At 38.6% G+C, this 53,311-nt stretch overlaps 1 protein-coding gene across 5 annotated transcripts; it reads right to left on the reverse strand.

The window, feature by feature from the left end:
• Positions 1–1,194: 1,194 nt before the first annotated feature.
• Positions 1,195–51,850, reverse strand: LOC134650178 (rho GTPase-activating protein 100F). Of its 5 annotated transcripts, none has more exons than XM_063505072.1 (21): positions 51,398–51,850; positions 16,417–16,536; positions 14,915–14,998; positions 14,536–14,634; positions 12,685–12,961; positions 12,079–12,214; positions 11,451–11,624; positions 10,868–11,008; positions 10,658–10,785; positions 10,104–10,566; positions 9,776–9,861; positions 9,226–9,353; positions 8,773–9,016; positions 8,077–8,336; positions 6,879–7,064; positions 6,228–6,450; positions 5,604–5,804; positions 4,954–5,235; positions 4,333–4,413; positions 3,184–3,296; positions 1,195–2,601 (listed from the first exon to the last, which is right to left on the reverse strand). In XM_063505072.1, exons 1-21 carry the CDS (start codon positions 51,482–51,484, stop codon positions 2,065–2,067), a joined length of 4,050 nt encoding a protein of 1,349 aa, XP_063361142.1. In that variant the 5' UTR covers positions 51,485–51,850; the 3' UTR covers positions 1,195–2,064. The 5 variants fall into 5 exon arrangements, with proteins under 5 accessions (XP_063361142.1, XP_063361141.1, XP_063361143.1 ...); XM_063505071.1 differs by having other exon boundaries at positions 9,226–9,377; XM_063505073.1 differs by having other exon boundaries at positions 2,351–2,601; positions 4,333–4,417; positions 9,226–9,377.
• Positions 51,851–53,311: the final 1,461 nt, after the last annotated feature.

The raw sequence follows: 53,311 nt of genomic DNA on the forward strand, positions 1-53,311 counted from the left end.
CAACAACACGTCCAATATCCAACAAAATATACCGACGTACAAAGAGTAAATATGACGGTTTTAAGGTTATTTACAATCATATCTACAGTATACAGAGATAGATAAACATTGGTATATTACTCGTACCATATTCAATATTATTGTAGTAGTTTATTCCGTGCACGAATCTCAAATTAACGTTGTTTCATAAAGAAGCCCCAGGAACTTTAAACATTGCTGCTTGACTTCATTATGTCATTTGTTTGAGGGTATATACATAGAGGTGAAGGCTACGGCAGGCAATGACAGACAGTTTGACATTATTTTCATTCAAAACTATAAAGCCATCATCTACAAACGAGCACCTCTATATATAATATAACCTCAGCCATCCCCTTATAAATATTATTGGCCGATTATATAGTCTGTCATTAAGCGACTAATCACTGCTAGTAGGTAGGCAGTACTTAATATGCAACTCAATTGAATCGTGTCCCTTACATTGGATTCTATTACTACAATCTTCCTCGAATACTATCACCAAGAAACCCTGATAATTCATGTCAGAATATTAAGGATGAGGCCCGAATTACGAATATCTTGTTGTACGATAAGGTAAAAAAGATTATATAAATTTTGCACAACATTGCAACTATGCCCTGAGAATAATGAATACCTATATCCGTATAAATAGGTATTCCGTATAAAAAAACTATCCACCGTGTTTTTGTGTATTTTATAATGAAACCCCATCCTTAGCGATTGAAATTCGTGGACGAATCTGAAAGAGCTACATTATTATTATAAGCGAGGTTCCAAAGTAACGTATCATTATAAACGAGGGGCAGGTAGAAAAACAAGTATCAAAACGTTTTTGTGTCCCATATCAGTCGTGTTATTTGTGCAAATGGTTTATAAAACAGTTATCAACAACAAAATTTTGTCTTGAAGTGTTGCTCAAAAGTGTCTGGTAACCATGTAGCTTCCGACAGACATATAAACAAGTGTATACAATATTATGATTTCTATCAAAAATGGACCAATCATGGCAGTGATGATTAACTGAATCAGTGCAGTCATTGGTCGATTTCACCCACTCTTATATGTCTAGCAGACGCTCCTGTAATATAATTGAACTGAGATTCTATTTTCAAATACCGAAACATCGATTTCGATAGCTGGCTTGTAAAAATTGACGGTGGCCATTAAGTTCTAGATTGGACGCAAACCTCTGAAGGTCGTGAATCGGTGATCGAGACTTCGGAATTTAAACATAGCTCCTCTGATCTTGAGATTGCGACCGAACTCAAATCTAATTTATACCCATTCCCTCGCAGAAAAAGCGATGTTTTCTTAACACTATTTATATTTAAAACTTTATTGTTACTTGTCAATATTTAAGTAATATTGTCAATATTAATTTTAATGTTTGGCTTTATGATTAAACTCTGCATCGGGTAACTGAAGATCTTAGCAAAAATTCAAACTTTATACTATAAGTCGATCGCTCATTCTCCGAGGGGACCCCGCGTGTGGCTCGCAGCCCCTAACTACTCTGATATGGTCTCAGTCTCAAGACAGTCCGTACGTCTGATCTCTATGATACTCTCTCCCTACTCGAGCTACTGGCTTGTGCGTTCTATCGACGCCGTGGGATAGTAACCTTTTATTAATGACGTTTGAATGAGTTCGTTAGGAATGTTCGTAAAGCCCGCGCCGAAAGCGCGCACAAGCGCCTGATATGTGGGATGATGTGTGTAGCGCCTCGGGCCGCCCGCCGCAGATCCGACCGAAGGGTACAAAACTGGAGCGTACCTACATATACGTATATAATTATATACAATGTACATTACAATACGATAAACACTATAGAGGCTACGGGGCGGAGCGTCGGCGGCCGGCGAGGCGGGTGCCTCGCGCGTCAGTGTACATTCTCACAATAATATACATCGTAACTCGCTCTATATATAACAAACATTACGAACGCGCACCACGCTCGTTAAACAACATAATATACAGCAGAATCGTAGCACTCTTTCGATTCGTTAAAAAAATTGACTAGAAAATCTCAATTCGCTATGAGCACTATGTGTGCGTGGATGAGGGAGGGGAGAAGATGTCGGTGGCGCGCCACGCCTCCGCCTCCTCCTCTGCGTCGTACTGCTGCAGGAACGGGTTGGTGGCGCTGCAGTACCGCGGGCTCAGCGCGCCGCCGCCACCGCCCGAGTTCAGGGTCACAGCTAGCCCCGCCGACGTGCCCGGGATGGCGAACCGCGGCGAGTCCCGGGAGCCCGGCGTTAGATCCCGCGGGGTCAAATCCCGCGGAGTACTTTCTCTAGGCGTGCCATCCCTGGGCGTACTCGTCCGAGGTGAATCCCGAGGAGACGCCCGGGGCGAGTGCCTCGGGGAGGCTCTCGGAGAGGCGGCTCTGTCAGGTTGCCGTAAGATTGAGGACACGGAGCCACCGTGTTTAATTGTGTCCGCCGGGCTGTGGCTGCCGGAGCTACTGCTGGGCGAACCGGGAGAGGAGACTGTCACCTGACGGGAGCGAGGCGGAGCGGGCAGAGGCCCGCGGAGAGGCGACTGCGGACGATATTGGCCGGCCCTGACTGATGAGAGAACCTAAGACGAAACACAATTAATTAACTCATACGTGGGTCATACTGAAAGTTTCTGGATTCTGATATATGAGAATACTTATTTTTTCTAAGTGGCCAGTCCAGGAATTTTTAGTATGACCTAAGTACATTAAGAGAGAACAAAGATAATTAAATCTAGCTTTATTTTGTGCTCATGAAATTTGCATGAGTGACGTTAATGAGTGCTTGCAGGAAGCATAATAAAGCAGAAGCGTTGAAATAAGATTTTGCACCCTTTTTAAAAATAAACTCCATCGTATCTAATTTCGTTACTGGTTTTGTAAAGGTTTATTTTTACAGAAAACCTAGCAAGAATGTTTCAAAACATATTTTAAATAGAGTTTGTGCGGAAAGAGAAGAGTCGTGAAATGTAAGGGAGCCCATATCTACGACTCTTCTCTTTCCGCACAGACCCTAATAACTATTAGGTAAGTAGGTCACTATTATGGATTTAACAAACTTTGTAAGACAATGTGAATAACCAGCGCAGCGGGGTGGCCTTGTAACTTGAAATATTTTAATATTCAAGCATAAAATCAGTATAGCAGTGTTAGTGAATACGAACATGTGCGGGCGGCGAGCGGTCGGGCCCGGGCCGAGCCGAGAGAGCTGGCGGCGGAGATGCTGCTGATGCTGCCGCTTGAGGCCGATATGGACTGACTGAGGGCGGAACTCGGCCTGCCGGACAAGCATGATTCCTCAGTTCACAACCAATACTTAAAACCTCGTATCTCACATACGAACGGGTGGAAACCTTTCCGGAAAACGAGCGTCTCTTGGACATAATGTTATAAAAGTTCACGATTTCGGTGTACCTGTATGGTTTACGGTGTAAATGTATTTTACTAGAGCTTTTAAGAGATAAAAGGTTTGAATGATTACGTAGGTCACCTAACGTTTTTGACCCGAACAGGTGATTGAGATACGAGCTGTACTATATGCAGTATTTAGTATTAGTTGTCAACCAATGATATGTATTTACAAAATCTACTGATATATGTACGTATAACCAACAATTTTCAGGCACTATTGTGATTTTACTATACCTAAGTAACTATTCTTGCAGTAAATACTCTTAAGGATAGATGGAATTGAAGGACCAGATTCTATTTTGACAAGTTCAATACTTGAAGTAATAAATCTGTATTTAAGATTTTAATTGTTGACTTGTTGGTAAAATCTAGTTACAAACGAAGTGTACAGAGAAATAGAATATTCACTTAATAGCTCTAAGCTTATCGAATTACATAACTAAACTAGGAGTTATTATGGGTTATTATTTACTTAGGTAAGTACATGTTTATTTATAAAATGTATTGATAATGAGCGTGCCATATTGGTTAATGAACTGACGAATTAATTGCCACGTGCTCTACTACTTTATGACAGTGCAGTACTTAAATACTACTTACACTATTATAGATTTCTTGTAACCCAATTTTTGAACTTATATCTATTTATTTCCGACATGGTTTTAATTATAATTGCCGCTGCCTTGTAAATTAAATAACTATATTTATTTCTACTCAATGGATCCCTCAGACTGTAGTTGTTCCATAACGGATAACTAAATCACATTTGTCGAAAATTTGACAAAAAAACTCTCAACTTGAAGTCAACTGCCGCAAATCTCAATAATTAAGCATCGTGATTCAAATTTTCTATAGAAGTGTATTTTTAGAAGCTACTGTATTTTGTCGTTATCGTGAGTTACCTTGTGGGAGGATGAGTGAGGCCGCTTGCGACGCACTGACTCTGTTTCCACGCAGCCCGGTTGCTGGCTCGCCGCGCCGAACTGTCTACAAACATACATGCGTTAAGGTACCGCTTAGTCCGGCACACAATGTGTTCACTTGATTGTGTTATTAAGTGTTAGCTACGTTTCAGTTCAGAAATTGAGGAAATCGGGTAGAAAAGGAATGATAGAAATGTTTAGAATGTGATAAAAAGGTAATGATCATTCCTGCATGAAATTGGAACAAAACTGCGATCAACCAGCCATAAATGTAAAATAATCTACGTAGGTATAAATAGGGTTAAATTATCCAAATCACTTGGTTTTCTTCGATTTCTGAACGGAAATTGAGTAAAGCAGAAGTAATTGTTGAAAGTAGCGCCAGATTTCCCTTTGGGATTTGGTTAGTAATGATTTGTGCATGCACGTTGCTTGTAAATGTAAATGTTCAATTTAGTACTTAACAAAATGATTTGTATCATGTTCACTGATATGCTTTTGCTAACTATATGTAAGTAGTATTTGTAATTTATCTACAGTGCGGTCAAAGCTAATGCTTCAGTGTAGAAACTAAACAAGTAATATGCGAAATGACATTACCTGAACGTTTAGGCGCAGGCCATATTTGAAGAAGACATTGTAGGACATGAATCGGTCTCTGGTAGTCCAGATCCGTAGGCGGTTGAGAGTGCAGCATTAATGGGGGCGCTAAGGCCACCGCTAAATGCTGGGGCGACATTTTATTCCGGTCTTGAGCTGCCACGACTAACGCCAAGTGGTCGAGTAGGAAGACCAGGGTGGCGCGCGCGGCGCGGGGCAGGCATTCTACTATCGAGGCCATCAGACGGGCGTTGCCTTCTCGATCATCCGGAAGACATACACCTAAATATGAATAATACGTTAAGAAATGCAGAATATATTGTATGGTTTATCCTATGTTACCCATAGGTAAACAATCAGAAGACGTCATCAAATACCAGCGTAATTTCTTAAACACGACTTAAAAGAAAAGTACACCAACGACTTTTGATAGAAAGTAACCTTTAATTGTGCAATGCCTATTGCCAAGTTTCAGATTAGTCCTAAGTCTGAACGGTTTTCTGATTGAATGTTACTACAAGAAAAGTTGTACAAAGAGCTGCAGTGATGCCAGATCTCCTCTGTCTAAACACTTCTACACGAAGGAATAAAACATCTCTGTGACCGACTGTACTAACAGTCTATAGATAATATTAATACAGAGTACTAACCTAGCGCATCAAGCGTCATCTGGTACAAACACCGGCTGAACAGCGGCTGCGGCAGCTCCCGCAGGTAGTCCTTGAGCAGGCCCGTGATGACGTTGATGTCGGGCACCGAGTCTGGTGCCAACTCTACTCCGCGCGCGTTCCTCTCGAACGATTCGCGGAGAATGCGCTTCTTGTTGGCTGAACCGCATAATCGATACAGGCCTGCAAGAATATTTTTCTTAAGAAGGATTTTGACACAACTTTGTCGATTGATTTAAGTCGTTAAGCTCCCATTACCAAAAATAAATATGCATGCCTATGGCACACATTCAATGTGTGCATTCACAACCTCCGGCATAAACATATAGCGAGGTGGTATGAATGGTTATGTATGGTATACGACATTCAAACGGACAGTAACAGTCCGTTTGAATAATCTGAAAATATTCTAAGCCTTCTGTTATGGGTTAGGATATTTTCAGAACTTTAAAGTTACATTTTTTTCTTTGAAAGTTAACAACTTAAGGAAACCAGTAAAAAGTGTTTGAACTAAAAATGTGCATATTTAAGTGCCCTGCGATGCGGCTTAGAATGGGACTTTCCCCTATCGCTCATCAGACAAATAGATAGCGTGAAAAATCTCACCTATGATATCCAACCCTCTCCGCTCAATCTCCTCAACGCAACGTCGCACGATGAGAGGCACTGGCGGCGCGTGCGCCGGCCGCACCTCCCGCGCCACCACCGAGTCAAGCTCAGCCCCGAACAGTGGGGGAGGCGAGAGGCGCGGCGCGGCGGGCCGTCGTCGGAACAGCTCGTGAGGTTCCGTGTGACGGACGCGTACGTATAGCGTGCCGCGGGGCTCCATCTGTAATAGAAGAAAAGCTATCAGGAAAAAAATTATATTAAAACTTTTACTTTCAACATTGTTCGCGAACCCAAATCCTATGCAGCACTACATACGCTACGCCGTATGAATGCAGTTTTTCTTGTTATGAAAATCGATGACATGGTTCCTAAGAACAGATCTTCGTATGTTTTATAGTTTCAGACTTTCCCATACTGACCGATCTAAAAGGGCCAACCTGTATAGCGCAAATTTTTCGTAGACCTTCGTCGCCATGGGCATGACTGTAATTGACGTGAGTGTGACTACCACAAGTCAGCACTTACTTACAAAGTTTTTTGGACTGGTGTGATCCTTAACTACATGTTCTGGAGATCAGACCAGCAGCAACTACATTTCTAAAGAACAAACATGTTTTTTTTTTAAATCAGATTGACTCGTACTCGTACCTTAATGGCCAACTGATGATTAGGCGACCTCGTCAACAGGTCGGGCAGCGTCACGGCGCCGCGATAGCACAGCTTGTGCCGATGCTGCGGGTCCCACGAGTACACCAGCACGTCCAACTGCCGGTTGTCCACTAACTCCAGCTCGAAGGATTCGTCCCAGTCGAACTGAAGCTCCCCTGTACGGACCTGATGACAATGATTTACAGATTTGTAGTTATAGTCATAACATAAACTTTTTAACGAATGAGACCAAACAATTGGGGTATATTGGACTGTTATCATATTTTGTAGGTATTTTTTTAACTGACCATAAGAAAGACTTATATCGACCGGGATATGGAAAGCTTGAAAATGCTTTAATAAAGTTGAAGGTAATGCATATTTCCTTCGACCTATTCCACCTATGGGATACGCGCAGACAATGTTAATAATGTAATTAATGTTTAACCAGAAAGCAGCTATCAGAGGAAAAGGGTTTTGGCAGATTCTGGTGGTCTGAATAACCAATAACAGAACTATATATTTCGGTGACAACTTTTTTGGCGCCTACCCATACATTGACTGAAATAATAAGCACGATCACTACCGACAATGAAAAAAAGCGGCCAAGTGCGAGTCGGACTCGCCCATGGAGGGTTCCGTATTTAGGCGATTTATGACGTATTAAAAAAAAACTACTTACTAGATCTCGTTCAAACCAATTTTCGGTGGAAGTTTACATGGTAATGTACATCATATATTTTTTTTAGTTTTATCATTCTGTTATTTTAGAAGTTACAGGGGGGGGGGGACACACATTTTACCACTTTGGAAGTGTCTCTCGCGCAAACTATTCAGTTTAGAAAAAAATGATATCAGAAACCTCAATATCATTTTTAAAGACCTATCCATAGATACCCCACACGTATGGGTCTGATGAAAAAAAAATTTTTGAGTTTCAGTTCTAAGTATGGGGAACCCCAAAAATGTATTGTTTTTTTTTCTATTTTTGTGTGAAAATCTTAATGCGGTTCACAGAATACATCTACTTACCAAGTTTCAACAGTATAGTTCTTATAGTTTCGGAGAAAAGTGACTGTGACATACGGCGGACAGACGGACAGACAGACAGACAGACATGACGAATCTATAAGGGTTCCGTTTTTTGCTATTTGGCTACGGAACCCTAAAAAGGACCAAAAACTTTAAAGAGACTCACCACTGTCCTCGCTTTATGCACCCGATCACACTCAAGCACGCAATACAGGTCCCTAGGCGCCACGGGCGGCTGCGCGGGTGCCAGCGGCCCCGACGGCGGCGAGCCGGGCGACGAGCCCGTGGGCGCCGGCCGCAGGTTCCGGCCGGCCAGCAGGTGCACCCACAGCATGCCCGACACGCCGCCCGACAGGCGAGACAGGCCGGTCATGGAAGCCGACAGGCCACCCGAGCCTGGCTTCTCCACTTTGTATTTTAGGAACTCTGGAATGGAGAAAGCTTTTGAGTGTATTTTAACTGATGTGGTACCCCTAGTTGCATGAAACTGTCTGTCAACATTATCGTAGTTCGTCAAAGTTTGATTTTACGATAAGTTAGTTTTCCACGTGACGAATGCCACGATATTTAACGGTGATCTGATCGTTAATTGTGCGCTGTGTAATCTAAGTATTCATTCAGCCATTCTTTTGATACCATTTCGTATCCAAGTTATGCTACGTTTGCCATGCTATCATCCATTCGCTACATGTTTCTGCTATTAAGCAAAAATCGTAGTTGTGTATCCATGTTAGATATGCACTTTTGCAGCACGCTGTATCTACAGGCGCAACTGACTTAGAATGGATTAAAAATAAACAACAACAGGCTGGTATTATTGCAACATCCTTAAACCCCTAACATTAAAGAACACAACACTCACCATTGGGATTTATATCTAGATGGCGATGATGTCTCGAACCGGGCGTCGGCACAGGGCTGGGGTTCGGGCAGTTGAACCTGGAGCCCAGCTCTAACAGCTGCCGCACGCGGCGCGCAGACGGAGAGCCGCCAGCCGTCGGCCCGAGCTGCTGGGACGAGAGCGAGCGCGCGGGCAGGTGCCGCGGCCGCTCAACGCGCCGGTTCGCCAAGCCAAGGGAAGACCCGAAACGACTGCCGCTTTCCATCTGAGAGTAGGTAGGTAGTTATTTCAGCATCAACGATTACGATAAGATAGATGGAGCATCAGTTACAATCTATATGGTTCAGATAGTTGGGCACTTTCTGTACAGCACTCGAAGAAAAGGAAATCTAAATTAACTTTGGCTTACGAATGCTTTTGATAAGGCTCTTCGGCAAGCTATGATACATTTACAATATGTCTTAAAACACTTACATTCTTGAGCGCGTCGTGTATGTTCTCAGCGGAGTAGTGCGTGGGCAGGCGCGGGCGCAGCGTCTCGTAGAGCGCGCTGGTTGAGGGCGCGCGCGACAGCCACGCGCGGTACTCGTCCGACGTGAACACTGACGACGAAGATGTTAAACGACCTGTGGTGAGGCTCCAGTACGATGTACTTGAGGCTACTGCTAGGCTGGTTATCAAAAGTTGAATCTGATAGGTTCAACTATTGATAGCCAGACTATACCAGGTCTTTAGGTCTACCACACATCTCAGGCGGTTGAAAGCAGTTCTGAGTTTTTGGACTAAACTTATGTGTATGGCTTCAACCAGTCCATAACTGACTATGACAAATTCTTACCAACCGCTTGGTAGACCTGCCTTTGTAGATAGGTAGATACTTACGAGTATACATATATTTTAGCAAATACTACAGATACAGATTCAATAACAGAGTTTATTGGATTATTTTCCAAATATATTTAGAGCAAAATAATTTAGTCTCTATCAATCAAAAATTACATAATTACCATAGTATTGACATTACCTCTGGAAGAACGCAGATCTAAACGTGAAGACAATGGTTCTGGTTCATCTTGAAGTATGCTTCCTGCGCGCCTCGATAGCCCTAACCTGGTACAAAAAACATGGGCTGTAAATTTAGGGTCTTGACGTTTAAAATGTTTACTACTCACAATTTTCAAATTACTTAAAAGTACCTACAGTAAAGTTTTTATACCTGCCGTTACGACCAAATATTTATTTTACAAAACGTAAATGGTTATTGTATAATAACGCATCATTTGGAAAATATAATTATTATGACTTTAGTACTAATAAATAATGATGATATAATAAACATTCTTAGTTCTTACCTCTGACCCGTGTTCCTGACGTCCCTTGGTAGTGAATTGAACTTCGAACTAATATCTCTTCCCAGCGTGCTGCTCCGATATCCACTTAATCCAGAGTAATATGGCGTTCTAGTAGGAGCGGTCGCTTCTGTGTCCGACGAATAATCCAAACTCCTATTCCTTCTGCTCGTTCCAAACTTCGTGCTATACGACGGTAGTCCTAAGCCAGTCGTTCCATAAGTCCCTCCTAGGGTGCCCAGACCGGATCCCGTCAAGCCTCCACCAAGGCCGGAACTCGTTAGGCCAGACCCTACTAGGCTTGACCCGGTTAACCCACTAAGACCAGTGGTGGACAGACCAGAGGGAAGCCCATGGCCGCCATAACCGGAGCTAGTTAAACCACTGCCGGTCACGCCACTGCCTGGTAATCCTGATGCTCCCATTCCAACTCCATATCTTTGATTATATCTTGATAAACTTGAAGCTGAAAATAATGTTAATTTAATGCAATTGTTTGCTAACAATCCACAGCGCCATTGAGTGTCCTCAAATCTTTAAAGCGAATATGAACTTACCACCAGTAGCGGCAGAAGCCTTTAAGCTAGACCTTAGCAAGGAATGCCGACCAAAATCAGAGTGAGTTTCGGCTCTAGGCAACTGTTGTTCTGATCCAGATCTTGGAACTCGTGGATTAAATCGTGAACTGGAAAAAAATCACAACATCAGTCTCATAGTTAAAGGAATAACGAGCAGGTTACAGACAATGGCAATTGTATTAATTTTACCTTCCACTATCAGATGGATAGTACGAATGCACCTTCTCAGCGAGACTTTCCAAGGTGTTTGGATATGACCGCTCGTACGGCACGAAATGCGTCGCAGCTGACTTGGGTTGTTCCGTGATTACTGGTGGTGGCGGCCGATAGCTGAGGGCAGAAAATATTATTTATAAAAAAAAACTAATCTCTGGACAAACCTTAAAACTTGACATTGGTTAAGGTATTTGTTTATAACTTATAGGTATACCTAAATTTTTACAATTCATTATATATTACCCAGAACAGTATTTACCTACGGCTAAATTACCATTAACTCACATACAGCGACCTACAATATTGCAATATTGCGGCTGGGTGTGCGCAAGGTAAGGCACCTGACCTAGGTCAGCAACTAGCTTGACATTACCTACAATTCTTTACGTCTGGTCTGAATGCCATCGTGAATTTATAGTGCAAGTGGAATTGTAGTAGAAAGCGGGCATAATTGCAGACGGTTGGCCCACCTACTATACGGCACCGTAGAGCGCGAATGTACCTACCGTGGCTGAGGAATATATAAAGTCTTACAACTGACTGTATTTAAATGTACCTCCACGTCGAGTGATCAGAAGGCGGTCGTGAATTGTAGTACAAGTCCAGTGCATTGGAGTCCGGTGATAGCGCGCCCAATTGCAGTCGACTACGCTCCTCGCGCCCGTCACCCACCGGCCTCACGCCACCGCCCGGACCCACTGCCGAGCGCAACGTGCCGTGGCTGTAGGACCTAGGAATAATTCAGTATTTTAATAATACAATGTATATAATTCTTTAGGTATGATGATGATATTAGACAGTATGAGAGAAAGGTGATAACATGTTTTAAAGTTGACTATTTAATACATAAATGTTGATTCAAAACTGGCGAACGTTTGTTTACTGCGCTTACTGCGATCCTGGTCTCAGTCCCAGTCGTCATCTTCCAAGTCCCGCTTGAGTACGACCACCGGCGGCGGCTTGTGCTCCTAACAAGGCAGAGACGGCGAGCCTGGCCAAGATTTACCAAAAAAAAAAAAAATTAAAATTTGGACGAGTAAAGTCCATCGACTCGATCCCGGTCTCGGTCCCTGTCGTCATCATCCCGGCAGTCCCGCTTGAGGACGACCACCAGCGGTGGCTTGTGCTCCTAACAAGGCAGAGACGGCGAGCCTGGCCCTGATTTACCAGTATTTATCACTTACTGCGAGTAAAGTCCATCGACTCGATCCCGGTCTCGGTCCCTGTCGTCATCATCCCGGCAGTCCCGCTTGAGGACGACCACCGGCGGCGGCTTGTGCTCTGGACGAGGCAGGGACGGTGAGCCTGGCCCTGATTTACCTGGTGACCAAATTATCTTAATCAAATCATAAAACAAAGAAAGATGTTGTACCCGTTGCCTTAGAGGGGCCGTTGGTGTAAGAAAACATGAAAAGTCTTTGGCTCATAACAAATAATGAAATTGAATAGGGTTTACTCATTTACATTGGTTCACGGACATGTTCATTTTTCGTCTAGTCAGAGCATTTTCTGAGATTCTGCCTTGTTGTACAAACACAATGTTTTAAATACCAATATGAAAATTATGGGTAACATTCCATTTCTGACTACAACTACTGGTACTGAACGCGTCGCTGTTACTGTCAATTTCCAGAGTATAATGAACAGTAGTGCAGCTGCGGTTGGAAATGGACTGTCACCTTAATTATAATTTATTGGTAATTTTAATAAATTTAAAAGTGGAAGTGAGTTCAAGTCTCACCCAAGACCGTAATTTTTTCCACTTTTAATTTTATTGGCAATGTTTTTACCTTTCCTCTGCCTCGTACAGAGCAGCAACCGCCTCGGTATCGACATGATAATGACCACATCGTCCAACGACATCCGCCTCACATCGACGAGGTTGACCGCGAGGATCTCGTCCCCGACCTTGAGACAGCCGCTGTTGTACACGGCCGACTCGAGAGCTATCCGCGATATGAACACGCCGTCCGTCCGCGTGCCTCCGTCGCCTTCTCTTATGTACAGACCCAGGGTCTGGCCTGGCCGCTTCACGATTTCCACTAGTTGGACTATGTGGCGGGCATCCTGGGTTGGAAAATAAACTATTATTCTTGTACAGCTCAACAGTATATTTATTGAATATGTTTTACTGTTGACTACTACTTATTTTTTTATTATTTCTTATACACATCAAAATAGCTTCATGGGCAGTATTACAACTGAGAACGCTAAGGGTAACATTCCATTTCTGACCGCAGCTGCACTACTGGTACTGAACGCGTCGCTGTTACTGTCAATTTCCATAGTAAAATGAACAGTAGTGCAGCTGCGGTTGGAAATGGACTGTCACCTTAAAGGGGCCATTAAGAGAATAATGAATTGTAGAATAACTAATCAATGGCAAATACAAAATTGCTCTAACTAGAGCAGGAGTCTTGTCAGACAAAGAACAGTTAAGTTGGTGCTTAAAGCTAAGTCAAGTTAAGCTACAAAATCATTCGGAAAATCTTACTCACGGAAACGTAAACTCTAAATTCAGTCTGAAGTTATTTATCGAATTGATCTGTCCAATCGAGTCCCAATCTATCTCTCGCATTCAAATAGGCGTACAATCAAGCCGCGGGCTCTACCGCAAACGCAAGTACCTCCCGACAATGCGAGGCTGCTCACACAGCATATCGACCGCGTACGTCAGATGCAGACCAATATAAATATCAGCAAGGATTCTGCATAGTACTTATGAATCGCGGGTTCTAGTTGTGCCGGCGTCGGCGGTAGATGATGTTTTGTGAACAACCTGTGCGGTCTAGATTGCGTTCGCAGTGCGAGGCATTCCCGTTATCTAGGGCACCGCCGGGAACAATACGGATCACTAGAGTACCGTTCTTTCACGGGGTTCTGTGCTAGGTTACGAGTCGAGCAATCGGGTCAATGGAGGGTGATGTTTTAAGGTTAATCTCTCGCTGAAAAACTCTGTTTAAACAAGCTCACCGAAGTAAATTATTGACAACGACGTACATTAGATCCTCAATAGGTAAATACCTACGAGTACATATTAATAATCTTAGGCTAAGTATACCTATAAACAATTCTTATTTAACATTGCACTGTTACCGAAGTCGAAGTTATCCTTATTAGGAAAGTGGGCCAAATTTATACCTACTTCAAAAGTTCCTTACCAAAAATAACATTGCGACAATATTTTTATGTGCAAAAATAAACTAACAGTTTCCGTAAAAATACGATGAAAAACAATTATGCACTATACAGTCGTATTCAAATTTTAATTATTCGATCTGTTTTCGATATGATACTGATCTGTCATCATCACATTTCTTCAACCAATTAAAATGGCACATATCGGAAACAGATCGAATAACTAAAATTCGAATACGCCTATTAGTTATTTTGTACTTTAAACTTAATTAAACAATTGTTTTCCAAAATCATAACTACGGAAGCTGTTTACTGGAAATCAAGTTGTTTGTTTTGAGTTGTTTTATTTAAATTTTCTTAGCACGTCGCTTGACATAGTGGTATTCTTTTGTTTCTGCCAAAACTTTAATAAAGATCTATCGAATAAATTGCTTCAGGGTGAATAGCGAATTTACATTAAATATTGCACTTTGGTATCAGAATAATTTTTAGTACAAGTTTACCTGTAGCGAGAAGAATTTCTTGGCGGCTTCAATATTGTTCCGGCCAACTTGTCGTATTTCCAGTATTCGAACGATCATCTCGCCGCGGCGCTCCACCGCCTGAAACAGAGTTTTGAAAATGTTTTTCAAAATAAACCAAACAATGTAAATCACGAGCAGTCTAACTGCGGAAACGTATATTAAAATAGGTAAAGATTAATAGAACAAAATGTTAAACAATCGTACTTTTCATGAATAACAAAAAAAAAATCACAAGTAAATACATTGTACAAAAAATACCTTATAAGTATTTGGTAATTAATCTAAGCTTTATGTACGTAATCGAATTCATGAATAGTTGTTTTTTCTTTAGGTAATTAATAGAATCGAAAATACCAACCTCGAGCGCCGCGGCCGTGGTCGCGTCGTGGTCATTCTCGACCATCTCAATTTGCCTGAATATCTCATTGCTAACCCCCGAGACCTGAAACGTGAAAGCAGACTTTGTAATCGCATTATTACCCGAAGTCGTAGAGGTGTAGAGGGTGCTACGCCGTAGCAAAGTAATGGCGTTGCCGTAGGATAAGTCAGCAATATTTAATAGGTTTAAGATTGTATCACTACTCCTTATTTCTATGCTCACAATTCAATAAACTTAATGACAATAGGAGCTACGTTAGAACATAACAAATTGTTTTCGTGGTGACAATACCTCACAGTGTATCTCACTCGCGATCGAGAGTAAAAACAAAAATTTAAATATTTTTAGAACGTGAGCTGCATGTAGGGCCTAATAATCACAAATAAATTTATATTTAATAGTACCCTATAACATTTAACCTTTTTAATTTATAAATTACAGATTAAAAATATACCGCGGATTTAAAAATAGAGCGCAGTTATTATTTTAATAAATACCTATCCTTCATTTCTCTTCAATGTTTCTTTGTACTTACATGTATCTATATATTCAACATAGAAGCTTGTTATGTTCATTATACCTAAGTACAACATATATGAAGTAAACACCTACTTAGTTCTACATAGTGTAGGTACATATGTATAAGCTGCAAGCGTGAAGCCTTGGAAGTCGGAAAATGTATCTAACATTTTCAGGAATTGCTATTACACGCTCAGGTGCATCGCTGCGCAATATAAATCTGCACAGTAATTTGCACCATAGAATTATGGCCTGAAAGCACATTACTAAATGGCGCATTGCACTACCTAAAGCTTCCAGACGATGTTAACTGTATTTTATGTACAGTTACTTCTTTGTACCTTATATTAGACACTGGGGCGCCACTCTCATGTACTATTTAAGCCATAAATTGAGCGAATAATATACAAGGAAGCGTAATATTTTGAAAATGATATTAATTTGATATAAATATATCCACCTCAGTTCATCACCTTTTTTAGTAGTAGTAAGTATGGAATTTGCAACTTGGAATATGAAAGGGACTGCCTAGGGCAAGATTCTAACATTCGTTTATTTTAGTACTTACCTAAAGGGCTCTGCAGAGTACTCGTACAAAATTCCCTTAAGTGTTTATGTATTACGTCTAAGTACAGCGGAAAAAAGTAACCATCTACTCGAATACTTTACATAATCACTTTTCAAAATCTTGACAAAAAATAAAAATCATAACATTAAAAAAAAAAAATTTACAGTACATATGGGGTTACTTTTCCGCACTAGTGCGTAAAATAGCACTTTTCGTGCGTATGTCGAAACTTTAAAGTGCCATATGTACTGTAGAACGTTGTTCGATACACGTGCGAATAGGTAATTCGCAACTCGTGTCGATTTAGAACACTCCCTCCGGTCGTGTTTTAATTTATCACCACTCGTTTCGAATTTCCTCTTTTTCGCACTTGTATCGAAAATAACTATTTTACCTTTCTAAAATCGGGCTGCAGCACGCAGGGGGGCGCATGGTTGGCGCGCGGCGGCTGCGGCGGGCCGGGCGGCGCGCGGCCCGGCGATGCCGTCAGGTCTGGCGCCGCGCGGCCGTTCTCCTGTAGGCAAAAGGAAACTTTATTGAAAAAAAAAAAAAGTAGAATTTTCACTAGCAAAAATAGAAAAAAATACAGTGCAATGACTCCACTATAGTTCGTTTTTTTTAGCATTAGAATGAACTTGCAAGAAGGTAAGCGATCTTGACGTGTCTTTTAATTGAAAAACGCTTTTTAAAAATCAAAAACTATTACTTATGAAAGCAGAAGAATATAAATGATCGTATTAGATTTATAATTGTTACATATTTGCCGTAACTTATTTTTTTTAATGTGTTTTTCAATTAAGACACATCAAGATTGTTTACCTTATTTCTAATGCTAAAAAAAAACGAACTATAGATTGTATCCATGGCAAACGCTTAATGTTTTACATGATAACCTATTTGGCAGTGTCATATTGTAATACATGGGTACAGTTGTGTGCAATATAATAGCAGTCAATAGGAAAATGCAAATTAGGGAAAAACTATAACTTTAGATCAATTATATTGGATTTTTTTTATATTTTTTATGAGTTGAGTTGACATTGTTTCAAAATTAACTGTAACCTTTACTTAAATAATATTGAAAGTGAAAAAAAAATATCATGAAAATCGGCTTTTATACTACCTCACGGAAATTCTTATAAAAAGGTAACAATCTACGAAATAAATACAATTTTATTGTGTAATAATTCGCTGCCATCACACATCACAAGGGCGTAAGGTGAACAAAATATTTACTGTTTTTAGAGGAACTGGGTTGGTTGAGTTAAAGACACCGTTGACTGGTACCTAGACTTAGACTAATTTATTCCATCATACCTAAGCGTTTTATACATCATTGTTATCTTGACATCACATCTCTAATCTGCGGCGATACAGACTATAGGCCCGATTCGGATTTTGAAATAGACATCTGTTAGATATCTTTTAGACATCGCCAAGATACGATAACGATATGTTTAAGATCTAGCCTGTCAAATTTGACATTTGCGCGATTCTGGCGATACTCTTGAACGATTTCCACAAAATATGACTTAGAGATCCAATTCACATCTAATAGATATCTAACTCAATCTAACGTAAAAGTGACATTGGTTGCCCGAATTGCGCTGCAAAAGAGAACTAGTTGAAATCTAAACTATAACGTATCTAGAATGGATCTAGTACGTGTCGTCTCTTGTGAATATCTTGAAGTTCGAATACGGCAGATTATCTCAACTAGCTCAGCGCGTGCTCCAACCTATACTAAGTTATCGACACGCATCACTGATTATATTTTACTGACCGCCTGTTCATTACTTTTCTATTATACAATAGTTCTTGTAGTAACGAAACGGCCAAGCTTGTAGATTTAGGGCGTGTAGAGTTATTTAGAAGCTTGGCTCTTCATGATATCATAACTTTTTGACAGTGCAAGCCATATTGTCTCATCTTGGCAACATTTTACATGAAAATGTTTTTGTGGGGACACAAACTACAATTTTGCTCTTAACTTACCTATTGTTCACCTTCAAAACGAATATTTAGGCTTAATTTAGTAGAAGCACTTACAATCTAATAATGGATGCACGTCTATAAATTTTATCTAAAGTGTCTTGTTTAACATTAATAATATAAACACATAAATTAGTTAGGTATTATTCATGAGCTGCGTTCGTAGTCACGATTTATGTTTATATGAAGAAGTGACAGGAAAAATAGGGGATAAACAGAATGCTTTTACATGATGACCTATTTGGCAATGTGATAGCTACCACATGCTACCAATTGAATGTCTTGCGAGTTAACTTGGCACGAGTCTTAGATCGCAAAGATTTATCGATTAGGTATAGGTATATATAGATAACTACAACTAACTTGAGTTAATCTTACACACACACTATTTATAAAAAATATTAGCTGCATTTAGACATTGTAGATGATTTTAAAGACTAAGCTACCTATAGTTGAAATGAACGTTATTGCTACAGACGTTCCTTTCCCCTCAAAAATTGAAACAGAGGTTAATCATATGACATAAAGAATTTGTTGTGAATTATCTTGTTTCGCGCTGGTACTATAATGATGAAATGAATTAAATTACATACGAAAAACACTAAGCTAACTACTAGTGTATGTTTTTTACAGCCTAGTATCGCCATCTGTCTTCATTTTGTGAAAAGAAAAACAAAGAAATGTATAAACCAAAAGCGCTGAACTTTCCCACTTAATAATGTCGTGTCAAAGCGAAAAAGTCCTAATTAGTAACATTAACTTGGCTTACGGAAGTCCGTGCCACCTTCACCGGCAGGGTGCATGAAAACTTTTTAAGGATTCTTTGTATTTTTTCCTTATAGGTTATTATGAAATAGGTAATATGAATTAATACGATTATAGACTACTTATATCTATGTATTAATAAAGTTTATGTGGGTATTTATTTATATATTTTGATATAAAATATTTTTATACACGTAATAATAATCAAGGTAGGCTTGATTAAGAATACAAAATAATCAAGATCAATTCAGGCTTCCACGTGAAGTATATGTAAACTAGAATATCTTGCACTTGACAAATTAAATGTAGGTTAAATAAATATGCAAACTTGAATTTATATCAAAAATATGTTATAGGTAGGAAAAGGGTCAGATTGCAGATGATTTAAAATTAAATAACGGTTCTATTTCTACCTTTTTTTGTAGATAATCTAGAGAATAAGAATAGCTAGATATATACTGTAGGTGGAAAATCTCCTACGAATAGGATTCCGGAGTATGCAATCGTGACATGTTTAAAAAAATAACCGTTATTTTAAATAATTCAACGCACGGCCATATCCGCTTTTACGTTCTGGATTTTATGGCCCATAATCCGTTCCTTCGACTCGAGAGTATTTTGTTTCTCCGCGAATGCGTTAGGAATTTGGCGGTCGATCGAGTGCGGGGGTGAGGGGAGGCGCAAGGGGCCCTGACCCAGTTCCGATCCACCCCGGTCGTACACACGAGGTCACTGTACTGCAGTTGCAAGCCTCCGAGGAACGCAGAGGTGACTGGACTGTCCCACAACGTGAATCGTCTCGTGGCTACCCAATTCTACTATCGCCATTGTTGTTTCATATCGTGAAAATTGAGCAATATTGTGCAGGGCATGAACAACAGTTCCTAATCATACACTTACTTTATTTTAAAGAAACATATTGGGGTACTCCATAAAAAGGCCAAGTTATCCAACGTGTTAAAAAATAGCGTCACTTTTCTGGAATGCCCTTAATTCTATATTAATTTGTAACAACTTTAATATGTAAAGGCAGCTAATTCAAAAAATCATGACGTTAATTGACACGCCAACTCATTCGATTTGTTGATTCATTCCAACAGAACCGCCCTAACCGTGCACGTAACGAAAAATAGACAAACAACTGGAAAAATCCGAGCCGCGACTTTACGTTACACTGGACTTTTTCTACCTTTTCTGTTTACAAAGCAATTACGTGACCCTCCCCATGTAACGAACAACCACATGTGCATTCAGTAAAAGCGCATTAACCGGCCCCCACTCATTCTAAATTAAGACTTATTACCAGGCAGAACGACACACGTTCAAATAACGAAACCATTCTGATTAAAAATCCAGCTTTATTGTTACCAGGACGTCACAGCAATTGGAATACAATGTATACACTACTATTTGTCACGCTATATCTCAGTTGCAGATTGCAATCGGAAAATGCAGTCGGAAATGGTAAATTGTCTTCCTGTGTCATACGGGTTTCAAATATAAATTGGTACCTGAGCCAGAAATTCTATTTCTTTTTAATCGCTACTCAAAAAAGTGTTCCTTATCACAATATCATTAATGTTTTTTTTATAAGAAGCCTGCAAGCTAAAAATTTAGTCCACAAACTTAAGTTAAAACATAACGACAATAACAACACTTCCGGGAAAAAAAATATATTGAAAGCGCTCACCCCGATGAAGTTTAGGTACGTCAATAGCATCCTTTCTTTTAAAAGTAAATTCAGCTTAGCCTCTGTTCCAGCTCGAAGGTACCTAATAATAAATAAATTGACAGACTATTTTTTATAACCTTCCTTAACCTAAATACCAACATTACCAACCAGTTTGATCGCCGGGAATGTCGGTCGCTAGGACCAAGCTTGGAATTCACTCAACGAGAAATTCTAGAAATACATTTAATAGGTACTAAATGACACACAATATTGCTTTCTCTCATCCTCTATTTAGACTAACAATTCGTTGGTTTATTTTTATCTAACCAAGTGATCCGGTTATAAATATACCTACTCCATACACTCGCCAACCTACGTGAAAATTAAATTTGGCCCAAATGGAGTCTATATTCGGAATACAATTACGGTACAAAGGCTCTTCGTCACAATAATAATGCCATTAAAATTGACGTTGTAATGTTACATGCCACTCCGGTGAAAAATAGGTTAAAGTGTCATTCAATAGAACTTGCTAACTATGTAAACATACTAAAATTGACACTGTCAATTTACTAGTAACTTTTGTTTACATAGAAAGTTCTATTGAATGATACTTTAAGTAAATATCTATACTCGACAACTGGCAAAACTATGTTTTTAATGAAACATAATTATTTATTAATTGTTAATTAGGTACTTAGCATATAAACTTGTATACATTTTAAATATGTTACTATTACCTCTTTTTAGCTTTGAATAAAATCCTAATGAGTACCTACTTTTTCATACCTACTGTGGACGCAGGATAATTCATTTCTCAAGGATATTGTGATTGGCAATGAATTTTGCCTGCTGCAATACAGCCGGCAACAATACGGCTCAGCAATGTAATCGCAATTGGAATTGAAATTTAATCCGTTTTGCACTAATAAATGCCACAACATTGATCAAAATTATTTGAGTTGTCTATTTGCCAATGATCTGTTCTTGAATTGCTTGTTTTGTTTAGCTACAAACAAAATTACTTAATAAATAATTAAGTAAAAGTTGCAGTGAAAGAAGTGGTCGCTCCAGCACGCGGCGACTCGCTTCATTCGTTACCTATCGATAAATGTACCGTAAAATGGGTTATTTATGCTCTTATTTTACAATCTACCTGATGAAAAACGCTTCCCAAACTGAAAGCACTCAACATTTCGACATCTAAGCTAACATACTTGAAGAGTGAAATAGACCGCCAAAATATCAAAGGAAATTCAATAACAAACGAATTATGAGCACATCTTCCTGCGGAAGACTTCAATGGACTCTTGAGAAACCTGACACAAAGGGGTTTTATAAGCAAGCATCCTTATAAATGATCGTGAAGAAATCATAATTAAATTCTCTTCGAGCTTGTCAAAGCATGCAAAGAAAAAATTAATCGTGCTCTTAAGTAGCATTCTTTTGGATAGCTAACTTCGTGTTTAGTATGAGATTTCTTGGCGTTCAAGCTGACTTGCTAATTATCATAATTGAATTAATTAGAACAGTCAAGAAGTAGTTCATATCCACTGTCAGTGACCCTCTAGGCGGGTGCTCGGTTCGTAGGCGCTTTTCCCTACAAAGCGGAAAAGCGTAGCTAATGCTGGTAGTGAATGCGTTAATGGCGCGCTATGAAAAGTAAAAAAAAAAACTTGAAGTCACCGTGACTTCCATATTCAACTCAATGTATTGTCACAGAATAAATAATAGTACTAAGTACTAAGTAGTGGCGGCGAGTCAAACATATCCATAGGCAAGCCAGGGCTAATTTGGCTTACATATTTCCTTTACAACTCTGCTCAAACGTTCAAAAACAGGCAAGCCGGTGGGAATCGGCTTTTATGGACGCGCCGCCACTGCAGTAAGTACAGAAGACTCACTCTCTAACAAAACGCGTCTGTTACGATCAGCACAGATATGGCCGCTAGGTGGCGACAGCGCCACGCGCGGCTTATGGCTTTCCCCAAAATTAGGGCCGAACGGATGTACTTTTAGCTACCTGTAGCAAAGCGACGAACTCGCCTATTTCACCACGGTGACAGGTGCGACAATTGTAAAACATCACTGTTGCTGACGTCACAGGCATCCATGGGCTACGGTTACCGGTTACTATCGGGCGGGCAGTATTCCTGTTTGCTACCATCATTGTAAAAAAAACTTTATTATATCGGAAAAAACAGATATTTCTCTTGCGATATTTATGACAATTGTCACAAGATGTCAAAGAATTTCGTGTAACTTGATAGTAAATGAGTTCTGTGTCGGAATTTCGGGACAATTGTCGTGTTTGTTGAAGTACAATGTCTGTACATCCCCTTTACCTTATTTACTCTATAATATATATAGTCTGTGGCACTTGAGATTGCATCACAATGACAAGCTGTGGAAATTTTTTAGGCTTTATAATAAATCTAAAGATACTGTGTGTGTAAGAAGAAGATTAAATAAAACTATATATAATAAGAAGATGCAGTTTATTTTAAACAATATAATCAACAGTGGTAGCAGAGCGTGGTTCCAACGTAGTTCGGGAAAATATTAAAGTACGCGACGTAAGCCGGCAAAATGGCGTCGTCAGAAACAAGTTTTAATTCAATAAAAATAAAACAATTTGCGGGAGAAGACTTCGCAATATGGAAATTTAGAATATGCAGCATTTTAAGAGCACATGACTGCATAAAAGCAATTGAGACAGCGGGTTTCGCGAGCGTGCCCGAAAACAAGAGTGCAGAGGCGAAAGCACAAACTATCATTATAAATGGCGTCGCCGACAGTCACATTGATTATATACAGGAGGAAGAGACGGCGTACAATATGATGCAAAAACTAGAGAAACAATTTATGAAGAAAGGTACACGCAGTAAACTGTTTTTAAGACGCCAACTTAACGACATAAAATACAAAGAAGGTACGCCATTGTCAGAACATTTTGTGACATTATCGAAAATATTTGGACAATTAAAGGATGCCGGGAGTGCACTGTCAGATGAAGAGAAGATAAACTTTATTTTATTATCCATGCCAGACACTTATGAAATTATAGTGACAGCGATCGAGTCGATACCTAACCTCACAGTTGATATAGTCAAGGATAGACTGCTGGGTGAAGAAGAGAAGAGAAATAAGAGTATGCCACGCGCACCTGAGTACAACAAATCAGCTTTTCTATGTTTTAGTTGTGGCAAAGAGGGACATAAGAAATATGAATGTAGAGAAAGACAAAATTATCATAGCGCTCGAGGTGCCCATCAGCTGCAGCACAGCTCATCAAGTGGAAGAGGATATCAAGGACAGACAGGTTACTCAGAACGAGGATCTTCATCAAGTGAACGAGGTTTTTCATCAAGAGGACGGAGCTTTTCATCAAGAGGACGAGGTTTTACTAACAGAGGACGAGGCTTTTCAAACCGAGGACGAGGATCTTATGGGAACGACTATGGACGTGGACATTCGTATGTGGCGTCAATTGACAGTGAAGTTGAGCATGCTTTTCTTGCGGAGACTGAAACCCAAGGATATGACAAAGAAGATAAGTGTGACTTAATGTGGTATATAGACTCAGGGTGTTCGGACCATTATGTTAATGATAAAAGATATTTCTCAGAATATATTGAACTCAGCCAGCCTAAGCCCATCTCGGTAGCGAAGAAAGGAGTGAATTTAATGGCAATAGGTGTTGGAAACATTCGGGCAAGGGCATTCATAGGTAAGCGGCCAGTTATTTTAAACATAATAAATGTATTCTATGTGGGTCAATTTCACCAAACGAGCATTTTTGTCTAATTCCCATGGAATTTTGAAATACCAACAATACACAAAAAAAATTATACTGATAATTTGATAAAAAATATAATAAACATTAATTTTCTTATGGGGTAAAAATATTCATAAAACTATAAAAGTTATTTCAATTTGAAATTTTGGTCAGGGCACGGGAATTAGTGTGTCCATGGGAATTAGATTTTACTAGCACGGAAATTAGAACATGGCACAGGAATTGTTTTCTTAACTTATTTTGGTAGTTAAAACTATTATTTATGTATATTTTAATCTACAATAATATACTTCAACCATACTGAAGCGGCATCGAACATATTTACCTTCTTTAATTTTAGTTTCGGACGAAAAATCTACGAAAGTATGATACACTAAAAACTACGTATTTGACTAATCGTTTCCTTGATTTTAATGGCAACTAATCTCTCTTTCTTAGTAAAATATACATATTTCAAAACAATACTTTAAGTAGTTGCGTAAACTTGTCCGCCTTACATACAAAACTATTCATTAAAAAGTGTCATTATGTATCTGCATGTAGATAGGTACAAGGTGTATGATCTGGTATATGGCCGTATAGGAAATGATACTAAGAAATAAATAGGGGCACAGAGAGAAGAAGTTATTGTGTAAGTTAATCTGAAGAAATCGAATATGCTGCCTTCATAAATTCATAACACAAAAAATTGTTTGACCACATACGAGGTAAGGTGGGGTAAGACTATCACCGGGCTAAGACTATCACAGACAGACAGACATGACGAATCCATAAGGGTTCCGTTTTTTGCCATTTGGCTACGGAACTCTAATAAGGTATCTAATAGTATTACGGTTTTAATACCCCCTGGCACTGACTAAAATAACCGACTTGGCTTCACATTACATCTCAAAACTTTTTTGTAGTAGAAGAACTGCGTTGCGAGACGCATCTTTTTACATGTAATGTTTTTGATAGGATCCCATCTCTTTTTGTAGGCTGTCCTTCTTTTCAGGTAATCATACCCATACCATACTGATACTATGTATACACATATCATAACTATACACATCTTTATTCATACTCACATCGTACAACTAGTGTACCTTTACTTTCCCTACTAATTGTAAGAACTAAAAGGTAAATTTGTTATCGCATATATTTCTATAGGATTACAAGCTTATTTATGCAGTTATTAGATCTTTAGAACGTGACTAATATTGCAGTATTATTAGATTTTTATTGGTTTAAAAAGCTAAAACCTAATTACGTTTCTGAAACTTGTGGGTATGCTAGAAGTACCTTAGAATAATGATAATCATGAGTGATTGTGTCAGTGACAAAACTAAGGGATTTTAAAGTGCATTAATTCTTAGACTACATGTTCAAATTAAATGTTATTTTGATAGAATGTTATTGAGATTTGATGGTACGGCCGTGCCACTTTGTTTTGCTCGACTTGGCGGCGGCACTGCCGTGCCCCCAGATCCTTTGTCCTTCCCCGGGCCTCAAACTATCTCCATACCAAATATCATCAACATGATATTGGTTCAGCGGTTTAAGCGTGACGAGATAACAGACAGACAGACATACTTTCGCATTTATAATATAATAAGAATAGGATATATTTAATTTTTCTTGTATTAGAAAAGCTAATTCATAATAACTAATCTATTAAACGAGCAATTCTTGTATATATTTCGGGGATCTCGGAAACGGCTCTAACGATTTCGATGAAATTTGATCATATATGAGGGTTTTCTGGGGTGAAAAATCGATCTAGCTAAGTGTTATCTCTGGAAAAACGCGCAGTTTTGAGTTTTTAGGTAGGTATATGTTTTCCAAGCAAAGCTCGGTCTCCCAGATATTTAAACTTTATACGGCATACGCTGTCAGCTGTCAAATTTACAACAAAAAAAACATTGCATTTCATGTAACCTTAGGTAGGTTAGGTAATATGTAATAATTCCAGAAATAGTTTTATGTTTATATAATATTTTAATGTTACAATATGATCAATGAATAAGGTAAGGTGGGGCAAGCTAACAGTACAAGGATTCCATACAAGTGATAGTCTTACCCCGGTGTCGTCTTACCCCACCTTACCTTACGTATTAAAATTTCCCGGGTTATTCGGGTCCACCCTGTATGTACTATAGTACTTATACTAAAAAACCGTTCACAGATTTTTGTGCATTCTTTAAGATTTCCTTAAATGTAAAATAGAAAGATATACGTCATATTATTATTACATATAATATATATTCAATGCCAATATATATATGTAATAATAATATGACGTAAACATTGCCAATTAACTTACAGTGCCCCCAATAAAAGATTTGTTGACAATATATGTAATACTTTCTAATTCCCGTGCCACTTAATCAGCTGTTTTAGGTAAATTTGCTATGGGAATTAGGGCACAGAAATTAGAATTCGTAATAAAAAAATTCGCCAAAAATTTAAATCTTGTTTGACCAAACTGTTATGTTATCACTTACATAAAGATACATAAACGGCTCCTAAATATGACAATTGTTATTGAAAAGCTATGTGGAAAATAAAATTTATAAGGGGCATCGAAATTAGAAAAAAACTGTCGCCCACCCAGATTCCGAAATACTTACGCGATTTGCTCGAACACGCCGCGGCTTGACTTACATCCGCTTGCTTTAAGAGACAGACGAATACTGCCAGTACGGGTGAGGCGGGACACGAGCCGGTTCAAATAAAAACGTCGGCTGTCAGAGCCCTTTGAGTTTTGCCGACGAAATTGTACTCGCGCGCTCGGACAAAATTTAAACATCGATCACGAGTTATTTACCACAATGAAGTTAATAGTGTATATGCTCAGTGATAGTAAATATCATCTAGTTTAAGTATTTGACACTAAATTGGTGATACTAATGTAGAATTTTTCGTAGGATTTTTCTTTATGCTCAAAAGTAGATTCCGGACAGGGCACGGGAGTAGTAATTTGAGCCTTTAGGTATTTTTAAGTGTACTCTAAAAACCAACTAATCAGTGAATTCATATGGAACTCGGTGTGAAAGTGTGACTTCTTTATGTAAAAAAAAAATGGTAAGTATTATCTGATGCTAACCCTCGATTTTCATCACGGACAGAAAAAAAATCGTGTTCAGAAATTGACCCATGTGCCTGATTTAAAGAATAATTTATTGTCAGTTTCAAAGATTGAAGATTATGGTTACAAAATTGAATTTAATACAGGAAAAGTCAGAATCTACAAACACAATTGTTTGACCATGATAGGCAATCGTGTAGGGTCATTATATACCATTCAAATGGAAACATTAATTGAAAAACAATGTAATTATAGTAATAACTGTGACAAAAATGTGAGACAGCTGTGGCATCGACGGTATGCTCATCTAGGTGTAAAAAATTTGAACTTATTATCATCACAACAAATGGTAAATGGTATGGATGACTTAACTAAATTTAAAAATAATATTCCTGTTTGTGAGCCATGCTTGTTAGGTAAGATGACAAGACAACCTTTTAACAGACCTGGACGTAGAGCGACTAGACCCCTTGAATTAGTACACACTGACGTCTGCGGACCAATTACCCCAATGACTGAAGAAGGATATAAGTATTTTGTGACGTTTATTGACGACTATACTCATTTTGTATGGGTATACCTACTAACCAATAAGAGTGAAGTGTTTGACAAATTTAAACAGTACTATTTCTATGTGACAAACCATTTTAATGCTAACATGTTGAAGTTAAGATCAGATAACGGAGGAGAGTATATTTCTAAAGAATTTCAGAACTTTTGTTACAGTAAGGGGATACAGATGCAGTATACAGTCCCGTATAACCCAGAAATGAACGGAGTTTCGGAACGTATGAACCGGACCTTAATGGAAAAAGCTAAGACTATTTTAATTGACTCACAACTTAGGAAGGAGTTTTGGGGCCATGCAGTATTATTTTCAGCGTACGTCACAAATAGGAGCCCGACTGAAGGGAAACAGAAAACGCCAGCAGAGCTATGGGAAGGTAGGAAACCAAATGTATCTAATATGCGAGTGTTCGGATGTACAGCGTACAATCATGTACCTAAAGAATTAAGACATAAACTGGACAACTCCGGTAAAAAACTGATTTTCATTGGATATTATACCACCGGATATAAACTTTACGATCCTGAAACAAAGAAAATTATATTGGCACGGAACGTGATCTTTGATGAGACAAAACCAGATTGTGACAAATATACAAAATATGTACTGGACAAGACAGAAGAGACAGAGAAGGAAGTGAGTAAAGATGAACAAGAAATTGAAAAGGTAACCGAAGAAGAAAATGAACTAACAAATAATGAGGAAAAGAAAATAGAGAAGATAAAGAACAAAGAAAATGAAGAGAGTAAAAATCAAGATGACAAAAACCAGATGAAGACTGTAACAGAGAAGACAGAAAGCTCAGAAAGAGGGAGAGCAAGGAGAGAAGTAAGAAAACCAGTATGGCAACGGGATTACGAAATGGACCTGGACAAGGATGATTCAGCATTATATGCATTACTAACAGGTTATCAGGATGCTCCTACAAATTATGATGACATTAAAGGAAGAAGAGATGAAAATGAATGGAAAAAGGCAATCAATGAAGAATTAAAGACTTTAAAAGAAAATGAAACATGGAAATTTGTACCTGTACCAAAGAATGAAAAATTACTGGATAGCAGATGGGTCCTTACAAAGAAGAATATAGGAAAAGAAGAAATATGTAAAGCAAGATTAGTTGTGAAAGGTTACCAACAAAAAGAAAAATTAGAAAATATATACTCACCGGTTTTGAAGTTACAAACATTAAGAGTTCTTTTATCAGTTGCAGCTCAGAAAGATTATGAAATACACCAAATGGATGTCAAAGGTGCTTTCTTGTATGGAAGAATTGATGAAGAAGTATACTTAAAACCCCCACAAGGTCTGACAGTTCCTGATGGCCATGTTTTAAAACTACAAAAATCCTTATATGGTTTAAAAAAGAGTCCTAAGTATTGGTATGAGAAATTCACTGAAGTTGTCACTGAATATGGATTTACCCGTTCGCAAAATGACTACTGTCTTTATAGTAAAGGGGAATTATACTTGATTTTGTATGTTGATGACATGTTGATTGTAGGGCCTAGTGTGACTGAAATAGAGAGTGTTAAGAAATTTCTAAATTCAAAATTTCATATGAAAGACTTAGGTAATGAAAAACTCATGTATTTAGGCATTAATATTCAAAGGAAACATGACGGTATTTATCTTAACCAGACAAACTATTTACAGAAAGTAGTTCAATCTTATAATATGGAGAATTGCAGAGGTGTCAATTCACCTATGGACCCTAATTTCAAACTGGACTTTGACTTGAGTGAAATTGACTTGACATTAGAACACAAGTGTAGATCACTTATTGGCTCTTTAATGTATGCTATGGTAAGCACCAGACCAGACTTAGCAACAGCTGTGTCATATTTGAGTAGATTCCAAACACAACCAACTTTAAAGTTATGGCAAGCCTTAAAGCGTGTATTGAGATATGTTAAACAAACTGTTAACTATAATCTTATATTTTGTAAATGTAAAAATGAAAGCCTAATAGGTTTTGCAGATGCAGACTTTGCACGTGATAGTGACAGAAAATCCACAAGTGGATATTTGTTTCAATTGTTTGGTAATACTGTGACATGGAAGTCAAAGAAGCAAAGTACAGTCGCTTTGAGTACTACGGAGGCCGAACTAGTTGCCTTATGTGAAGCATCTGTTGAAGCCTGTTGGCTAATTAAGCTAATGACAGATTTTAACATTCAAATTAATAATGTTGTTATATTTGAAGATAATCAGAGTACTATAAGAGTTGTTCAAAATCCTGATCAGAAACGCTTGAAACATGTTGATGTGAAATGTAATTTTATAAAAGAAAAGGTTGAAGAAGGCTTAATTACCATTGAATATGTAACTACAACAGATCAGATAGCTGATATACTAACTAAACCTTTATCAGGTGAAAAATTTGTAAAACTGTGTAATTTACTTAATTTGTTCAAATGTTAAAAGGATGTACAAACATTGAGGGAGAGTGTTGAAGTACAATGTCTGTACATCCCCTTTACCTTATTTACTCTATAATATATATAGTCTGTGGCACTTGAGATTGCATCACAATGACAAGCTGTGGAAATTTTTTAGGCTTTATAATAAATCTAAAGATACTGTGTGTGTAAGAAGAAGATTAAATAAAACTATATATAATAAGAAGATGCAGTTTATTTTAAACAATATAATCAACAGTGTTTCTTGTGACAATTGTCATTAGCTTCGCAAAATAAGTAGGTACTTATTTATTGGCGATATAATGGAATTTTATTAAAAAAATTGTTGGTGGCAAACAAGCACACCGCCCGTCCGATGGTAAGCGGTTACCGTAGCCTATAGAGGCCTGTGACGTCAGTAACAGTGATGTCGACAATTGTCACACCTGTCACCATGGTGAAATAGGGGCGTATCGTAACGGATGTCGCGGTCGCCCCCGCGGCTCGTGCGTGCCACGCGGTCGGCTGTCAGGAGCGCCAAGCTTAGGTAGGTACTAACTAAAAATACGGTGCTAGGACAGCGCGTGTGCAACTATGAAACACAGGGCATGTTAAACAAACTTACACAGTCACAATACATGTACGGTGAGATCATGTCATAACATTTATGAGAAACAAATTACTTTGATACAAATTCAAATATACAGAGTTTAAAACATTTGAGAACGACTTTAAAAACAAGTTAGTCCAAGAATGAGCAAGTTGCTTTAATAGGGCGGCATACACCGGCTGCCGGGTCGATGGGCATGGTCCGTACTCCTAATCGATAGCGCCGTACTACCGCCTCAATGGAATGCGCGCGCCGGTGGCCTTACGTAACGCGCAACACCAACACCTGTTGCTTAGTACTACCACCCACTTATAACCTAGCTAAATCGAAAAGATTCCCGCCAGTTTTACTAGGGCTTATGTAGGGGGAAACTGGATTTGGCCGGTTGTTCGGAGTCAATGCACCACAGCAACCTTCGCTGCACTCAAGGGTGCATAGTAGTGTAGAAAAACGATAATGATCTTCATTAGCGTACCTATTGGGCGGTTTAATGAAGAGATGAGTATTGTTTTATGAAACAGTTTAAACTTCGAATATAAACCTCAATGTTTGAATTTTCGCAAGACTTTCCTAATTAAGATATTGTTTACTCACATTTATAGACGGGTCTATCGTGAAATTTACCTATTTATTAACATTATGTGCAGTGGGTGGTTTGAAAATGTGATGTCTACCCCAAACTTTTTCATAACCATTTTCGTCGGGTAGCTGCACAAATCTCTGTTTTGACATTTTGCTGGGACATCAGTTAGCCGCGACCACGACCAGTGAAACCTGTGTCGAAACGTCGGCAAATAAAGGTAATAAAATAAATTTCGCGATAGACCCGTCTATGAATGTGAGTTAATATGTGTTCAAAACATATGGTTTTATTTAAAGAATTATGAGACAGATTCTATTTACTATTATTTGTGTGTATTTCTATACAACCTATTTATTATTTAAACTAAGTAGGTAGGTAATGTCTCCAAACATCTTAGCAAACTTTGTCCATGTCATATAGTTTTTTTTAGCTTTAATAACATGACATAATGAAAATTTACTAGTAAAAGTAACATCTGAATAACGAAACGAACTAATTTTAAAATCTAAATAAGTGTAAGGCCTGAGTGGACGCTCGAGTTGGGCGTGCAGCGGGGCGGGGCGTGCGACGTGCATGTTAAACAAATGCAAACGTATAGGAGCGGCCTTAGTGCACGCTGCTCAAATTACTTGTGAGCCCGACGCCACGCTGCACGCCCCGCCGAACGCTCCGCTTCGAGCGTCCACTCAGGCCTTACACTAAGGACAAGGACCGTCGTCGACGGCCAAGTTTCTGCGGGAATTCTGCAAATCGCTACTAAGTAAATAAGCAAGGAAACGCCATCACCCAACTTGGCCGCTTTAATGTATCAAATTTTATGGTGTCTAATATCTATAAAAATGCCAGCTGCCCAGATTATGATCCAATCCAGGCATAAATGCATAAAAATCAGAGTAGGTACTCATATTTAGAGCTTGTTCCTAGATTGCTAGGTAATTGCAGGCAGTAACTATTCGTATTTACGCTTACAAATTTAGTTTTGGCATAACTTTGTTGCATTAAGCAGTAATAGGTAAATAGTTACAGTTTACACTCAAAATTAAGCAACAAATTCTTAAGGGCCCCGATTACCAGTCCGCCGGACGATATCGGCCTGTCAGTTAGAACAAAAAGTTGACAGTTCCGAACAACTGACAGGCCGATACCGTCCGGCGGACTGGTAATCAGTGGGCCCCTTTAATCTAAGTAGTTTGTAAGCTTATTGTATTTGTGTAAGTATCTACCTAAAGAATAAATAATGTATTTAAGAACTCCATTAAAAATAACGAAAAGTAGGTACTGCAAAAAGGTATTCGTTATTGATATCATCATTACCGTTTTCGTAATGGGCAAAGTTAAAAAGATAACGACCGCTGACTTTCATTACTAGAAAATATTTAAGCGTTCAAATGTAAAAAGGAAATCGTTCCATATTCTATAAGTAGGTACTTATTTAATTAAACATCCCAATAATCCGTCCGATTAAGCAAACTCCTTCTAACAAAACCCTTTTTAGAGCCGACCCGACATAGTTCGCATTCATTTAATTTTACTAACTTAACTCTATAAATCGCTATTACATCAGACTAGAATCAATAATACATATAGACAGATACCTACTCGTATATTATACGATTGGCTTGAAATTTAATAAGTAACTATTAAGTCTTAACAACAGTGATTATCACAGACGGCCTCCAAGTAACATGACCTAAAACCTTAAATGGGCGGTACAGACAAATTTGACATTAACAACCGGAGCCAATCAATGAGCAAGGTAACCTTCGACTGACATGATGATATATTTTTAAACGCCTGCTGTTGCTGAGGTGGCCCTTTCAGCGTTCAAGACTCACAGGGCCCGATTCGGATTTTAAAATAGACATCTGCTAGATATCTTTTAGACATCGCCAAGATACGATAACGATATGTTGAAGATCTAACCTGTCAAATTTGTAATTTGCGCGATTCTCGAGATACTCTTGAACGATTTCCACAAGATATGACTTAGAGATCCAATTCACATCTAATAGATATCTAACTCTATCTAACATAAAAGTGACATTGGTTGCCCGAATTGCGCTGCAAAAGAGAACTAGTTGAAATCTAAACTATAACGTATCTAGAATGGATCTAGTACGTGTCGTCACTTGTGAATATCTTGAAGTTCGAATACGGCAGACACTTTTGTTATGGTCTCGTGGGGCTACGACAGATTTTATTCTACTTCAGCTACGTGCTACGGTGTACTACGGCGTAGCGCCGCAGCGCAGCAGCGCTACATCGCGCTAAAGCAGGGGTCTCCAGACGCGTTGGCCCTCAGGTAAAAAACTTTGGAGACCCCTGCGCTAAAGTGTCATTCTATAGAATTTGTATAGAATGTAAACAGAAATTTCTAGTAAATTCATATTTGTTGACAGTTTCAATATGGCGGTTTGTTTACATAGTTGGCGTATTCTGATTTTAATAACAGGTTAAGACCACTACCGCTTAAATGGGTTCAAATTTAAAATCTTAAATGGGTTAAAGATAAATATATATCCTGAAGACACGTTTCAGTCGCACTTACCAATCCAAGTTAGCGGGCATTGAAACATTTATTATAAATACCAACGTGAATGTAAACAAAAATGATAAAACATATTGGTAGTACATAGGGCCCCGATTCAGATTTTGAAATAGACCTCTGTTAGATATCTTTTAGACATCACCAAGATACGATAACGATATGTTTAAGATATAACCTGTCAAATTTGACATTTGCGCGATTCAGGAGATACTCTTGAACGATTTCCACAAGATATGGCTTAGAGATCCAATTCACATCTAATAAATATCTAACTCTATCAAAAGAGAACTAGTTGAAATCTAAACTATAACGTATCTAGAATGGATCTAGTACGTGTCGTCTCTTGTAAATATCTTGAATTTCGAATACGGCAGTAGGTAACATGCATGGTAAGAAACTGCATGTCAATATGACAATCTCTGAAGACTGAAACTAAACCTTAATACCCAAAGCAATTTAAAATGCAATCCGCATCCAAGTAACAGCACTGCTAAGAATAGGATTATTGCAATACTGAGTACAGTCAGCCTCGTAATGGCGCAATACGTACGCCAAGGCTAACGTCTAGACGGCGACAGCCAACCGGCAACCGTTATTAACTTGTCCACAGACAATCCAACCTCTAAACATAGCATAGTCGCGCTACCCCCTGTGCCACACATACGGTAGCGTTACTCCATCTTCGAGTCAATCCCATGCCGTGATTGGGTCCGTGTCTTTCAACGGACCAATCACGGCACGGGATTCGCTCACCTCGTCCCCCGCACCCCAGTATTTTTGGCAGCATCGGTTTCATGAAAGAATTGGCCTAAGCTCAGTCTAGAGGTTGGATTGTCAGTGAACTTGTCATTCACGGGATGACGTCGGCTTATTGATATTGGCGGTGCACTGGTATTTGCTGTATGTGTACGTGGTTGTGACGTCATTATTTAGGCTACTCCATATCACTTGCGTAAGATTATAAAGATGCTCCTATAGATTTTGTGCAGTGTATAAAACACATTTTAGAAAAATATATTGTAATACTGAGTACAGTCAGCCTCGTAATGGCGCAATACGGACGCCAAGGCTAACGTCTAGATGGCGACAGGCAACCGGCAACCGTTATTAACTTGTCATTCACGGGATGACGTCGGCTTATTGATATTGGCGGTGCACTGGTATTTGCTGTATGTGTACGTGGGTGTGACGTCATTATTTAGGCTACTCCATATCACTAGCGCAAAATAATAAATATGCTCCTAAAGATTTTTTGCAGTGTATAAAACACATTTTAGAAAAATGTCACTTCTGTGGACTATAATAAAAATTAACGACACTGGTTCATAAATCATAAATATTCTGAATTTGTTATTTGAGTCACAAGTACTGAAAAAAAATGTAGCGCCGGCAAGAGTAAAAATTTGCTCTAGATTCCCTTAACCTTGCGATGTCTTGTTCTTGTCTACAGGGAAGACGTGAACGAGTTAATCATATGTACTATAGAAGAATGTATTGTTTTATAATTAAAGAAGGGTGGGCAAATTGGCCTATATGACCAATAAGGACCAGCAATAATATGTCACTGGATAGCTTACTTTAAGGTCTAATACTTTTACTATGGCAGATAGTCCCAAATCTTTGTGTGAAAAAAGTTATCACCACAAAAAGTATTGTGAGTTTAAAGTATAGTATAGTATAGTTTTTTTGATACTAAGTTCCTGTGTCGCAGATCATTAAGGTTTTGTTATTGTGGATGATTTGGTGTCAGGATATTTTCGTTTTTTATTCGTTTTCTTATGTTTTTTTTCTGTCCTATTTTTTTTTTATTAGACATTTGACAAGTCTCGTCATACAAAAAAATGAAGTATATAAAAAACCTTTCCAATGGTATGTCGCTTATTCTTATTGGTCCATAGGCCAGTGTCCATACAAATCTGCCCATCCTCCTTTGTTTCTTGATATGGAAGTGCGACACTCATAAAGTTACATTAAGTCCGACACAAATTAAGATTCATAAACACATTAAGCTGTCGCAACAAATAAGAAATCATATTTCTTTAGTTATAACGGATAAGTCAACACAAAACAACAACTGTCGAAAATCAGATGCAGTTATATGAAAAAATAATCTTACAAACTTGCTTAAGGTGACAGTCCATTTACAACCGCAGCTCTGCTGCACTACTGTTCATTTTACTATGGAAATTGACAGTAACAGCGACGCGTTCAGTACCAGTAGTGCAGCTGCGGTCAGAAATGGACTGTCACCATTATTGTTCATGTAATATGATGCACAAGCATTACGAGAAAGACATCCTAATAATTAAATTAAAAACTTTATGTATAAGAATAAAAAACGGGGCCCTATGAAATTAGGTATAATCAATACTGGGAATGTTAATGAATTATAAGAAAACTCTCGAAGCTTAATTACTTCCAACTTTATTTTAGGACTTTAGTAAGACAGACACGCTCAAAGACTAATTAAGCGACTGTTTGTTTAATCTACTTAACCCAGCTCAAACCCGATCAAATACTGACTTAGGGAGCTCAAGTTATTAAAGTACGATCGAGAGTACTTTTTCATAAAGGTTGCTCGTGACAGGCGATAGGACATACAGCGTGTAAGTATTTTTAATAAAACCGTAAATCGAAACGAGGCGTAGGTTTCTGTAATATGAAATGAATTTAAAAGGAATTTTATTTAGCATTAGGTATATATAGAGTGCAAAACATTTTTGAGTCTTTGTGAAGTCGTGTCAGTAAGTGCGACGTTACGAATAAAAACAAATTAATTTATAATTACAGGGAAAAAATAATCGTCATAATTTGTAAAGTGCCAACTACCCGTGGAATATGAGGTCGTATCAAAAATACACGTAGTATTTTACGAGTATCCCCACGGTACACTAAAGGGGCCACTGATTATCAGTCCGCCGGACGGTATCGGTCTGTCAGTTAGAACAAAAAGTTGACAGTTCCGAACAACTGATAGGCTGATATCGTCCGGCGGACTGGTAATCAGTGGGCCTCTTAAGATAAAGATTTTTTGTGCATTTATTACTAAAAATATCCCTAAAGTCTATTTTTTTATTCGGTAGACTGAAATGACAGTTCATAGTATGAACATAAAATGTCATTTCATACTATGAACTGTCATTTCAGTCTACCGAATAAAAAAATAGACTTTAGGTACCTTATGTAATGTAACAAAATGCCTTTTATCTCGCTGCAGGAATTATAGAGATGAATAGAGTTCGTAATATTAGATTTCCATGAAAAAGTCTCTTTGTCTCGTAGCTACTTAATATATTCTGAACGTATCCTTATTTGCATATAACGAGAGCCAGACAGATTGTTGCCATACTTTGCTTATCTCGGAATAATCCTATTGTTTTAAAGGCAGAACAATATAAGTAAGTATATATGTGGCTACCTTGCAAACAAAATAAATGTAGGAAAAGAAAAATATATATAGGTAGGTAATTAATTAAATCTTTCTCTTCCTTCTCCGTCTTCTTATAATTATGATAAAGTATTTAATGTTTTGTAGATTATTTTACTTGCAAAGTTTAACCAAAACTTTATAATTAGTTAATTTATAAAGTTAACATTTTAATAATTTTCATCTTTTACTATTTTCATGCCTTGATAGCGCCTTACGGCTTTCGTGTCAGTTTAACATGACAGCTTGATTAAGCTATTTTAAAACAAGAATCACAGTGAGTAGGTACTAGGTACTCTCTCATTAAGATTGTAGGTTAATAGTACCATCTTGCTGCGAATTATTCCTTAAACTAAATATCTTAAATATTCAAAATGTTTCCATTAAGGCTACTTCACTTACGTTCCACGTCGATGCCATTACAAAGTTTCAAGGAGACTTACATCTTTAGCGGGGAATTTCAGACGCCTCTGGCGATGGCGTTAAAAAGGGTTCGTACTGATCTTGTATATTTTATAGGTTATGGCCAATTGGTAAGCGGTCGGAGCGTAAGCTGGGTCAAAAGTATCATGCAACATTTTATACAGATCGTGAATTTTAGGTGCGATGGTTTTTATGCGAAGATACGAGTGTAATAAAACGGACTTACGATTTCAAGCCAACATGATCATTAACATTATATACAGGTACTTTTAAAACGTCGTACTCGTATTTACCATTTACAGTCAGCTGCAGAGATAGTTGACCGCCTAGAAATTTGTTTGCAACTGGCATCAACTAGGGGGATGTATTATTGTGAATTCCAAATAATTCGGAAGTTTTACAAGAACCATCTTCACTGTGTAGATAAAATAATTTTAACTGTGAAGCTACGATCCAACTGTCATGTCTCTGGTGTACATAAGTTCACAAATTGAAAAGAGAGGTTTCTCAACTCACAAAAGCAATTACGTGGTAAATAGGTACCCCGTTCTTAATAGTGTGTGTAAAACAAAAAAAACCGGCCAAGTGCGAGTCGGACTCGCGCACGGAGGGTTCCGCACCATCAACAAAAAATAGAGCAAAAAAAGCAAAAAAAAAACAAGCAAAAAAACGGTCACCCATCCAAGTACTGACCCCGCCCGACGTTGCTTAACTTCGGTCAAAAATCACGTTTGTTGTATGGGAGCCCCACTTAAATCTTTATTTTATTCTGTTTTTAGTATTTGTTGTTATAGCGGCAACAGAAATACATCATCTGTGAAAATTTCAACTGTCTAGCTATCACGGTTCGTGAGATACAGCCTGGTGACAGACGGACGGACGGACGGACGGACGGACGGACAGCGGAGTCTTAGTAATAGGGTCCCGTTTTTACCCTTTGGGTACGGAACCCTAAAAATATATACTCATTTATAAAAATATTTATTTACAAGACTGTGCGCATTTAATAAAAAATATTATTATGTACCTAACTAATGCTTCTATGTCTGTAATCAACGATATTACTTGCAACGCTAGACTCCACAGGGAATGGACGAGACGCAGTCATACGAGTACCTGTAGTTGTTCATAATGAGTTTTTCAAATCACGTTACGTTAAGATTACTTACAGAACTCTGTCAACTATACGAGTAATATGCACAATAGCACGTGTACCGTGGTTTTTTTAACCGCATCATAATCCGTTGCGTAGTTTTAAAAATCTAAGCATACATAGGGACAGACAGACAGCGGGAAGCGACTTTTTTATACTATGTAGTGACTAGACTGGTTAAAACCAACATTTTGGCTTATTTTGGCTGGCATTTGGATAATGGTGCTTTTGTTATTTACCGTAAATGGGTTGTTATTTAATGTCATCGGTGGTTAATCTTAAAAAAAAATATATTATAATATATACGAGTAGATGTCGTCAAATGACGCGTTATTGTAAAAATTATTAACTCTCATTCAGTCTTCCCACACAATGTAAAAAGGTCAAACGATGTCGTGGGTGGCAATTGTGTTAATTTTATTGTGAAACTTAATATTTTATTTCCGTGACTCGTAATTATCAAGATGGATATTTCTTAAATAATTTATAAAAACCGAAGTTGTATTTTTGTAAGTAACTATATAGTAACTGTAGTTAGCGTTGCTCGCGCTAAGTGAGGTCTCATAGATTGTATACTATATGCACATGCGCATACATGCACAGTACAAAATCATACATATTGTGATGATGTATTGCTAAAATAAGTTAACATCAAACACTTTCGTAGGTTGTGTACGTATGTATACACCTTGTATTTCAGATTTATTTGGGAAATGTTATTGAAGCAAAACCTGACTTTGACACCATTAATATTCTGTCTCGTATACCATTAACTTTTTACATGAAAAGTGTAGCTTAACCACCCACGACCGTTAAGTAAATTCTTAAGTTCTAAAAGCCTGTCTATAGCTGTTAGAACCATCGTCAACGTGAAACTGTGTTCACGGCTTTGTAATAAAGATCACTTCGTGGGGCTCTTAATGACGTCACAGTTCATTAAGAACGCCCCTGCCCGAACCAGACTTCTCACGCCTACTTTTGCCACACGCGGTCGGCGGATAAATTTAACGATTTGAAAATCACTGGGTTTTGCTCGTTGAGCAGACTAGGCATCAATACCTATATTAGATGTTCAACGCATTAAAGGATCGATACGTTAATATAGGAAAAGTCTTTTATAAATAACACTATCGCTTTGTATAAAGTAGGTAGGTACTTATATAGAATAGAATAGAATAGAATAGTTTTTTATTCGTAAACACACAGACAAAAGACATACATAGAAATAACAAAGTGAAAAATAAAGTGTCACGAAATGGCCCCATCTCAGCATGTTGCTGGCGACTTCCAGCGCTGATCTTCCGATGAGACCATCAAGTGAGGATAAATCACGGAAGGTAACAGACAAAAAAGAAACATACAATAAAACGAAAAATAAAATTACACGCAGTTTACACAACTAATACAAAAAAGAGATACAACATGACGACATAAGTAAATACATGACACTAAGTGACATCACTATTCTTCCAACAAAAATAAATGTTCTTATGCATTTAATTGTTCTTCTCAGTCTGAATCAGTATAATTAGATGAGACCCTTTAGACTGAAATCAATGCTACCTAGTACTCATTCGTAAGAGTTCGTTTCCTTTGCATGTAACTTGATGGTTGTTGTCCAAGTTCTGTTGAACTGAACTAATTAAGTTTCAAGAACCTAAGCTAGTAGGTTTCTTGTAAAACTTATTATAGCTTTCCCGACCGTGCTATATTTTCTAAACTACTTGAAACGTGACTGCAGTAGCAGGAATTTTATATTAAAAATATTACTGAAAAGCACCTAAAGCTTTAAGTTTACATGGTAAGAATATTTGCGTACTGTATACGTCGACCCTTAAGAAAATAGAAAAAGGAAAATTTTACAAAATGTGCTTAGAGTGCCATAAACAAGATATGTATAAAACAAAGGCTTTGCATTGTATTTAGTGAATTAACAAAGACTTGATAGGTTCCTGACTAGCGACATTACTAAATGGTGGAAAGGTTACGTAAAGTCCCCTAGAAATACATAAAATGTAATAAAACATTTGAAATATCAGCCTCAGCCTACCTTAAAAGATTTTTTTTAGGGTTCCGTACCCAAAGGGTAAAAACGGGACCCTATTACTAAGACTCCGCTGTCCGTCCGTCCGTCCGTCCGTCTGTTACCAGGCTGTATCTCACGAACCGTGATAGCTAGGCAGTTGAAATTTTCACAGATGATGTATTTCTGTTGCCGCTATAACAACAAATACTAAAAACAGAATAAAATAAAGATTTAAGTGGGGCTCCCATACAACAAACGTGATTTTTGACCGAAGTTAAGCAACGTCGGGGGGGCGGGGTCAGTAGTTGGATGGGTGACCGTTTTTTTGCTTGTTTTTTTTGCTTGTTTTGCTCTATTTTTTGTTGATGGTGCGGAACCCTCCGTGCGCGAGTCCGACTCGCACTTGGTCGGTTTTTTTTTTCACATTAAGTGCACACAATTGTGAGGTGTAAACAATATGGAAGCCGTAAAAGGCTATATTGCCTCGCTCACCATCCACGCGCGTTGCTAATATCACTAAGTGACACACCCCATGCGTCACTCGCGACGAGTACTGTCCGCAGACAAAGAGTCGAGAAACAAAACGCTTCGTCTCAAAGAACAACTCACGACAACGAGCGCGAGGCGCGAGTACGGGGGCTCAATTTAACTCGAAAAATTTACAAGAAATGTTCTAATTCGAACTTTTGTGGTGTGCGGCAATATATACAGGGTGCTTCCTGTAACAGGAGCAATATTAAACTAAAGGCTGTACTCCTCAAACTGACCAACATTTGTTCAGCAACTTTTAAAAATTAGGAACCTTTAGACTTCCTCTTTTTCATACAAAATAAATATTGCCCTCAATGTACGCTGACATCAGTGTGTTTGACGTTGCTTGTCACGGTTTAAACATAACAAAATTTGCAATAAATTGCGTCTTAGAATAAACTTAAAGGTGTAATAAAAATTAAAACATGAGTTATTTTCAAAAGTTGCTGAACAATGTTGGTCAGTTTAAGGAGTACAGGCTACAGTTTAATTTATTGCTCCTGTTACAGGAAGCACCCTGTATATAGGTACCTAGGTATAATAACAAGATTGAAAGAGAAAAATTACATGACGAGTGGTCCAGATCCGCAAGTCGCCTCATTCATGTCGTTTCGTCGTCCTCGTCGTCGTCGTGATGAAAATTAGCGACATGCTATGCTAACCCCAACACTCCGGCACTTGTCACTTTCCCGAGTCGAATTGAGCCCACGAGCGAATGCGGAATGCACAATTATAAACTTAGTTAAACTTCTTTTATTGAATGAGCATAAGCATCACTGCCGGTTTTCACCAATCTTAATAACAGCTAGACGCAGCAATGCCTCAAGGCATGGTTGCCGATAGCTTTGCAGTCGCTCCAATACTGGGAGGGGGGTCGCCTTCCAATCTGCGTTCAACGTTCATGTCTGTCTCCTTTGAACAGAGCCTAATGAGAAGCGCCGAGACCTAAAATTTGGCGCCAACTCTCAAGCACTCTAGAGAGTCGGGGCGACTGGACTCGGAACTGGGGCATGCGACACTTGCATTAAAATCAAAGGAATTCAAACCCTATCTGATCACAGAAGAAGCGACCGAGCACGCAACAAATAAGATTGTCGATCTATACTTGCTCAGTGCCAAATGGCGGTATTGATAGAATTATTACGATTCTATTTTTAAGAGTCGCTTTTATGTCGCTTGTAACCCGATTTTTCAATTGCGAAGGATATCGGAAGTTAAAACCCTGTGAGGAAGTCTTTAAAGCAGTGTGAAAGTTAAAGTATAAGTATGCTTGAGCCGGGCTCAACACTTGCAACGACTTTTGAGTGCCATGTTTACCCTATCATGTTAAATAATTTGGATTTATATGAGTAGGAGTACACAACTATAGTCCAAAAGCCAAATATATTCATAAAAGCAACGAATAACTCAATCAACATCAAAAAGATACTTATAATTACATGTTGTGTGGTTTTACGGTACTGAATCTGGCGATGTTTTCACCAAAACAATTCTCTAAATTCTGATTTAAACTTTTACGATTTTTACACATAGGTATTTAATAATAAGTTAATAATTCTTAAAAGATGCATGATTCCAAGATTAACTATCATTAAATAATGGATTATACAATGCCGTAATCATATACCTAACATCGTTCATCGTCATATGATCCTGCGTAGCTTCTTTGCAGATGTACTCGTAGCACGCGTAGCGCTACGCTTCTTTGAAACGGAATTATTCCATCGTATAAAAAAAAAACAAGCGGACCCCAGGCTCCCATGAGCCGTGGCAAAATGCCAGGACAACGCGAGGAAGATGATGATGAAAAAAAAATTAATTAACATTTTAATACATTAATTAATTGTGGGTTATAAAGTTATCTCATATCGTTGTTTCTAAATTGTTCTACATCTACATAATAGTAGTTTATGCAACAGTGATATAATAAGGGTTCTTAAAATTCAAGGGTCGAAGTTACAAAACGAGACGTAGTCGAGTTTTGTAAAAAAAGACCCGAGAATTTTAAGAACCAATTATGAGCTGTTGCATACATTACTTTTTCTATGACAGCTGCAGCAAAAAAAAAAAAAATTATTAAAAAAAAAGAGTTATTATTAAAAAAAAAGAGTTATTATTAAAAAAAAAGAGTTATTATTAAAAAAAAATAGTTATTATTTAAAAAAAATTGAGTTATTATTTAAAAAAAAAAAGAGTTATTATTGTAAATGAAAACATACCTCTTTCAATCAAGATGATCGGAACTTGTATCTTTAAAAAAAATAAAGCAGTTGTATTATACTCATAAGATGACTGCTAGCAGTCATCTTATGAGCCTATAGACAAAGCATTCAAATGACATTGCTTTAGATATCACTGTCAGTCATTTAATTGACACATTTAAGTGCTGGAGTAGAAAAACAAATTAAAAAAACTGTTTAGTGGTTGGAAATCAATTACCTACTTCGTTATCATTGGTGGTATCTAAAACTCTTTTACCCAGACATAGGAGTTCTCCGCAATTATAAGTCGATTTGTGAGACCACAGTCCTCTGATAACCTACCGCCGTAATGATCGGTTGTCATTATATAACCCTTAACACTATTATATTAATAAGGTCTAGTAGGTATAATAAGACATGCAAACGGTAGAAATAGTCAGTATTATCATAACACGTCGTATGAATGCTTACAGCCATTAACCGCGGTATTCGGAAAACAAGATCCGTTCTAGAGAAGAGAACGATGCGATATGTACTAGATACCAACTAGTTTAGATTTCAACTAGATATATTTTGCAGCTCAATTCGGGCAACCAGTGTCACTTTTACGTTAAATTATCGTTAACAGATCGTTTTCTAAATCGTTTTGAGACCTAAAAATACATAACGAGACGTTTTAGACATTGTGAACATCGTTCAAGAGTATCTCCCGAATGTCAATACGAGTAATTTACCCAAATACGGTTGAACGAATTTTAATGATTAGTACTAGAAAACGGATACTTTGTAACCTGGATAAAGGTATAGTTTTTATCCCTATAATCAATACAACAGTATGGGGTGAGAATATGTACAGAAATTCGATTTTTTATACCATTTCTACTTACGAAGATAAATTCGTAGCCTGTAAAAATAATCTGTCACATTAAATAGTGTTTGAGAACCATTTCATTAATTTATTTCTGGAAGAACTACGCGTCACGATCATTAAGATTTTATGTACCTACATATTATTATTTGGAAAAAATCCGTCGAGATCCTAGTCCTGATCCAAACTTATCCCAACGTATCTTAATTCAAATTACATTGAATTATCACCCACCTACGACACAAAACCCACTCACTTACACACCGAGACACTACCTACCTACGTATTTAAACTCTGGCGTAAAGATTGATTCAGCATTTATTCGCTCTAAAAACAACGTTAGGTACCGTAAAATGGGGTGAGTAGGGTTCGCGGGGAGAGTTGGGTTATGAATGGGGAGAGAAGGGATGAAAGGGGGGTGAGATGAGATTTTAAGGCTACTGCTACAAAAATAATGTATTCCAATTAGGGTTTTCACGACAGATCCGAAATGTATGGGAAGATCCGCGGATCCGGATCCAGATCCGGATAATTGCATACATATCGGATCCGGATTGCAAACCCTAATTCCAATTTAAAATGGAGCTATAAGTAGTAATACGCATAATAAAAAAAAATCGATCCAACAATCTTCCAAAATCACCTTTGTATGAAAACCCAACTCACCCCAAATACGAGGGACTACGGGGTGAGGTGGGTTTTCCTGTTTATCGTCAAAGTTATGAAATGGAACTACCCAAAATAAAATAAAAACTAAAATACAAACGTCCGGAACACTTATTATATACACCATTCAGTTTGCATATGTAAAAATAAAATGTTATCGAGGTTTGAATATCAGTTTTGCACCTACTCACCCCATTTTACGGTATATATTTTCTCTGCCTACTCAGTTTATAAATACGTAGGCAATAATCGCCCACAAGTTATTTAAATGGAACGTATTGTTCGAAAAACATCACAAAGAAAAGTGAAACATCAGCTTTTTTAGAGCCTTTGTCAAAATGCAAAACAAAAGAATTTGTCTTGTAATTTGTTTTCCTTTAAGAAGCCTTTCATTGTATACCTGAAATAAGTATTTTTCACGTTTTTGTTCTGTTTTGCAAGTTTGCAAGAAATCTTCCAGGCTTTCTTGTAGTCAGAGAGAAATCTTTATTCGAATTTACTGCTGCGAGTGCTATACATTGAAACCTAAATAATTTTTAGGGTTCCGTAGCAAAAATGTCAAAAATTAATAATTTCGTCATGGATGTCTATCCGTATGCATACTGAGGTACTTGGAAATATATAGCTATATTTTAATAAAATTGTCAAATTAGGTGTATGTACTTATATAATTGTGAGCCGCTACTTAAAATGGTTTTTAGGGGAGCATTTTTACCGTGGGGCGCCCTACCAAGACACGTGTGATGGTAACTCCATACTATTCTTGGTTCTGGGCGCTCCACGGGTTAAGTAATATCAACGTGTGGCGTGTCCAACTTTTTAAACGGGCATGCAAAACATTTAAAATAATAAACTGAAAAAAAAAACATCTGCAATATGATCAGTTGAGCTATTCTTCTTCTTCTTCTTCTACCTAGCATTATCCCGGCCTTTGCCAGGGTTTGCTTGCTTTCCTCCACTTTGCGAGATCCTGGGCGTCGTGTCGTGTGAGCCCGTTCACACACACACACACATACATGAGTTTTTTCCGAAACACTTCTCTTCTTATTAAAACGTAAGTGCCGCGAAGATACGCCCTTTTGCATGTATGGCTTTTTGCATTGTATGAAGGGCGTATTCTCATTTGTCCCCGCCGGGTACATGCGGGAATAGTTGCATTCATGTGAATAATTCCTATCTGTCCCTACCTCATGGATGGTGGCGTTCAAGTGGGGCGGGAACAAATGGGAATACACCGTAAAGGTACCATCAATTATGAGTGGTTCGACACACTTGGCCGATTTTCTTTTTTATTTCTGTGTGCATAAGTAGGTAAATATTATACTACTTGCACACGGCGCTAAACTGTAAGTATGTACCTGTTAAAATTTCCGTGTTGTTAGCGGAAATACAGTGTTTAAGGACTTAACGATAACATGATTAGCGCTGAATGTTTAAGGCAGCGCACCTTTGACGTCATTACAAAAGTGCACAACATTATCAGGCGCCACTGTGATAAAATGGCACTTCTTTTATTAAGGAGCGATAAAACGAGCTCAACTACGCACTGTGTTTATGAAAAGGGCTGATTTAGACGGCGCGCGAACTCGCATGCGATTTTAGTTACCTACATTGCGGACTGTTGGTTACGTCCAATTCAACAGATCGATCAAACCCCGCAATGTAATGAAACTTGCATACGAGTTCTCGAATCGTCTAATTGAGCCCTAAAAGCTCGCCGTTCACCGAGTATTCAGGTTTTCACCTATCAATAGAGTTGTTTTTGAGGAAGGTTTAGTTGTATAATTTTTTAAGGTTTTGCGTAGCCCGTGAAAACCGGGGCGGGTCGCTAGTAATTCATAAAGTAAGAAATCCAAAAAATACCATTTAAAACGCTTACACGTGTGAACCTCAAAAATACTCTACGACCTCTAAAATGACACATTAAAAGCAACCCGAATAAAATGTCGCTAAAAATACGTAGCATTCAGCCGTCTGTTGTAAATGTGCACAATAATAGCCGTCTAACGAGATTGTGGTTGCTGCGAGAATATAATACACTCAGAGCATTACACGAATATAATATGCACTACTGTCCTCCCGTAGTTATAGTAGGTAAGGATATTTGTGAAATGTGTACTTGTCTGTCCCTCTTAGCTACTTATAACTCCTATAGAGCTGTGTATAGTTAGTTTCAGAAAATTATTTGAGCGTTTTAAGTACTTTCAACCTTTGTGATCGGCGTGGACACATTTTTTATAAATCAACTGTAGATTTCGATATTATCTCACTCTAATGATTACAAGCAATACACCGTATTCAAATTATACCAATGATAAATTACCGAAATAATTTTGTCACAATTCTACTATAGACAAGGAAGTGATGGGACTGTCTGATACCGGGACTGACAAATTATACTTATTTTCAATGTGGCACGTTTGCATTATTAAATAAGTTTTTGAAAACACTATTCAATACCTAGATTCGTAACAGGATTACGGCATATACATTTTCATTCTAATAATAACAATCGAGTAGTGTATAATCATTACGTTGGCAGTAATATGTGCACAATCAACTATGTTGCGTGAAAATCAACAATCTGTGATTTTATGAAGTCACATTAGGCCGACCATCATAACGGTTCTGCGGCGACAACTCCAGTCAATTTGCTGTAACTAGGTTGGTTTCTCGCTAGTTATGTCAACAACGCTAGACCCAAATTACAGACAACTATGTACCAACTAAACCACTGGAGGAAGTTTGTACGGCGAGGGAATATTGTAATTTTCGTTTAGGCTGTCTGAACAAGGGTGAGGTTGTGCTTATATGCTGCTCTTTGAAGTGTTGAATATTTTAAATAACTGCTCGTGTAAGTTTGTAGAGATATCTGATACGAAGCGTGCAAGGAAATGAACTCTGGAATAATTTTGTATACCTATTGGCAGTCCTTGCACATCATTTTAATGCAAAATAATGTCTCTCTTTTACATTTGGCCCAACTTTTGTTTACATTTAAATAAACAAAATTACCTTAAGTAGGTAACTAAAATTGAAACGTTACACGCTTAAAACTTTGAAGCCCCAGTTTCTCTACCTATTCTCTAATTATTCTACTGTTCACATGTATTTAGCGTATCGAAATTGAATCGAAAACATACGTATTGTTTGCGTGAGCTCGTTCGTCCCTAGAAACAAATTCAAATGTGTCAAACGCAAGGCAGCGATATTAAAGTATAACTATGTAGGACCCTGTCCGCCGCCTCCGCGATTTCGTCGCTTTGCTACAGGTAGCTAAAAGTACATCCGTTCCGGCCCCAATTTTGGGGAAAGCCATGCCGCGCGTGGCGCTGTCGCCACCTAGCGGCCATATCTGTGCTGATCGTAACAGACGCGTTTTGTTAGAGAGTGAGTCTTCTATACTTAGTACTATTATTTGTTCTGTGGTAAGACATTCAAGTTTCTCAATACGGAACTCCGCCCTCCCTTTTCTATTTTAGAACCATGTATAAAGCACACTGCCTGTGGAAATATACACAACCTTTTTTTACTGACCACTGTACACTAATGATATTTATCGTAACCTAATTTCATGGCCATTGTAATGCAAATGTGCCTCAAAAGCATGAAAGCTGTTTAGTAGTAAATAACTGCGTGAGCGTAGAAAAAGAAATACAAATATGTTTATTCCGTGAATGATCAATAAAAGCGAAAAAAAATTGTGAATATGTTACACTTTTATTATAATTATAAATAAAAAACCGGCCTATTGCGAGTCGGACTAGCGCACGGAGGGTTCCGCACCATCAACAAAAAATAGAGCAAAACAAGCAAAAAAACGGTCACCCATCCAAGTACTGACCCCGCCCGACGTTGCTTAACTTCGGTCAAAAATCACGTTTGTTGTATGGGAGCCCTAGAGAGCCTCTAGCTATCACGGTTCGTGAGATACAGCCTGGTGACAGACGGACGGACGGACGGACGGACGGACGAACGGACGGACGGACGGACGGACGAACGAACGGACGGACAGCGGAGTCTTAATAATAGGGTCCCGTTTTTACAATTTGGGTACGGAACCCTAAAAAATAACAACGGGTTGTACTCCGGGAGTGCCGACAGAAGTGAAAACTCAATGACTAGTCCAAAATGTCTGCAACACTATGTATAATTGACCCATCCTCTTTTCTATTGAAAAACTTTAGTTCCAAAAATGCTGGTCAGTGAGCTTGTTTAAAATTCGAAATTCAAATTTGTACCTAGCGTTAATTGTTTAAAATTCGAATAGAAATTGTAAAGTTACCTTGCAGACCTCGCATCTAAATATATTTGGTCATGAAATTTTGAGTTTTATTTACCAGTACTAAAGTTCACTTTTATTAGCGATTTCATCAAGATGTAGCTTTACTGAATTATATTTGAGTGATATAAAGTTAGAATGTAACTGTGAGATCCTCGTATTTCAGCCCGTACAAGATTAGAACCTTTTTCATGTAATGTCATTGAGTTTTTCTTTATTGATTTCAATGCCATCTAAATGAGTGGCCATCTACGGCCACGGTCACGTGATCGCCTTACGCTGTCTCGAGTTTATAATTTTTTCCCCACCTCAAAAAGTGCCCAGCGCCGCTAAAGAAGTTTTCACTTCAAAAATCTAAAGTCTGACGAACTCTACAGCTTAGTTAATATGCATTAACCTGATTTAAAATAATTTGGACTACGGACGGAATGGGGACTACGTTTGTATGGAAAAAGGTGGTCCATTATCCTCTTTATAGGAACTTATGTTAACCCCTGGAGCGCCCCAGAATTACCGTAGTATGGAACTCCTATACTAGTTACTAGCACACGTGTCTTGTTAGGGCGCTCCACGGGTTAAGGATTTAAAACTGAAAATCCAATTGTGTCGACGAGTTTATTAAGTATCAGTTGAAAATAGTAAAATTAATAGGCTTTAAAAGCGTCTACTTTGAGGCCCGATATGCAGAAGACTTCAACGCGGTTCTGCGCAAACGCATTATCTGTCAAAACGAAAACCACGCCTCTGGCGGGAAATTCAACGCATTTCCACCAGTAGGATGTTTTTATAGCCAATTGGTACAAGGTGTGGTGAATTTTGACATATGTACTTGTTACTTTCGTTTTCAAGATTGATAACGCTAAAATTGACATGTGCGAATCAAAAAGATAGGTATTAATATGATTAATTAGTTAAAGAGACTCTAAAATAAAATAGATTTATGGAACAATTCAATAAACGTAAGCCGGTAGGTACTACGAATGCAGACGAATATAAGAAGTGACATACTTAGTTTTACATGCCCACTTTACTTATTTTGTTTCTTAGGAAGATAACATTCTAATTATGGTTTAAAAGCCAGCGAGAAGAATTTAAGTTTCTGATAACTCTTCATACACTGTCAACTTTATCTAATTATCAATCTAATAGACACATTGAGTTTTACTCATAAGCAGAGATAATAGAAGAGGTTCTTATGTACCTAAAGTTAGTCTTGAGACAAGATGGCGATGGATGCTGCAAATCCCGGAGTAACCTACTTACTCACAACCCATTATCGAATCAACACTAACTGCTTTTAAATTACGTTTTTGGCAAAATGATGACTTAAACTCTTACTTGAATGTTTTACTGATGGTTATAATGTAGGTTTGAAGTTTATTTACAGCGTTTTCAATATAATTTCTCGGTTTCTATGCATGCGTGTTTTTGTACGAATTTATCTCTACAAAAATCATCTAACGTGAACCACATGTAGTATCCCGTAGACTTGAAACGTGATCGATTTTCTACCATGCACCATGTTCACGTGACCCATCCGCCGGTGCTACCACCATTCTATCTTTGGGTTCTGTTTGGACGTAGAGGTCGAAAACTTGAATAAGATGACAATTTCAGAGTTGACGTTTCTCTAGATCACGTCAGAACCTGATGCGAGAACGGCAGACCGGTGGGAGAGGATCCACGAGTTTGAAGCGATATCGCTGGGGTCGTCGAACGGGTAGAGAAAGCGGCGGCGTCCGGGCCGGGAGGGGCGACGGTTTCGGCGCGCGCTATCGATCGGATCGCATACCTTCCTGCGGCCGCAGCAAAGCATCCTCCGAGCGCGCGACTGTCCGCCCGGCGAAGACTTCAACCTGGTAAGTTTTCGCCACTGCATGGGTGCTGTTAGCGCGGCGCGTGCCGGCGCGGCCGCGGGCCCGGGGACTCGCGCATCGCGGCCGGAACGCGGGCGGAGCGCGCGAGCCTTCCTCGCGGAGTGCCCGCCGGCCGCCCGCGCGTGCGCGCCAGCCGCCCGACCACACCGCCCTCGCTCACACCACCCTCCTACTCCCTTTGCGATTAATAATTCCGGCTACGCTGCCAGTGCGTATGTGGGTTAGTTTTTTGGCGATCGATGCCGCTATTTGGTGCGAGCCGCTTCCGGTCGCTAGACCGTCGCGGTGCAGTCGAGACGAAGGCAGACGACCTTTTAATTGCCTACGTCCGGCGATAAGCGCCATGCCGTTAATGTGGGGATAAATGCGTGGATCACGTTAAAATGCTATATCCGATTAGATTAGTAAGATGTGCTGTCAATGAATTGGCAACTTGAGTCCAACCCGCAGATTTATCTTGGAAAAGTTAGGGCCATTTAATTCAGGTTAGGTTTGAAAAAGCCTGCGAGCCACACGCTTGCTATCGCTGTGAAAGCCATGTTGATGCTTATGGGCACCACGGACTCCACTGCCAATCAAGCGCCGGCCGATTTTATAGACACACGGCTCTAAATGACCTAATCCGCAGAGCACTCGGTACCGCCTCCATACCAGCAACCCTGAAGCCAGTTGGTCTATCAGCGGCGGATGGCAAAAGGCCCGACGGCTGCTCGCTCGTACCTTGGTTCCTGGGGCGGCCCCTGGCGTGGGATGTAACATGTGTTGATACGCTGGCCCCATCCCACCGTCCGGGGCTCTGCCAGGAGGCCGGGGACGGCAGCAGACGATGCCCAAATTGTCGCAAATATGCATTCTTAAAAACGAACTATGTATTTGCGGCACTTCCAATTGAAACTCTCGGTCCTTGGTCGTCAGACACCAAAAAACTAGTAAAAGAAATTTCTACCAAACTAGTCTGGGTGTCTGACGACCTACGAGCTGGCGCTTTCTTTGCACAAAAACTCAGCCTCACTGTGCAGAGGGGGAACGCGGCAAGTGTCCTGGGCACAATGCCCCAGGCAAGTTTAGGGCTAGATTTTTGAAGTAATCATTTTGTTATTCAACGTTACCATGTAAATATTATTTATTATAAATAAATATCTATATTTAATAACACTTTATAATTATACAATACTAGCTGTTGCCCGCGACTTCGTTCGCGTGGATTTGTATGTTCGTGTTAATATACAGTGTGTAAGTCCAATACGGGCAATAAATTAAACCAGATATAGAATTTACACGTCTAATCATTAATTAAGAAGTTTTTTTAAGTTACACTTAATTATGACCCCGTAATTTTTTTTTTTCGATGTACCGAGCAGCAATGTACTGCAAACATTAAGAAACATAAGATGACATGACATTACGAGATACGAGCTTTTTATTGTAACTGCCAACAAGCGTTCACAGTTACTTTAAAAAGCTCGTATCCCGTAACTTGTGTAGTGTATTACATTGCGGGCCGAATTATTTTGTATGGTTAAAAAATTCATTGTATTTCTAAGTAAATCTATCTCAATATACTTCTTAGGTCCTGTGCTAACCACCGTTTAAATTTTCGCCCGTATTGGATTTACACACTGTATTATGAGTGTAGCTATAGAGGATTATGCAGAAGAAGAAGAGAAAGAAGAAAAGATATATCTTTAAGAAGATAATGATTAAAGGGGCAGGAGTTAATGTGATCATAATGAGGTACATATTAAAGGACCGACCCGCAGACCGGGGGCAACCGCATAAGGAACCGAACTTTGTGAGCATCAAGATGGTAGCGCCATGTAAGATTTGCA

Source organism: Cydia amplana, chromosome 8, assembly GCF_948474715.1.
Source record: "Cydia amplana chromosome 8, ilCydAmpl1.1, whole genome shotgun sequence".
NCBI lineage: Eukaryota > Metazoa > Arthropoda > Insecta > Lepidoptera > Tortricidae > Cydia > Cydia amplana.

Coding starts and splice junctions, on each gene's coding strand:
- LOC134650178 (XM_063505071.1), bottom strand. CDS start 51,484: ATGCAGTGGCGAAAACTTACCAGGTTGAAGTCTTCGCCGGGCGGACAG. Junction 14,999..16,416: donor TGCAGCCCGATTTTAGAAAG/GTAAAATAGTTA, acceptor TTCACGTTTCAG/GTCTCGGGGGTTAGCAATGA. Junction 12,215..12,684: donor CTGTACGAGGCAGAGGAAAG/GTAAAAACATTG, acceptor TTTGGTCACCAG/GTAAATCAGGGCCAGGCTCA.